The sequence below is a fragment of the Arachis ipaensis genome, chromosome B9 (assembly GCF_059453495.1).
Source record: "Arachis ipaensis isolate K30076 ecotype BB chromosome B9, ASM5945349v1, whole genome shotgun sequence".
In the NCBI taxonomy this organism is placed as follows: Eukaryota; Viridiplantae; Streptophyta; class Magnoliopsida; order Fabales; family Fabaceae; genus Arachis; species Arachis ipaensis.
The window spans coordinates 139,661,603-139,733,691 of record NC_142444.1 but is presented as its reverse complement, the minus strand read 5'-3'; the positions used below and the strand labels follow the sequence as shown (position 1 = coordinate 139,733,691).

General features: G+C 34.7%; 5 protein-coding genes across 7 annotated transcripts; 3 read left to right on the top strand and 2 right to left on the bottom strand.

Annotated features, from left to right (window-relative positions):
- Positions 1–18,206: 18,206 nt before the first annotated feature.
- LOC107618986 (cytochrome P450 CYP72A613) lies at positions 18,207–22,275 on the bottom strand. Of its 2 annotated transcripts, none has more exons than XM_016321184.3 (5): positions 21,879–22,275; positions 21,210–21,427; positions 19,893–20,134; positions 19,182–19,569; positions 18,207–19,028 (listed from the first exon to the last, which is right to left on the bottom strand). In XM_016321184.3, the coding sequence occupies exons 1-5, from the start codon at positions 22,171–22,173 to the stop codon at positions 18,603–18,605; spliced, it is 1,569 nt and encodes a 522-aa protein (XP_016176670.2). In that variant the 5' UTR covers positions 22,174–22,275; the 3' UTR covers positions 18,207–18,602. The 2 variants fall into 2 exon arrangements, with proteins under 2 accessions (XP_016176670.2, XP_088356002.1); XM_088499876.1 differs by having other exon boundaries at positions 19,893–20,605; positions 20,861–21,427; positions 21,879–22,271.
- Positions 22,276–27,713: 5,438 nt separating this feature from the next.
- On the top strand, positions 27,714–43,342 carry LOC148546543 (uncharacterized). The gene is made up of 4 exons (XM_088499248.1): positions 27,714–28,032; positions 28,115–28,992; positions 30,469–30,589; positions 43,083–43,342. Exons 1-4 carry the CDS (start codon positions 27,714–27,716, stop codon positions 43,340–43,342), a joined length of 1,578 nt encoding a protein of 525 aa, XP_088355374.1.
- A 3,164-nt stretch (positions 43,343–46,506) lies between these two features.
- LOC148546542 (uncharacterized) lies at positions 46,507–47,271 on the bottom strand. Its single transcript, XM_088499247.1, has one exon. The coding sequence runs from the start codon at positions 47,269–47,271 to the stop codon at positions 46,507–46,509; it is 765 nt and encodes a 254-aa protein (XP_088355373.1).
- Positions 47,272–54,887: 7,616 nt separating this feature from the next.
- LOC107616020 (uncharacterized) lies at positions 54,888–56,065 on the top strand. The gene is made up of 2 exons (XM_016318025.2): positions 54,888–55,526; positions 55,622–56,065. The coding sequence occupies exons 1-2, from the start codon at positions 54,888–54,890 to the stop codon at positions 56,063–56,065; spliced, it is 1,083 nt and encodes a 360-aa protein (XP_016173511.2).
- A 1,480-nt stretch (positions 56,066–57,545) lies between these two features.
- On the top strand, positions 57,546–62,976 carry LOC107618376 (Galactose oxidase/kelch repeat superfamily protein). 2 transcript variants are annotated; one of them, XM_016320419.3, is made up of 14 exons: positions 57,546–57,842; positions 58,219–58,321; positions 58,689–58,766; positions 58,844–58,957; positions 59,106–59,172; positions 59,285–59,346; positions 59,532–59,671; positions 59,751–59,877; positions 60,394–60,508; positions 60,941–61,029; positions 61,140–61,223; positions 61,919–62,239; positions 62,326–62,385; positions 62,475–62,976. In XM_016320419.3, the coding sequence occupies exons 2-14, from the start codon at positions 58,232–58,234 to the stop codon at positions 62,646–62,648; spliced, it is 1,521 nt and encodes a 506-aa protein (XP_016175905.1). In that variant the 5' UTR covers positions 57,546–57,842; positions 58,219–58,231; the 3' UTR covers positions 62,649–62,976. The 2 variants fall into 2 exon arrangements, with proteins under 2 accessions (XP_016175905.1, XP_016175906.1); XM_016320420.3 differs by having other exon boundaries at positions 57,547–57,842; positions 58,188–58,321.
- Positions 62,977–72,089: the final 9,113 nt, after the last annotated feature.

Sequence of the window (72,089 nt, the reverse complement as noted above, 5' to 3'; positions counted from 1 at the left end):
TAAAATTTTACATTATTAATTATCTTAGACATCTAAATTATGTAAGTTTTTATTATTTAAAATTTTGATTTAATAAATATAATAGTGTATGAGATTTTAGTAATAGAATAAAAATAATAGACTAGAACTAATTAGTTAAATTTAAGGGATTTAGGAATAGAGTAGAATTAATTAATTTAAAAATTCTAAATTTTTTTATTAATAATATGCTTTGTTTTGAAATGAAATGTATGACTAGTTGTTATTATGTTTTTGCTAGTTTGGATAAATGAAATCAAATTATTATTATTATTATTATTATTATTATTATTATTATTATTATTATTATTATTATTATTGATAATCTGTGGCTATTATTATTATTATTATTATTATTATTATTATTATTATTATTATTATTATTGTTTGTTGGAAGGAAATTTGAATTCATACATTTTTGTTTTAGTTAATTGTATTGTACTGGAAGTAGAGACATGATTTTAGAATCTATTAGAAGTAGGAATTTGTAATATTTTAGTTTAAAAATAAAATTAATAAATTATTTTTGATTGTTGATAATTAACATAATAGGATAATCTTGACAATTCTAAATAGAAGACCGAATCTAGAACACAAATTGATATGTTGTTTTATTAATATTATTAATAATAACGTCGGTTTTTTAAAATTAATAATAATAATAATAATAATAATAATAATAATAATAATAATAATAATAATAATAATATATGCTTTGTAATGTAAAGATAATATATATATATATATATGTAATGGAACATAATTATATTATTGTTAATATAATTATGTACTGGTATTTACAATAAAAATGTGATATTACAGGGTTTAAAGATGTTGATATGTGATCACTTTTTACCGCCAGATCCGTACAACCTAATTGTTGAGGCGCATTTATGGGAGATTGTGAACCCCCTTCAAAACGGAGTTGATGCACTCCACAAGGTTGGTGGTCATGTGACCCATCTATATCCACCATCAAATGCCAACGCATACTGCTCACGCAGGATCCGGTCAAGCCAGTTGGTGTAAGTCTTACCCCATTCGCGTAGTCGTTCATAGTGCATCTGGTACTCCCAAATCCTCCTCGAATATCCTATGATAAGAAACATTGAACCATGAACAACATTCTATTCTATCGTATTTATAATTTTAAAAGAGTGCCTGTAATTCAAACTTACCAATATTGACGATAAGCTTCTACAGGTAAGGTGCCTTGAACTTCCTCAAGAAATTCGACTCAATATGCCTGATACAAAAAATATGGAAAGCTCTAGGAGGAGACCAAGCCTCATTACTGCGAGCAATAGCTGACCTGATGGAATCGTGTCGATCAGAGATAAGTCCTATACCATCACGTGTCACCACATGTTGGCGTAAGTTACTTAGAAAAAAGTACCACGCCTCAGAAGTCTCTCCCTCCACTATGGCAAATGCAATAAGCACAATATTGTTATTTCTATCTTGTGAAACTGCTACCAATAAATAACCCTTGTATTTTTCATACAAATGAGTCACGTCCACCTGCACAACTGGCTTGCAATGTCTGAATGCCCTTATACAAGGGTAATAACTCCAGAAGACTCGGTGCAGTACACGGATATCAGGAACCAAATCATCTCCCTGGTATGCAGGCATTGTCTCAAAGTGAACCATCGCTAACGGTTCTTTGTGACACATAGCCTCAAACCATATGGGCAAGGCTTCGTACTATGCTTCCCAACCCCCGAAGATTGACTTCACCGCCTTCTACTTTGCCAACCATGCTTTGCATTAACTGATGGTGTAGTTAAACTTCGACTGTACTTCCGCAATGACTGATTTCACCTTTATAGATGGGTCAACCTCTACCAACGGCTTAATTGCTTCTGCAACTGTCTTGGAATCCAGTTTTGAATGGTCTTGAGAAATATTAGATCGAGTACAAGTGTGACTACCATTGTACCTTCTTATCTCCCAACAATACTTCTTCTGTATTTTGGTAACCCTGATCAGTCAATCACAACCTGCGCCATATTGTGTACATTTAGTATAGAATGTCGTCGGTTCTGACTCATACACCCTATAGTCTACTGGTGCACGAAATTGCAATCACACTTTTCACAACTCTGATACAACTAACCAGCAAGTGCACTGGGTCGTCCAAGTAATACCTTACGTGAGTAAGGGTCGATCCCACGGAGATTGTCAGCTTGAAGCAAGTTATGGTTATCCTGTAAATCTTAGTCAGGCGGATTTAAATGGTTATGAGTTTTGATCGTTAAAAGATAAATAAAACATAAAATAAAATAAGATACTTATGTAATTCATTGGTGGGAATTTCAAATAAGCGTTTGGAGATGCTTTGTTGCTTCTGAACCTATGCTTTCCTATTGTCTTCATCCAATCATGCGTGCTCCCTTCCATGGCAAGCTGTATGATCCTCTCAGTGAAAATGGTCCAAGTACGGTTTCTGCATGGCTAATCAACTGTCAGATTTCTCGTCTCGGATGAAAAATACCAGGTACAGCTACCGCACGGCTAATCATCTATCGATTCTCACTTGTGTCAGAATAAGATCTCTCTATCCTTTTGCACACTGTCACTGCGTCCAACAGTCATGAGTTTGAAGCTCGTCACAATCATCCATTCCCAGATCCTACTCGGAATACCACAGACAAGGTTTAGACTTTCCGGATCTCAGGAATGCTGCCAATTGGTTCTAGCCTCTACCACGAAGGTTCTAATCTCACGGACTCAGTCCGTAGATTAGAGACCCAAGAGATTATACTCCGACTGTCGTCCAATGACTACGTTGAACATCATGTAGACCGCTTGTGGTTGTCAGGCACGCAGATCTTGGCTAAGCGAGTAACGAAGATAGTGGGTGATTGTTACAGGTCACCTCTTCATTCTGACTTAACTGAATTAAGTACGAGAGTATATCTTGGAGAAGAAGTAAGCGTGAATTGAAATAAAAATAATAGTTCTTGTATTAATTCATGAAAAACAGCAGAGCTCCGCACCTTAATCTATGAGGTGTAGAAACTCCACCGTAGAAAAATACATAAGAGAAAAAGGTCTAGGCATAGCCGAATGGCCAGCCTCCCAAATGCGAACATAAAAGTCCAAAGATGATAAAAAGTCTCTAGATCCTCCTAAAACAATAGGAAAGACTAGTATTTATACTAAACTAGTTACTAAGGATTACAGAAATTGAGTAACTAAGTGCAAAGAGTGCAGAAATCCACTTCCGGGACCCACTTGGTGTGTGCTTGGGCTGAGCATTGAGCTTTACACATGCATAGGCCTTTTCTAGAGTTAAACGCCAGCTTGGATGCCAGTTTGGGCATTTAACTCCAGTTCTGGTGCCAATTCTGGCGTTTTACGCCAGAAAAGGGTCTTTGGCTGGCGTTTAGACGCCAGTTTGGGCCATCAAATCTCGAGAAAAGTATAGACTATTATACATTTCTGGAAAGCCCAAGATGTCTACTTTCCAACGCAATTGAGAGCACACCAATTGGGCTTCTGTAGCTCCATAAAATCTACTTCGAGTGCAGGAGGGTCAGAATCCAACAGCATCTGCAGTCATTTCTCAGCCTCTTAATCAGACTTTTGCTCAGATCTCTCAATTTCAGTCAGAAAATACCTGAAATTACAGAAAAATACACAAACTCATAGTAAAGTCCAGAAATATGATTTTTTCATAAAAACTAATAAAAATATAACAAAAAGTAACTAAAACATACTAAAAACTATGTAAAAATAATGCCAAAAAGCGTATAAATTATCCGCTCATCATCTACACCTCTACGGATGGTATAATCCTTCATCGCCTTGATTACTGCCTCCCTTGAACTGAATTCCATTCCAACCGTGAATTCCCCATCCATCACAACAGGAAGCTCAGCTACAATCACACAGCAAGATACGTATTCTCGTAAATAATAATAATCTCCATTTTTACAGATATAATTATAGTCTACATGTTAGCTATCTTATATTCTTATCTACCTAACCACCTAGTAAATATAGTTCATACTAAATAACTAATAACTAATAAAATAATCAAAGGCATGTTACACAAATTGTAATTCACATATCACATAACTATCTTTCTTTACATACCTGCATTCATGTATTGAGGAAACTCCGGTGCATGCATAGCCTCCAAATCCAACGACCGCATGAAAGAAGGCTCTTGAAACGGTTGTTGGTTTGCCAATACATTTGCGACCTCCGCCACATCTGCGTTCATAGTGCCGTCAGCTTCATCTTCTTCTTCACCCAAACCAACGATCTCATAATGACTTTCAAATTCCTCCTCGCTATTGTTGGGCCAACCATGGAGAGCTCTCGACCACCGGGGAGAATTTGGGGAGGAATCAAGTGAGAGAACATAAGATGAGAAGACACCACATCCAACTCAAAACCTTAAGGTGTCAAGTTAATGGGTCTCTCATCTTATAAACTCCTCACTCTTCCTTTCTTTCTTTGATGTGAGACTAACTTCAACACTCCTCACACTTGCAACACTAACAATCTCCCCCTCAAGTGTGAGCCTCCACATCAAGCATCAATTCCCCTCTAGCTCCTCCACCACCACGAGTATTCGTCCATCACACCGCCGCAAAACACCGTGGGACACGCCGCCCAGACCACCTTTGCCGGGAAGACTTTCGATGCTTCACCTTGAATACTTCTTAAAACCAGACCGATTAAACCATCGGCTCTGATACCACTTGTTGGGAAAATCTCAACACAGGTTCAAAAACAATAACATGTTTAACAGTGGAAGCACCAAAAATAATTTTCCCACAACCTGTGCAATTAAATGGGCAACACCAAAGATACTCCAAGCAGCAAATATAATGGCAGAAATTAAATAATCAGACACTAGAATTTTAACATGGGAAAACCCCCAAAAGAGGGACAAAAAACCCACGGGACCTAGTCCAGAAAAATCTTCCACTATCAGAATAATGGGTACACAAATAGTCTTCCTAGTGACACTAGGGCATCTCAACAATCAACAAAATACATCATCAAAACTGATGGAATCAACATAAACCCTCCACAAAGTGGGTATCTCAAATCAGGCAAAAGAGAAGACAATACAACAAATAAGTTATATCCTAATGTTCATCTCTACACCAGGAATAACATACTAAAATTTCATAAGAAATGGAGCAAGTTTACCAAATCAATGTGATCAAGGTTGGCTTGCCCTTTTCCCCCCAAATTTCTCTTCTCCTACGCCGCTGCTACGTCTTGCTTTCTTTCAAATTGAAAGAAGCCTTCTGTCTCTCACTTCCTCGTGGCTATTAGCCACTTTCCTTTTATTTTTATTTGTTTCCCTTTTTTTTTAAACTGTGGGCCCCACTTGGTTGGGGACCCACCAACAAATCTCCCCCTCACCAACTCAAGTGGGGATAGGCTGCTCCACCAAGCCCGCCTTCTCTTTGCAGGAATCATACTTCACTGCAGGTAAACTTTTAGTCATCATATCTGAACCATTATCGTCAGTATGGATCTTCTCAAGTACATATGACTTCATCTCAAGCGCTTGACGTATCCAATGATACCTCACCTCTATGTGCTTCGATCTGGAATGAAACGTCGGATTCTTGCTGAGATGGATAGCACTCTGACTGTCACAAAATAACACAAACTTCTCTTGATTGATGCCTAACTCTTGTAGAAATTTCTTCATCCACAAGAGTTCTTTAGAAGCTTCAACAACAGCAATGTATTCTGCCTCTGTAGTAGACAAAGCAACACATTTCTGAAGTCGAGATTGCCACGACACAGCTCCCCCTGCAAAAGTCATCATATAACCAGAAGTAGACTTCCTTGAATCAAGATCCCCAGCCATATCTGCATCTGTGTAACCATCCAACACAGGTTGGCCACTTCCAAAGCATAAACAAACTCTAGAAGTACCATTAAGGCATCTGAGAATCCACTTCACTGCTTGCCAGTGTTCCTTGCCAGGATTAGAGAGAAACCGACTAACAACTCCAACTGCATGAGCAATATCCGGCCTGGTGCAAACCATAGCATACATCAAACTGCCAACTGCAGATGCATATGGAATCTTCTTCATTTCTGCTTTCTCTTTCTCACTTGTAGGACATTGCTGCGAACTCAGCTTGAAATGACTAGCAAGTGGAGTACTAACAGGTTTGGAATTACTCATGCTAAACCTCTCTAAAACCTTCTCAATATACTTCTGCTGTGACAACCACAGTTTCCCATTCTTCCTGTCACGAGTAATACTCATGCCAAGAATTTTCTTTGCAGGACCCAAATCCTTCATAGCAAAGGATCTGTTCAAGTCTTTCTTAAGACTTTCAATCTTCTTAGGGTCATGACCAACAATTAACATGTCATCAACATAAAGCAAGAGAATTATAAAATCACCATCAGAGAATTTCTTAACATACACGCAATGATCAGAAGAAGTCTTACTATACCCATGACCTTCCATGAAGGAATCAAACTTCGTGTACCACTGTCTTGGCGCTTGCTTCAACCCATATAAGCTCTTCTTCAACTTGCATACAAGGTGCTCCTTTCCTTTAACCTCGAAACCCTCTGGTTGCTCCATATAAATTTCTTTATCTATGTCACCGTGAAGGAATGCAATCTTCACATCAATCTGCTCAACCTCTAGATTCAAGCTGGCTGCCAATCCAAGCACAACTCGAATAGAGGACATCTTCACAACTGGAGAGAAAATCTCCTCAAAATCAATACCTTTCTTTTGCTCAAAGCCTTTCACAACCAATCGAGCTTTGTACCTTGGCCGTGAGACATTTTCATCCGCTTTCAACTTGAATACTCCTTAAAACCAGACCGATTAAACCATCGGCTCTGATACTACTTGTTGGGCCAACCGTGGAGAGCTCTCGACCACCGGGGAGAATTTGGGGAGGAATCAAGTGAGAGAACATAAGATGAGAAGACACCACATCCAACTCAAAACCTTAAGGTGTCAAGTTAATGGGTCTCTCATCTTATAAACTCCTCACTCTTCCTTTCTTTCTTTGATGTGAGACTAACTTCAACACTCCTCACACTTGCAACACTAACAGCTATCACTATAATAATCTTCCAATTCAATATTTCGGTCCGCTTCCGACTGCTCGAACTCAATGTACAGCTCGATGCACAACATTCGATGGTGATTTTCAATATACATTGAAAACATTTCATGCATGCTCGCTTCATCCGTTACATACTTGGTTTGAAATTGTACGAACCCACCAAACACGGATAAAGGATACCTGTACAAAATACACGACACTCTCCTAGATAAATGAGGATCTATCTTCTCACAAATCACACCTTTTAATTCCTCAAATGACAACGTGTATGGAATAACAACATCTAACGGATTTTCACATACAAATTGAACTCCTTCATACGTTTGTAATAAAATCTATCCAAAACAATATATTTTCAAACTAACTCTATCATCCATACTAATAGTGATATACTAGCTACTCCAATAACACTATTATTTTTTTTTTTTTTGGTGAAAGAATGAAGAAGAAGGAGAACCAGAGAAGAAAAGCTACATAGCTTGCTGGGTTTTCTCCCGAGACAAAGAGGAAGACGAACTATGGGGAGTTCTCAAGGTAACTTTTATGTATACAGCAGCAACAAAGAAATCGGACGATCCGACCGCGTCTACGCATTTCAAATTTTTCAACAACACTAATCGGACCGTCCGATTAGTTTCAAGCTATCTCCTCTCTCATGAAATCGCTGGGACCGATTTCAGTATTCCCCAAGCTCTGCCTCGCACAAATCAGTTTGTCCGATTTGTTTCCTCTCTCTCTCTCTCTCTCCGCAATGAAATTGGACGGTCCGATTTCTTGACACTAACAAACAAAACTTCAACGCCATCATACCACCGTAAATCCCCCCAAAACAACATAACTAAGGCAAACTCACACATGAAACTCATATAAAAAAAAAAAAAAAGAGCCTCACTACTTGACAATCTCCTCAACCTGCTCATTATTGTTGCACTGAAATGCCAAATTACAAATTAGCAAATTAAAAGATGTGACAGCACTAAAATATGAACCATTAGCTATTGCTTAAGATTTTCAGATGACTTTATATTTCAATCAGAAGTCTTCAAATAACTTTTTCTTCAAGATGGCCACTCCTTCTCCTTTCAAGAAACCTGTCAAATTGAGTTACATTAGTTGAGAGCTTCTAATAGTAGGACCTAAATGTCAAGGTTACAATGTTATAATTTCTTTTTCCGAAGAAAAAGTCATCCAATTTGTTGAAAATTAACTCAACTCGTTAAAGTTTAAAGAATATAGTTTTTCTCTTTATCTTTATTCTTTTAACACTTATTCCGTTATTTGAAAGGTGTTGCTAAAATTACTTGTTAAGAACATGATTTATTGAAAATTGTTTAAAAGATAAATTTTTATATTTTCAAATATTGAATATACAAAAAAAAAAACTTTAAAATTTTCTATCACTATCTTCTTCTTATCAAGTGCTTTTAACACACTTTTTAGCTAAATTCAAATTTTAATTGAACTAGAACTATAAATAACATATTTAAATAAGACTTGCAACATCTGTCTTGAATAATTTTTTTGTTTTGAATGAATTGATAATACATAAAGGCTAAAGTATATTTTTTATCCTTAAAATTTGACAAAAATTTTAAAAATACCCCTAAGTTTTATTTTGTTTCAATTTTATCCCAAAAGTTTTTTACTTGTATCAAATATACTCCTGGCGGCTAATTTTTCAAAAATTTTAAGACCAATTCAACAACAATTTCATAAGAATAACCCTCAACACAAGCAAATAATCAAGCATAATTTTCATGCATTATTCAAGATTGGTCTTAAATTTTTTGAAAATTTAGCCGTTGAGGGTATATTTGATGTAAATCAAAAACTTTTGGAACAAAATTGAAACAAAATAAAATTTAAGGATATTTTTAAAACTTTTTTCAAACTTCAGAGACAAAAAATATACTTTATCCTACATTAAAAAACTAAAAACTTTCTACTTCTCTTGACAAATATCTCTCAGAATACTTCTTAGCTAAATACATGGGGTAATGTTATACGTCCCCAAAAATACTTGAACCTAGAGTTTCTCACTGTGGTTTATAGGGTTGTTCACAATACAAGCAATAACATGTTTCAAAACTGTTTCTTAACAAACAGCACCAGTTCTGTAATTATAACAATTGGTGGATATTAATATTAAATGAGAAGGTGTAGGTAATAGAAACTCTCTGATAAAGAAGGTGAAGAAGAAAGGAAACTAAGTAGATGAGAGAATGTGAAATACTGATTAAGTCTTAATTCATTCAATGAAAATCAGAATGCGTAATAAGAGCAGTACTAATAGGCCTTGTATACAATTCTGATAGCAAACATAATAGGCCTTGTATACAATTCTGATAGCAAAAGAATGAATTTATATTTTGAGTTTGTTGGCAGAGAAGAAATGAATATAAATGAAGGAAAGTAGCAACAAGTTTCCATTGCTAAGCAATTATAAGCAACCATTAAATCTCCAAGCAACCATTAAGTTTTTATGGATTAATATTATTGCTATTTTATTTTAATTAATGTACTGATTTAAATTTTAAGGATTTATTTTCATTCTTCATCGATCTTAAGGATTAGGGTATATTGGAAGATAAACCTTTTTCTACTTGAGTTCTTGTTAAATCTTGGAAAAATAATTTACTTGGTCAAAAGCTTGAAAGTAATTCCTCCTGAACACTAATTGCTTGGACTTAATGGGATACGTGACATAGAATTATTTTATATTTGACTAATTAGGATTTTTGTGGCTAATAAACTAGAATTGGACTTGAACCTCTAATCGAAATTAAGTGGCCAAGAAATTGGCGATTAACTAGGTTAGATGAGACTAAATCACTAAGGAATTAAGGTTTAGTCAATTACAGTTTGTCATGAATTGAATCTTGCAAGATTAAAATAGTTGATAAGAAATAGAAATTTGAAAAGTGAACAACTCTAAAATCTTAACTATCTCCCATATAGCTTTCATACCAAATTTACTGTTTACCTTCTAATCTCCTAATTTATTGGTTAATGCAATTGAAATTTCAAAACACAATTTTCTGCTTGTCTGACTAAGTGAATCACTCAACCATTTTTTCTTAGTCCATCAATCCTCATGGGATCGACACTCACTCACCTGAGGTATTACTTGGTACGACCCGTTGTACTTGCTGGTTAGTTTGTGGACATTCGAATTCCGCACCAATATCCCATGGGGTTTCTGATCCACCGTGACCATCGTACGCATCTGTTGCCTAACAGGAGCATTTGTAAGGTCTTAACCCTTACTTCCTTATTTCAGTCGAGCTTGCCTCAGCTCTTCTTGATAAACGCATTCTCGACTCTTTTTGAATGAGTCAAAAGCCTTAGAAGTTGAGGTGTCGAACAAAGCACTGCATCTAGGAGAAATAGCAACATCTCCTTCCTCTTCTCTTTGCCTTAGCAAAAACTCCAACATGTTCTCTCCTGCCTTTGGATAGATGGGCCTTTCTGTTTTAAATATGTCGAGTTCAAACTAATCATTTTTTCCTGTAGGCTCGACAAAGGCCATATTAATTGAAAAAGTTAATTTCTTTATTTCTGCAAAGTTTGATGTCACCTGGAAAGGATCAGAGTCCACTTTCATCTCAGGTTTCTCTACAAACTTTAATCGACCATCATCAATTTTCTTTTGTATCGAGTCCCTGAAACATACACAATTATTAGTATAATGACCAGAGTCTTGATGAAATTTACAAAACCTTTCATTTATAATTTTAGGAACAGAAGGCATTCTTTTCCCTTTAAGGAATACAAGCTGTATATCTTTCAATAATATGTCGAAAATTTGTTCAGCTTTTGTCAAGTTGAAAGAATAGCTTTTTACTCCTGTCAAAGGAGTTTTGTCTTTTACTGAATTAAGAGATCGACACACATATGTGGTCCATCTTTTAATTCTATAGCAAAGATAGACTCATTGTTCGACTCTTCTTCACTAATACAATCAACATAATTTACCTTTTTTATTAAATAAAGATTTTCTTTTCCTCGACTCAGGTTCTTCTTTTTTCTTTATTCAACTTTTCAATTTGTTAAACTTTATCAGCTAACTGAGCTAAGTCTAGGAATTGTTGATTCACTAATTTCTTTCGAATATTGAAGTCGAGACAATTGATGGCCATTTTGACTACTTCAGGTTTAGGAATAGGAGTAAAATATTTGTTTCTCATATTCTTGAATCGAATAAGATAGTCAACGATCGACTCAGATTTTTTCCTTCTGACTGTGAATAAATCAGACAAAGTTACTTTCATTTTACCTCTAAAAAATTGATCACAAAAGCTTCTTTCTAACTGAACTCAACTATGGATTGAGTTAGGTTGCAAGTTTGAAAACCATATGAATGCATTCTTTGTCAAATAAGAGAGAAAATATCTCATTTTCAAAGATTCATTGTTTGCCAGCTCACCTATTTCGACTGTATATAGAGCTATATGCTCGACTGTCGATTCTCCACTTTCTCCTGCAAACTTAGTGAGGGATTTAGGAGTTTTGACTCCCCTAGAGAGTTCAGCTTACAAAACATAATCTAGAAAGGGAGAAATAAAAAAGGGTTGTCATCCCCGATATTTAACCCTACTCTATTCAAAATCTATTTGACAGCTTGGGTTATATTCTGACCATAAGGTTGAGCAGTATTGTTTGCTCTAGCATCGTTTAAAACCCTATTTGGATCATCTTCTCTATTTATAATTACTTGAAGATTGTTTGCGTGGATACTTCTATTGGAGGTGCAAACAGTCGATTAACTGCTCCTGCAATATCATCGACACGTCGAGCTATATGTTCTATCCTTGCATTATTATTTTCCATTATAGAATTTAAAACTATAACCATCTGTTGTGTAAGAATATTGACCAAATCATGATGGCTATCCTCAATTTGTTGTCTAAACACAGCCAAAGATTCGACCGTATTAGAAGACGTTGTTCCGACAGGAACTTGTTTCGACATCTCTGGAAATATGGAGGCACGTCCTCCACCAAATGGCAACCTTATTGGGGTTGCCCTATGACTTGTGTCAAAACGACATTTGAAATTACTACATTAGGTTGTAAGGACATGGGCACTGACCTTAAATATGGGAGATTATTCATCAAATATTGATAAGCATTATAATTTGCCATATTATGGTTATAGTGAGTTGGTATACCCATTAGAGGGTAACCTAGAAGTGGTGTCGGGTTATACAAGGGGTTATTCCTTGTAGTGGTCGTATCTCCTATAAATCCCATGTTAGGGTCCTCCATTGTTGGAGAGTAATTTGGAGGCAGTCCATATGGAGGCCATGTACTGGGTACAGTCGAAGGGACTCCTTCTGTGATCACAAGGTTCATCCTTCAACTTGACGGGTCAGCCTCTACTTCTGGGCTTCTTGTATTTTCACTAGTATCATTATTTGATGTATCCATTGAAATAAAAGTTCTATCAGACATTATTAATTTGTCACTACATAATAGCATGCAAATTTTGACACGTTATTTAACCCAGCGTCCCACTGGACATGCCAATCGGTTTCACTTGATTTTTAGTAACCTCGACAGGGTGTCGAATCAATCTTGTATCAAGATCTCAGTTCGAAAAACAGATACGACTCCTAGGGATGGCAAAATTCTCCGAGACGCGGGGATCCCTGCTGGGACTGCCCCGAATGGGGATCCGATTGTGGGAAATTTTCCCTGCGGGGATGGGATGGGGGACAAAATTCCCCTAAAGCAGGCGCGGGGACCCGAGCGGGGATCCCCGCCCTGTCTCCACTATTTCCCGAAATTTATGAATTCCTTGAATTATCCTTAATAGTTTATTTCTCATATATGTTTTCTAGTCATTTCTCACACACACATATATATAGAAACCCAAAACTCCTAATCTTTATTTGCATAACCCTTCTTCAATTCAGAGATCCCTAAGGTTGTCCATACTCCATCCAACCTCTCTGCAGCCACCCCCTCGTCACCCTTCTCACCGCATCGTCACACCTCACCATGCCATCACCCTTACCGCGTCGTAATTTCTATTTGCAGCGTTCCTTTTTGTAACTGCCGCTGTGTCCACTCTCCTCTCTGTTGCCGCGTCTCCCACCTTGTCCACTGCTTTGTCCTTTGGTTCGTCGTTGCATCCCCCCATTGCGTTATTTCGAAAGAACTCACCATCGTGTCATTTAGACTTTTTGTATAAAATCTTGCAGTTTTTGTATAAGATAGATACTTGCAGCTCTATTCATATGCAAACTAATAATTAGTTAGAACTATTATGTAGATGGGGAATGGGATCCCCGCGGGGAATGGGGCCCGTGGGAAATGGGGATGGGGAGCAATATTCCCCCACGGTGGGGAATGGGAGCGGGGATGGGGAGCAAATCTGAGGGTGGGGATGGGGAGCAGGGAGGCATCCCCCGCCCCCGCCCTGCCCCCATTGACATCCCTAACGACTCCTCTGAAAAAGAGTGAACTCGACACAAGAATTACTTAGTATTAGTGTTGAAGTGAATTAGTGAACGGCGTCGAATTCCTGGTGACAAATTGTAGAAAATAAAAGAAGATACGTAAAATAAATTAAAGCTTTAAATAAATGAAAGCAAAAAATTTGAAATTGAAAGAAAGTAAAATGCTTAAAGAAAGAAGTACAAATAAAATACGTAAAGCAAATAAATAAAAAGAAAACAAATAAATGAAAAGAAAGAGAAAAAAGAAAATAAAAGAAAATAAAAGTAGATTTCAGACACTCACATGCACTTGCACTTTATTGGCTTCCATTGTGTCACAGAGATTGGAGATTTTTGCGGAATTTTGGTGTGATGATCTAGGGATATTGATTGAAGTCTTAGAAATCTTTAGAGTTTCTCCTATTTATAGACTATGAAGATAGACTTGCCATAGAGAATCTGACCCACGATCTTATTTTCTCATTTTTCTCATCAGATGACTTTGTCTTGACTATGAAAAACCTTAACTTTCAAGTTTTGACACCTACGTCTTTCTTGGTCTTCAAGTTCCATGTTTTTTTCAGCTTGCTTTTCAAATTTGCACCCATGTTCTTCACTCAACTTGAAGGTCGAGTAACAAGTTTTGATGTTCAAGGAAAGACAATAACTCCCTTTCGACTTCGTGTTCTTTACACCATCTTTCTTCAACTTTAGCTTACCTATTTCTACTTTTGTAGTCGAAATCATTGGCAGTCGAAACGTCTTTTTGTGAAAATCTATTTTTTGTACCAACAACTCCAATAAAGAATTATGATTATGTCTTCTTGTTATTCTTTCTATTCGTCATAAGCTAGAAAGATGGTTTTCCAAAATTATTTTCTGTGCGAGAATAATTTCTATGCACGAGTAATCTGCTGTCTCAATAGAAATTATAATTGAGTAGGTTGGTCTTGGATAGTTATTTAAACTAACATATTTCCCATATTTAATTCTATTATAACTTATGGTATCTAACGCGATTGTTCATCTATGCCCTATTAAAGTGCTCTTGTAACACTTCATACCTTGCAAGTTTATTGTTATTTCATTTGATATGATATCATATGGTATGTGAAGAAATTTCATGTCCTACTATTCAAGCAGTGATGTTGAAAGTTTGATAGACCAAAAAGAAGAGGAAAAGTGAAAGTTGAGAGAGAAAAAAAGTTAGCTCTTTTCTTTTTTTTTTTTAAATTTTTCAAAATAAAAAACTAAAAAAAAGTGTTTATTAAATGGTTAATTTTATGTACTCTTTATGCACTCCCACTATAGTCATGCATTGATAATTAGAAGCTAAACTAATTTCTATTCTAATTGGCATATACTAAGGTGACTAACTAATTATAATTGAGCTTATATCTATTGCTAATGAAAAATAATCTAAGTAACACCTCCCGAGTTAGAATTATATAAATCTAACAATCCTAACTTGAAAATATTAGTAGAAAAAAGATCTGGAGGCAGAACTTTAGTAAGAAAATTAGCAAGTTAGTCCTTGGAGTGAATCAGCATAAGATGAAATGAGACCAGACAAATATTTTTCACGAATAATGTGGGATGAGTAGATTATTGGTAATGTGAATGACTAATTGGTTATCATAATAAAATCCATTAAGAAAGACAACCATCTAACTTTCCAAGTAACAACAGCAAGAGACCTGTATTCAAATTTGGCAAAGAACATAGCAACAACGGTTTGCTTCTTACTCTTCCAGCTAATAAGAGAGTTTTCAAGCATGAAGCAATAACCGAAAATGGAATGACGAGTATCGGCACAAGTAGCCCAGTTAGCGTCGGCAAATCCGGTGAAATGCAGATCAGAAGTAAAGGAGAAGAATAGATTAGTTGTAGGTCTGCCTTTTAAGTATTGGAGCATGCAAAAAGTAGCTTGCAGTTGAGAGGTAGTTGCTCAGTCCAAAAACTGGCTCAAACATCCCACAACATAGGAGATATCGGATCTAGTATTTGTGAGGTAAAAGAGTTGACCGATGAGTTATCTATAAGTAGTGTTGTCCGTTAAAATAGTACCTGAATCCTTCGAGAGTTTCTGAAATCAACTGGAGTAGAGAGAGGCTTGCAATCTAGATAACCAAAATCCTTGAAAAGATCCATGGCGTACTTCCACTAAGAAATGTGAATTCCAAAGTTGGAGCGTGTTACTTCCATTTTCAAGAAGTACTTGAGATCACCAAGATCTTTTATTTTGAATTCGTTATCCAAAATCTGCTTGATAGAATTGATTTCACCAATGTTATCTCTAGTTAAAACCAAATCATCCATATATACTAGGATGTGTGAAGCTTTCAGATTGTTTCTTGATGAAGAGGGAATAATCATTAAAAAAAAACTACTTATAACCAACATCAACAAGAGTTTGAGTGAGCTTAATGTTTCATTGCCTGTTTGCTTGCTTAAGTCCATATATAGACTTTTACAATTTGCAAACCAAACTTGGTTGTGACACATCCAAATCGAGTGGTATCCTCATATAAACTTCCTTGTCCAAATCTCTGTGAAGGAAGACAGTATTGATGTCCAGCTGTTTTAAATGTTATTTGTTTGCCGCGGCTAATGCTAACATTACTTGTAGAGTATTCATTTTGACAACTGGACTAAAAGTATCACCATAATCCATTCCTTCCACTTAGAGTGAATCCTTTTGCAACTAGCCTGGCTTTGTGCCTTTCTATGATGCTATCAGGATTGAATTTTATTCGAAAAATTCATTTGCAATCCACAGTCTTCTTGCCTTTTGGGAGTTCAGTGAGACACCAAGTTCTGTTTTGATCCAAAGTTGCCAATTCAGCTTGTATGGTCTTTCTCTAACATTCATGTGCAGTCGCTTCCTCATAGGCGCTAGGTTCCGGATTTGAGATGATGGCTAGAGAAAGAGACTTATAACCTGGGGTTAGTTTATTATATGACAAGTGCTAGGAGATAGGATATAAAGTGCTAGAGTTAGTAAAGTTGTTAGTGTGTGCTGCGTAGGTTATCATACAATGGTAGTCCTTCAAATAAGCAGGTAGTTTGTTGATTCTTTCATATTTTCTAGTGATGCAGATGCAATAATGTTAGTGTTTGGTGTGCTAGTAGCTGCAATAGTGTGTGAAAAAATTGGTGAATGCATTGAGCTTGAGAGATGTTCATTTGAATCTGTAAGTGTAGTATGTGTAGGTGATTGCAAATGATGTGTGGATAGTGTATCATATTGAAAAAAGTCAATGCATTATGGAGTACGAATGGGTGTCGCAGGAATATCAGTGCTAGTGAAATGTGAAAATGGAAAATGAATTTCATAGAAGGTTACATTTCTAGATATGAAAATCTCTTTTGATTTTAAATCAATAAATCAAAAACCCTTTGTTCCTAATTTAAAACCGAGAAATGCTGTTTTTTTTTCTCTTGGGTCTAATTTTTTTCTTGAATTTATTAAAGTGGAGGCATATGCGAGAGAACCAAATACTCTTAAATATGAAAGATTGGGTAATTTACCACACAAAAGCTTATAAGGACTAGCACTATCCAGTTTAGTGTTGGATAACCTATTAATTAGGTGAATAGCGTAAGCTATTGTGTATTGCCAAAAATAATGTTAAATTCTTATTGAAATAACAATGCTCTAGCAATACCTAAAATGTGTTGGTATTTTTGCTCTACAATTTTATTTTACTCTAGTGTTTCTACACAAAAAGTTTGGTGTAGAATGCCAGTTGATGCAAAAAAAAATTGAGTGAATTCTAACTGAGTGTCTGCTCTTATACACTTAACTTATTTTTCAATTCAAAGGAAAAATTGGAAAAAGAAAGAAAACAACGACATTGGCAACGATTAGATCTCAATTAATTTGACTCATAGCTTGTTTGTTCTCCATGCTCACCACACCATGAATAAATCTCATGCCCTGAGCTAAAGTGATGTTGATAGTTTGATAAACCAAAAAGAGAGAAGAAGAGTGAAGGTTGAGAAAGGAAGAAAACAAACTCTTTTTATTTTTTTATATTTTTTTAAAATAAAAATAAAAAAAAAAGTGTTTTTTAGACCGTTAACATGTACTCTCACTATAAAATTAATTACAGCTATACATTCAATAACTAGAAGCTAAACTAATTTTTATTTTAATTAGCATATGCTAAAGTAGTTACAATTGAGCCTACATCTATTACTAATAAAAAATAATATAGGTAATAATTCAGTCATTACAATTTATTATTATATTCTTATTCCTTCATTGTTATAGAACCAGTTAAAAGCCAAGTTGCGATTTGACTTCAGATTCATCTTAATTAATGAGATTCCCTGAAAGCCTCTTAATATCTTATATCCCTGTTTAATAAGGACTTCAAACATTGACTTCAGATTCATCTTAATTAATGAGATTCCCTAAAAGCCTCTTAATATCTTATTTCCCTGTTTAATAAGGACTTCAAACATTGAGTTATGTTAGGTGTATATTAAAATCAATCATCAAAGTCGGACCAGTATAAAATACATGCTAGAATATAAATACATATTGAAAATAAATTAAACCACACATATATTTATATACAAATATATTAGTAACTGATTTTAATAACTAATTTTAATGTACAAATAATATCTAGACATACTTCAAAGAAAAAACATGCAAAGGAAAAACAAATAACATAAAACTTCTCCAAAATGTACTACAATGGATACATGAAACGTAATACATTCCAATAGGTAACAAGTACACGATACACCAAACAAAAAATATTTTATGTGAAAAATATGCATACGATATTTTACGGAAATGTTTGATAACCAAAGAAAATCAGCCAAAAACAGACATAACTTGCCTTATTTAGCATTCAATAATTGTTGCGACAATTAATTAATGCTAAATAAGACAAGTTCTGGCTGTTTTTTTTTTGTCTACCTAACATTACCCGATATTTTAATACACAGACAAGTTGGTATGTCATAAACCCAAATTAATATGCGGTACGCCACCTAATTGATGAATTTATGTAACAGTACGACCAAAACATCAGATAAAGCTACAATTTATGTAAGATAACATGAGCCCCATGCTTTGGATTGAGAGTGAGTACAGTAGTTGGAGCATGTGCATAAGATGGGGAGAGCTCAAATGAGAAACGTTGTAAGAGCAATGACAAAGCCATCTTTGCTTCCATTAAAGCAAAATTTTGCCCAAGGCATACTCTAGGTCCCCATCCGAATGGAAAGAATGAAACTTGGCCTTTTGTTGCCTTTGCAACTCCCTCAGAGAATCTTTCCGGTTTGAACTCTGTTGCATCATCGCCCCAAATATCGCGATCATGATGAATCAAGAGTATTGGCAAGGAAACTTGTGTTCCTGCTGGAAGGGAAAGGTTGCCAAGTTTCACATCTTTGTTGACAGCACGATTGAAGTAAACATTTGGAGGGTATAACCTTAGAACCTCGTATAAAATCATTGTCATCTGTGAAAGAAAAGGTGTAAGCAATGCTGGAGTATGTGAATAGTATGCATAAGGTTTTAGGTTTGAATTTTGTCAGTTGTTACAGATAAGCAGCTAAGAAAAAACATAGGGAACCTACTTGAAGGTTTTGGGTTTGAATCACGTCATACTTACAATTTTAAGGCGACTTAACCCTTCACTATCCGGAGTTTGATCGCCAAAAACTTGCAATACTTCCTCTCTAGCACGTGCTTGCCAATCAGGATACCTACCCAATAGTACCATTGTCCAAACTAGAAGAACTGAGGTGGTTTCTTGGCCAGCAAGGTAGAATGCATTGCACTCCTCCATTACTTCTTGGCTTGTCATTCCCGCAGCTTTGTTGTTTCCATGTTCTTGTATTTCTCTATGATTTGATTCCAAAAGTATGCCTAATAAGTCTTTGTTCATGACTTCCCATACCTTCATTGCTTTCTCTCTTTTGTTGATGATAAACTTGAGCGAAGCTTTTTTATCTTTTTCAATTTCTTTCATCCTCTTGTGCGTAGCTGTTGGTATCAACCTAAGAATTAAATACATATTATATTCTTGTCAGTCAATTACCTAATTACAGTGGATATCAATTCAGAATCCGCATTATTATTACACATATTCCTCACTTAAATTGCTAAGGGCAAGAGTTTCTAATTTGTGTATATACTATATCATACTTTAGTTTATCCTCCCAAATCAATTTGTATACATTGATGGGGTATCCCTAGTAATAATGTGTGAAATCACTACTAATTTTCAAGGCGTATATGTAAGTTTGGCTCCTACATATATATTCACCAAAGAAAGAAAAAAGATGAATAATTTTTATAACTATTATATTAATAGTCTTACCACCATCCGGGAATATAGACATTTCGTAATTTCATAATAAGTCCAGCTTGTTCTCTTAAAAGATCGAATATTCGCTTTCCTTCTTCATAGCTGCTTCCAAATGCTGTCTTGGAAATAATATCGCAAGTCAAATTTTGAAGAAATGGCCATACGTCGATTTCACATTTTCCTTCGGAAGACAGCATCGCATCCCATTTTCTAACCATTTCATCACAGGATTCGGATATGGTTGATGACATTACCTATAGACATGATTGGGTGAAAAGAAGAATAATCAAATATATATGGACTATGAAGTAATATATGATAATTTTAGAATAATTACTTTGTAAAATTATACAACAAACGTGAAGTGTAAATATAAATGAAAAAAAAAATTAGTAATGTGAGTACCACTTAAAGAGTTAATACTCAAGTTAATCTTTAGAGTTGTGTCTCAATTTGACTCCCAAAGTTTCAATATTTTTAATTTGATCCGGCAATTTGACATCTATAACTTACGTTAGTCTTTGACTCTATTTTTGTCACAGAATTACTAATGACGTACTGGGATATGGATTGGACTACCACAGTAGACTTCATAATGGCTATTTGATGTGATAATTGAAACTTTTTACCTCAATTTGTTTTCTAAGAAGCCTTTGAAACCCTTAATTAAAATTAAAGTTTTAAAGAATTCGTAAGAAACAAATTGAAACAAATTTCAATTGCCACTATTAAGGGTAGTATTGTAAAACAAGTTCAAGATGAACTTAAGAAAAGTCAAGAAAGTATAACCTAGCTACTAAGTGATAAGAAGGTAGGTATTTAGGTGTTAGTTATTGAGTCATTTGATTTTTTCTTCTGAGCATATATAAATCTGAGAACACCTGTGTAAAGGGTAGTGTTCTATTCTAATAATCAATTTTACAGATTCACATTTTTTCTTCTTCTATGTGAAAAGCTTTTTTCATAGAAAATCCTTTAGCCATATCTTTTGAGAGTTTAATGTGGTAATTTATAGTCCCTTTTAGAATGTTATTAACCAATCTGTGATAAAAACAATATCACACACTAATATAAGTCACAAATGCCAAATTAAAAGACTAATTAAATTGATTAAACCAAAACTTTAGAGACTAGATTGAATTAAGAGCGTAACTTGGACAAATTTAAATATAAATATTAATTTCATCACTTAACAAACTTTCAAAAACATATCTTTAATATTAAAAAAAGTAAATAGTTTTAAAACTCGAAGTATTAAAGATAATTAATTTTTCTATATCTAGTAATCAAATAGAGGATAAATCATCCTTCTTAAAGAAAATATATTACCTTTAAGTTTTCAAAATGGAAAGCAGGGTTGATAATCTTTCGATGTTTTTGCCATTTCTCGCCATCATAATTTATGAGTCCGTCGCTCAATAACTTGACAAGAGGGCTCAACTTGGGTTTCTCAAAATCATTGATCTTGTTAAAGACTTCTTTGATTTGATCAGGATTTATGATTATGACCTTTGGTGTTGTCCCTTCCCAGACAAAAGAATTCTTACCTACACATACATGGACATGTTTGATGATCTGTGTTATATAACTCATACAACTGCCTAATAGGTTTTTTTTTTTATTTAAATAAATTGAATATATGATTTACCAAATTTACCCAATTTAGAAAAAGAGAGGGGAGGGGGGTTTACATATATTAGCCATCATACACCAATATCAATCACGAAACATAAATAGGTAATTTTTTCCAGTTTTGTTTGAATTGAAAAATCACATATTTCTTTTATTTAAATAAAAAGTTAGTTCGATATATGGATTAAATAAATAGCTAAAGTAGTCACCAAAAAAAAATAAATAGCTAAAGTAACTGCTTTCAAAAAAGAAAAACAGCATTTTTTTTTCCTTGTTACATTGAGAATAATGAAGTTTGGATCTAAAATTCTATACATAAAAGGAAAATAACATTAAATCTTCAACATAAAAGATAAATAAGATTACCAAATTTTTGAACAGTGTGATGGATAAAAGAGAAGACATGTGGTGCTACATCTTTATCATTGGAAAGAGTGTTGTGTTGTTGAGATTTGGCACCTTCCTTGATCAGGTTGATCATCTCCATTGAATCCCCGACAAGAACCCTGTATTTGTTGCCTTGAAGTCCCTGAGCTCTTAGAAGCTTCTCCAATCTCTTTGGCCTCAGCCATAGCCAATTGAGAAGCTTCCATGCCCATAGAAGAACCAAAGGAACCAAGATTATCAAACATATTGCAGTTGGGGAAGATACTCTTATCATGTTCCTGTTTCTTTGGGGTTGTGGAAGAGGGAGCCAGAAAGTAAAGGACAAAGGAAGAAAACAAAAAGGAAATTATTAATGTAGTTCACATGGATGATACTTGCCTATGCCACTTCGGTGCCTTTTATAAGGTTACAATCACATTCTACATTTAGAAAATTATTAAAATTTATTATTTTTAGTTATTAATTAATTATTAATACTTAAAAATATAAGTTAAAGTATGTTATTGAATTATTAGATTAAAAAATTTAATTGATAATTAAATAATGATAAAAAATAATAAATTTTAATATTTTTTAATATTTTTTAAAATAATAAAATAATAGAAATAAAAAATATTAAATATATATCAAAATTAGTTATTGTATATTTATATATATTTGTATATAAATATATATTTAATTTTATTTTATTTAATTTTAATATATATATATTATATTTTAATGTGTATTTTATACTAATAACTAATTTTAGTGATTAATGATATCTACCTAGTATAATTATAGGAAGAGAAATGTTAGGGTACCAGTAATTTTTGTGATTTGTAGCCATCAAATAGCCATCAATGATAATTTTAATGGTGTGAGATTTCATCTAATGACTCACTTTTCTTTACTAATTATATGCTGGCCAAAATTTAACAAAGTTGCTGGCCCTAGACTTTTCCTTATAGGAATATACGTAAGCTTAAAGAAGATTTTTGTTGAGATTAGAAATTTAGGTGGATAACTTTTTAACTTTTTATATAAATACATAAAAGAATTTTTAATATTATCAGCATTTGAACCTTAAAAAAAAACGATTCACGTGTGTATATAAAATTTTTAATGTACGAGTATTATTCCTTAAACTTAAAACACTAATTCTTATTCATTTCTATATGATCGAAACAATTGAAAGAAAAAATAAATTAACAAGTATTCAAATCTTAGCTTATTGTCTGTTTATCTGATGGTTAGTTTTCTTCTCAGATAAATTTAATTTTATTACATTGACATTATTAAAAATAGTTATAATTTCATCGATCGTCGATTCTAACGTTGTTATTAAATTCTAGATTATCGCACATGATACCTTATTAAACAGTCAACAGCATAGGATACTATTACCACAGAGAGTTTTTAAATTTTACGAAAATTATAACAATGTTTTTCTATCTTTTATAACTTTTTAAACTTAATAAAAGATATAATATATAAGTCTTACTATCGTAATATATAAAATAAAATAAAAATAAAAAATATAATTTTAAGAATTGAATCATATTGATCAGTTCTACTGAATTTATTGAGAATTAGACACTAAATTAGTTTGATACACACTAAAAATTAATTCACAAAAAATTAATCAAAATCGATTAATCGATTAAAAATTGATCTAATTTATAATAATAAAATAAACAATTATTTTTTAAAAAAATATATATTATATAAAAATATATTATTTTATTATATCCAATTTAACTTCAATTAAATTTTACTTAATTTTTTTTGGCATTAAAACTTTATTTAAATTTTTAAACAATTGATTTGATTTTGAGAATCTTATTAATAAAAAAATAACCAAAAAATAAAAACTATTCTCCATATTTTATTAAGAACTTTTCATATCGAAATGAAATCTTGCTTTAGGCCCCACACAAGTCCTGAGAAAGAAAAAAAATTTAAATATAATTTATGATTTGAATAAATTATTATTTTTACTCATAAAAAATAAAAATGTTGATATTTTTACTCATAAAAAATGAAAATTAAAATTATACCTATAGAAAATCGATTTTTTGCGACAAAACTATTCAAATCCTAAAAAATTATCTGAAAATCTCAAATTGCTCTTCGCACACACATATACACACTCTCTAAATCTTTAACACCACTAAAATGTACAATGTCATCATACTTACACCCTCCACCACCACCATCATTATCGACACTACCGACTCCAAACTAAGAGAAAGAAGAGGAAGAAGGTGTGACGCGACACCGACGAGATTGGGAGTCATTGTAACAACCGCATCAAATAAGAGAGACAAAGGACAAGGAGTACCCGAATGATTTTTCTCTCTTCTCTTCCCTTCAATTCAGTGTTTTCATCTTTTATGGATAGAAATAATAGTTTATTCTTTATTATTTTGTGTCGTATTATTTATTTCATTTACAATAGAAATGATACATAATTTAACAAATAAAATGAGTGTATAAATACTCATCATATTATCAATTTATCATAATAAATTAAAAATTAAATTAAAAGAGGTCACAAATTAATAGATGAGATTCAAACTTTTGAAAAAAATCAATAGAAAAAAATATGATAGAAGCGTATCATTCTAAAAATACATACTCTTGTTTTAGAATAAAGATCTATCATATTAAACATACTAAAATTAAACAAATTTAAAATAATTAAAATTACCGATATTTTATTTTACACAATATAAAAGTTAATTTTATTATGATAACTAATTTTTTTCTCATGAATTCAAATTATGCTTATTATCTGTATTGCTCTTTAAAAATATAGGTCTGAAAACACATGATAATAGTTAGTGATGACCTAACTAATTAGTACCATATATGCTTAAAACATGTAATTTGCCTATACCCTATACATTAAAAGGTCGTATGGAAAGTTTCAAAAGTAACTTTTTTTAACTTTTAACTTATGAAAAGTAGTAGTATTAATGTCTGGTACAATTTTCAAAACCAAATTACAGCTTTCTAAGAAGCTATTTAAGAGCTTATAGAGAACTTAAAAAAAATGACTTCTCTCATAATATTACTACTTTTTATCACATTTTTATAAAATAAGCACTTTTAGAACTAAAAACCCAAACACAAAATAACTTATTTATAAGCTACTTTTAATATAATCATTTATTGCTTAAACTATTTTTTCAAAAGGAGTTTAATTAAGTTGTTTACCAAACTGAACCTAAATCTTCTTAATATAGAAGATTAACAAAATTAATTAACTTAATTTACACAATTATTTTATTCTAAGTACTAATTTTTAATTCTTTTAAAAAATCTATAACATATAATGTCTGTATTTTTTTTTTTTTTGTATAAATGTAGGTCGAGACACCACTGCTACTAATTTAATAACTCAATCAATTTCTTATAATGAACCAGCTATAAACAATGTTAGAAGCCATGCAAATATAAATTATTAGTACTCTATTTATATCTTTAATATTGTATCTTCATCATATAATATTTATTTAAAATATTTTTTGTATTGAATAAATTAAAATATTTGTTACTGTGCATTATATAAAACGTCTAATGACAAACAAAATAATGAATTCTATAATAAAAAATAAAATAAATAATTAACAAATAAAAAATTTAAAATAGACAATATATTTATAAGACTAATAATAACAATAATTTTGTAATAAAATTTTAGTAACAATATATATCTTTTAAAATTTAAGAGTAAAACTAGAAAAGAACTAACTTAAACACAAAAACAACGATTAAAAAATAGTACAAAAATATTTATATTTTATCTCATATTTAAAAATATATTGTACAAATTATATGGATTTTTTAATTATAAAATCTTTATCCAATTAAGAATTTAATAAATAGTAAAATTTGGTCATGACAAAATGTATTCTAATTTCTTAAAAAAATTTAAAAATACTAGATTAAATATTACAAGTCAATAGGTAACTAAATTAAAAATTTACGCATTGAGTATCTCATTCGCTAATTAAACCCTAGTACGAGAGAGTACATGAGAGTACGTGAAATGGAGAGTGGGGAGAGTGGGGGAGAGTCTTCGAGGGTGGCACATAGCGAGGCAGCCGGCCATGTCGGCGGAAGCAATAAGGGGGAGAGCGGAGGGGGGCATGCATCAGGTGAAAAGGAGGGGGATTAAAGGAGATGGTAACAAGACTTAAAGTCAGCGGATATCGTTGAGATAAAGTTGTTGGTGCCTCAGCAATGAGAGCTTTGGAGGTTGCTGATTCTCTTGATGGGGATAAGATGGCCACCGTAGTTGGTAAGCAAGGTGATTTGGAGATACCAACTGTGACGTTCACTGAGGAAGCAAAAGAGATATTGGCAGAGCCCTACAAAGATGCCATCGTGATCAAAGTTCTTGGAAAAAATTTTAGCTATACAGCGATCACGCACAGGCTTAAAGGCGTCTGGAGAACCAAAGGAGGATATGAGGTACTAGATGTCGGTTTTGGCTATTTCTTAGTCAAATTTGATCTCTTGGAGGATAGAGAGAAAGTTCTCCTTGGAGGACCGTGGATGATTACTAGAAGCTATGTTGCGGTTAAACCTTGGAGTTCTTCATTCAGACCTTGTAAAAACACTTTTGGGTCTACCATGGTTTGGATAAGAATCACAGGTTTAAACATTAACTATTATCAAGAGAGAGCCATGAAAATGATTGCGTCAGCTGTTGGCAAACCGATCCGCATCGACTTAGCCACCAAGTCTGCAGAGAGGGGAAAGTATGCAAGAGCATGTGTGCAAATTAACTTGGGACTTCCAGTTATAAAAAAAATTCAAGTTGATGGTCATATGTATGACATAGAATATGAGCACTTGAATTTAATTTGTGAAAAATGTAGCTGCTTTGGGCATGTCACAAGAGAATGTGTGAAAGAGAACAACAATGGCATTGGGAAGGAAAGTACGGTGAAGGAGAAAAATTTGCCGTCACTTTTTCCTGTAGATAACAACAAGAAAACGGTGGAAGGTAGTCAAATCCCAGTAAAAAATCAAAATTTATCTTTTGAATTTGGAATTAATGCCAAATCAATTCCAATTATGGAGAAGCATGGTGCAACAGATCTTGTGCATGATAATTTGCAAGACTCACGTATGGAAAGGGATACTCGTGCAAAAGAGGATGAATGGGTTACAGTTAGTAGAAAAGGCAAGGAAAAAGTGGGTAAAGGTCACAATGTGGTGCCAAAAAAAGCCAATGTAGCAATATGCTCCAATTTGGTGAGTAAGAAATTTTCTTTTGGGTCTAATAACATGCATGCTGGATCCTCATCAAATGCAAAGGTGAAGTCCTTATCAAATGCAAAGGTGGGGCCTAAGGAAAAGAAAGATCCTCCATCCACGCTTGACTCTTTGGGAACAACTCAGGTGACTTTTAAGGATCAGAGTACTCCCTTTTTTAAAGCAGGGCACAAAAGGCAGCGTCCTATTTCGCTTCAAAACTCACCTACTGAAGCATTGTCAATGGATTCTCGAATACAAAAAGAGCTTGATAAAGTTAGTGCAACAACAAACTTGGAGACCCAACCTCAACATACGAATGATGGTTCTGCGGTGCAAGTCCACAAAGAGACACTTGGAGACAGGGGTCCATCAATGTGAGGTAGAATGATTAAACATTCCAATTATTTAATTTATTTTTATGGATTGTGACCATTTAAATATTATTAGTTGGAATGTTAGGGGGCGTCAAATAAGATGTCTCGGGTGCACTGTAAGGAGTTGGTACGAAAATTTCAACCAACTTTTTTTATTTTTGTGGAAACTCATATTGGGTTTGAAACTATGAAAGAATTTTGGGGGAGATTAGGCTATTATCCTGTAGGAATTGTAGATGCTGTTGGACACAAGGGAGGAATTTGGTTCCTCTCTGCTAATTTAAAATTTTCTTGTAAAATTCTTTGGGCTATGAATCAATGTGTAACTTTGGAAATTGATGGTGGTGGGCGAAGATGGATCTGCAATGCGGTTTATGGCAGCCCTCAAGCCACTAATAGAGTAGAATTATGGAGTCATCTGCTTGATATTGGTTTGTGTATTCAGGACCCGTGGGTGGTGGTTGGGGATTTTAATGATATTTTGAGTGTTCATGAGGTGAAAGGGGGTAATTTCTATTCAAATCGCAGTAGTATCTTTGCAAGTACTCTAGATTCTTGTGGTCTTTTTGATCTAACAACCTCTGGAAGACGGTTTACTTGGTTCTGTAAAATTCAAGGAAACAAAGAAATTGCAAAGAGATTGGATAGAGCTTGCTGTACTACAGAATGGCGCCTTCTTTTTCCAGAAGCTTTTGTTGAAGTTCTCAGTCGTTCCCACTTTGATCATTGTCCCCCTACTTATCCGATGTCAAGGCGTTCCTATCAAGAAAGGAAACCGGCCTTTTAGATTCCAAGCAGCATGGGCAACGTATCCTGATTACAAGGCCATTGTTCAGAAATCTTGGGATCGTACAGACTTTGGCATCCATAGGAAGTTGCTGGGGGTCCAAGAAGCTTCGTTGGAATTCAACTCTACGGTCTTCGGCAATATTTTTATTAAAAAGAGGGAATTGGAGGGTTATTTGAATCGTATTCAACGGAAAATGGAAGCTGACGATGATCCGATTCTGAAGCACAAAGAGGAAGAATTGAGAGCTGAGTATAATATAGTTTTGGCCCAGGAAGAATTGCTTTGGTACCAGAAGTCAAGAGATCAATGGGTTTGGTATGGTGATAGAAATACTAGCTTTTTCCATATGCAAACCATCCTTAGAAGAAAATCTAACAAGGTTCATGGGTTGCTAGTCAGTGATGGGTCTTGGTCTGATGATCCGGAAGTTTTGCAAAGGGAGGTTGTTCATTTCTTCAAAAATATTTTTTGTTCTACTGAGCCTGTTGAGGTTAATTGCATGGAGGAAATTCCTATGCCATCTTTTAGCCAGGATGCTTGTGATAATTTGTCTAAACCAGTAACAATGTTGGAGGTTAAAGAAGCTCTGGATAATATGAGCTCATTCAAAGCTCCTGGGCCGGATGGTTTTCAAGTTTTTTTCTTCAAGGAATATTGGGATGTGGTGGGTCATGAGGTATGGCGTACTGTTCAGAAAGCATTCTTAGGGGAGACGTTAAGCCATTCTTTGTTGGAAACTTTGATTGTTCTTATCCCTAAGTGCGACCCTCCAACTAGATTGAAGGATTTTCGGCCAATAAGCCTTTGTAATGTAATTTATAAGCTAGTGACTAAAGTGCTGGTTAATAGATTACGACCATTTTTGGATGAGATTGTTAGCCAAACTCAGGGAGGGTTTATTCATGGTAGAGGAGCACCTGATAATATTATTGTCGCCCAAGAAGTTCTTCACTTTCTTAAGCAGACAAAGTCTAGAAAAGGAGCTGTGGCTTTTAAGATTGATTTAGAAAAGGCTTATGATAGAGTTGATTGGAATTTTCTTGAGCACACTCTTGAATCTTTTGGCTTTTCTTCTCTAATTATTCGGCTTGTAATGAATTGTGTTCAGGTCTCAAATCTTTCCATCCTTTGGAATGGGAATAGATTGGACAGCTTCCAACCTCGCAGAGGGCTCAGGCTAGGAGATCCAATTTCTCCGTATTTATTTATTTTGTGCATGGAGAGATTGGCGTGCTTCATTTCCAAACAAGTTGACGAGGGTATTTGGGATGGTGTGGCTGTTTCTAGAGGGGGACCTAGAGTTTCTCACTTGATGTTTGCAGATGACCTCCTCCTTTTTTGTAAAGCGAAGAAAAGTCAAGTTCAGAATGTTGTGCACACCTTGGAGTTGTTCTGTAAAGCTTCAGGTATGAAGGTTAACATTGAAAAATCTAAAGCTATTTGTTCTAGAAATATCTCTAATAGAAGGAAGGAAATGTTGTCTGGTGTTTCTCATATTCCTTTTACTAGTGACCTAGGCAAATACTTGGGGGTGAACCTTAATCATCCTCGAGCTGCTAGATCTATTTTTTCGGACTCTTTAGAGAAGATCAAGAATAGGCTGGCTAGTTGGAAAGGTCGGCTCCTTAACAGAGCAGGCAGGCTTTGCTTAATTAAATCTGTTGCTTCTTCTCTTCCTATTTATCAGATGCAAGTGACTCTTTTTCCTACTTCGGTTTGTCAAAAGATTGATTCTGTGCTTAGACAATTCTTGTGGAAGGGAAAGGTGGGGGAGCGTTGCTTAAATTTGGTCAAGTGGAGCAAAGTTGTCACTCCAAGAAAATATGGAGGCTTGGGAATTAGAGATACTCAATGCATAAATTTTGCTTTACTCGGAAAGCTTGTTTGGCAATTATTGCATAATAAAGATAAGCTTTGGGTAAGAATTATGTTGGCAAAATATTTATCTGGGAGTTCTTGCTTTTCACCCAAATTTTCTAATAATGTTTCAAGCACTTGGCGAGCGATTTATAAGACAATAGAAAAGCTTCGTGATGGTTTTGATTGATGTACAGGCAGGATGTCTCAATCCTTTTGGTATCATGCTTGGCGACCATGCGGAATGCTAGCTCCTTTGGTTCCTTTTGTGCACATTTCTGATTCTCACTTGAAGTTAGGAGATGTCTGGCACCTTGGGCATTGGCGGTGGGATATTCTTTGCACAATGATTCCGGAAGAAGTTAAACTTGATTTGATGCTCTTTGATCCTATCAAGCAGGCAGGAGATAAAACAGGTTAGTTTTGGACAAACTCAAATACTCTCACCTACTCGACTAAAAGCGGGTATGAATGGCTATTGAAGAAGAAATTTGGCTGGAATGATAATGAAAATTGGCTTTGGCTTTGGCGCTTGAGAATACCAGAGAAGATAAAGTGTCTGCTCTGGCTTTGCCTCAACAACGGAGTTCCCACAGCTAGTTACCAGTTTCAAAAAGCGGCCTTTTGGTGGATTTGGAGGGATAGGAACAATGACATCTTCCACCAAGATGATCCATGGAGTAAGGAGAAAATTGTTCACTTAGTTAAACATGCTGCTCGAGATTTCTCTAATATTGTTATCAACCAAAAACATATTATTCCTTCTTCTTTGAAATATAACTGGGAACCACCTCCAATGAATGTCTGTAAAGTGAACTGCGATGCAAGCGTTTTTGAAAATGAGCAATTAGCTGGCTTTGGATGTATTATTAGAGATAGCATGGGAATTTGGATAAAAGGTTGTTCTGCCAGTATACCTCTTTCTAGTGTTCTCTTTTGTGAGCTTCATGCTATTTGGAGAGGGCTTGTTATGGCTTGGGATTGCGAGTGCAAAGAGGTCATATGTGAAACTGATAATCTTGACGCGTTTCTTCTTGTTTCACGAGGCACAACCAGCATGATTAAGAATGACTCTGATCTGCTTGACAAAATCAAAGAGATGCTCCAGCGCAATTAGACAGCTACTTTAGTGCTCATCCAGTGAACAGCAAACAGAGCGGCTGATTTAATGGCTAAGACAGCTGTTTTAAATAAGCAGGTGTATCTAGAGTGGTTACTACCTCCTAATAATTTAGACATTATTATTAAAGAGGAGTACTACTCTTTTTCTTAGGTCTTTTTTCTTTATGTTATGTTCAGTCACAAAAAAAAAAAACTAAATTAAAAATTACCAAATTAAAAACATAAATAATGTTGTATATATATTTATGAGTTATTGAACAAATTTTTATTGAATAAGTAATTTAAGTACGGACTAAAAAATGTTACTACAAATATTATCCAATGACAATAATTATGATACACATAACATTATTTAGTGATAAAAAACAAATCTCAATTTAGTTCCAGTAACTAAATAATAAACCCTTGGTTTATCAAATTAAAATTTAATAATGAAAAAATATTAACATAAACACCCAAATAAAAAACAAAATTAAGTACAATAAATAAACATTTTTTAAAATATTTATGCAATTGTAACAAACAAAATTCTCATCATATCGTTAATTTATCATAATAAATTAAAAATATTACAAATTAATAGACGATATTCAAAACTTTTAAAAAAAATAAAAAAAAAACACACAATACAAACATATCATTCTGAAAATACTCTTTGTATATTTCAATATATTTTAGTATAGTTCAGAATAAAAATCTACTCTATTGAATATTTCATCTCATATATTATCTAAAATTTTAAGCTATTACAATTTTATAATATTTTTAGGCAATAAAAAATTTAGAAAAAGACACTATAATATTGAAAATTACGTTTATTTTTTTAAAACTTTTTTTAATTGAAAAGTTGTATTCATATTTAAATCACTCTTCATTCCACTATCTGAAATATATGAAATAATCAATGAATTATTCTCGAGTACCTAACTATACAATTATTGGCACATGTTGAAAAAAAAAATCTAAAACATAATATTTTATTTACCTATGTAAGTGCAGGAATTAGACACCATGTCCAAGCATCCCACAATTGTGTTTGAAATTTTCAAGAGAATACAACAATGCTTCAAACTACATTATCCACTCCGAAGACACATACCCACTGTAATACACGTCCATTTTACCATTAAACATTTTACATGTGTTGCAATAGGAGAAAAGTCTCTTTTCCATAAAAATACTTTTTGGGAATTACTTGAAATCTTCTCAGAACTTTCTGTAGAAAGGAATCATTTCAAGAAACATATTTGTGGTTACAACCATATTTTTTCTTTTACTTAATGCGGAGTACACATAGACAAACAATTAGCTACAGCAACCCATGGTATATATACATTCCGTGCTCAAAGATCAATGTACCACAGTATAGAAGAATTTTATCCGGAATAAGGGACACGATCACACTTCTTCCAATTGTATATATACGATATTGAACACGAGTTACAAAATAGGAAGCTGGAGAACACACAACTACATAAAAGTTTAGTTTTGAAACTACAACAATTGTTGCACCGATATAATTCTTTTACCCATGTATTTCGCAAGCTTACACAACAACTAGATGTACAAGAGTTAGAGAGCGATGATGAGCAGATATTTTATATGCTTTTTGCCATCATTTTCATATAGTTTCTAGTATGTTTTGTTTAAGTTTTATTAAGTTTTCATAGGTTTTAATGAAAATTTCACATTTTTGGATTCTACTTTGAGTTTATGTGTTTTTATGCAATTTAAGGTATTTTCTGGCTGAAATTGAGGAGTTGGAGCAAAAGTCTAATTCAGAGACAGAGAAAGTGTTGTAGATGCTGTCAAGATCTGACCTCCTTGCACTCGAAAGAGCTTTTCTAGAGTTACAGACCTCCAAATGGAGCGTTCTTAATGACTATGGAAAGTTAACATCCAGATCTTTCCAGCAATGTATAATAGTCCATACTTTACCTCAGAATTGAAGGCCCAAAACTGGCGTTCAATGCCAGCCTCCAGTCCTATTCTGGCATCCAACGCCCACAAGGAGGAGACCAGCGTCCAACGCCCACAAAGGACCCCCAAGCAGGCGTTCAACGCCCAAGAAGCCTCGTAGCACGTGCATCTCAATTAAGATCAGCCAAAACACTCACCAAGTGGGCCCCAGGAGTGGATTTTTGTGCTAAAAGACTGTTTTACCCTTCTTATGTAATCCTTGGTCATTAGTCTAGTATTTATTTGAGAACTTTTACACTTTTCAGGACCCTTTGACACTTTACACATTTTACATTGTATTTTCTATCAGTATGAGTCTCTAAACCTCCTAAGTTAAGGGGAGGAGCTCTGATGAGTTTTATGGATTAATAAAGTATTACTGGTTTATCTTCAATTCGTGTTTGATTCGCTATTCTAAAATGTATCTTCGTTCTTCATCAATATGAATGCGTTGAACCGGCACAATGTTATCTCATTTTACATGCGTTCAGAGTGAGTCTTTCATAGGACAATGATGAACCACTAGCTTGATTATACATCTCTTAGATGGCTAATCCACAACTTCGTTGGGGACTTCTCGAGACACCAATTCAGCCGAGGCATGGGGAGATTAGTGTCTTTGTGGTAAAGGCTAGAACCAAAGGCGAAACATTCTCTGATCTGGAAGATTCGACCTTGTCTATGGCGTTTTGAGTAAGATCACTAGGGAGAATGGACTGCAGGAGCTTCACCCTCAATCAGAATGGATCCGCACTAACCCTGGGGTTCAGATCTAGAGGAGCATTGGCGACCTCTCAAGAAAGGCGTTGATCACATACAGCTTGCCATAGCAGAAATCATTCACAGTTGAAGAAGACAATAAAACCGAATTGATCCAGAAGAACAAAGCATCTCCAAGCCTTAACTATCTTCATATCATTGCATTCACCATCAACTGAGTAACGTTTTATTTATTTTCTTTTTATGCGTTTAAATAAACAAACAACCTTTCTATCCACCTGACTAAGATCTACAATATAACCATAGCTTGATTCAAATCACAATCCTCGTGGGATCGACCCTGACTCACTCAGGTATTACTTGGACGACCCAGTGCACCTGCTGGTTCAGTTGTGCGAAGTCTAATTTCGCGCACCAAGTTTTTGGCGTCGCTGCTGGGGATTGTTCGAGTTTAGACAACTAACGGATTGTCTTGTTGCTTAGATTAGGTATTGTTTTTAATTTCGTTTGAGTCTTTTAATTTTTTTTTTCGAAAAAAAATCAAAACTTTTTCAAAAACCTTTTCTTTTCTTTATTAATCTTGATCTTTTTTTTTGAGTCCTTATTCTTGTTCTTGTTTGAGTCTTTTTCGAATTTCTTGAGTCTTTTTTCTAAAAATTTTCAAAAATACTGTCTTTTGTTTGAATCTTGTATCAATCTTTAAATTTGGTGTCTTCTTGTGTCTTTTCTTTAAAATTTTTGAAATTGGTATTTTTGGTTTTCAAAATTTTTAAGTTTGATGTCCTTTGCATGTTCTTGTTTTCTTGGAATTTTTTGAATTTTGTTCTTGGTATTCTTCTTGATCTTCAAAGTGTTTTTATTTTTCTTCTTGTTTTGATCTTAAACTTTTAAAGTTTGGTGTCTTTTTGCGTTTTTCTTTGCAATTTTCTAATTCTAGGTGCCTTAGATCTAAAAATTTTAAGTTTGGTGTCTTTTTGTTGTTTTTTCTCTTTTTCATTAATTCAAAAAAATAAAAAATATATTTTCTTTCATTTTAATTTTCGAAAATCATAAAAAAGATTTCAAATTTTAATTTCAAAATTATTATCTTATCTTATCTTAGTTTAAATTTCAAATTCAAATCTTTTCAAAAATCATATCTTTTCAAAGTACTATCTTATCTTTTTATCTTTCTTTAAAATTCAAAAATCTTATCTTATCTTATTTCAAATTCAAATTTTAAAATTCAATTTCAAAATTTCAAATTTCAAATTTTAAATTTCAAAATCAAATCTTTTTCAAAAATCAAATTTCAAATCTTATTTCTTTCAAATCTTTTTCAAATATTTTCAAATTCCTATCTTATCTTTTCTAATTTTAAATTTTAAATTCAAATCTTTTCTAATTTTCTATCTTATTTGGTTTTCAAATCTTTCTTAATTAGTTACTTGTTTTCTCTTTCTTCTTTTTCAAAACTTCCTAACTAATTCTCCTCTCTTCTAATTTTCGAAAATATCTTCTCAATTTCTCTCTCTTCTTTTTTCGAAAATTCATCATTTAATTTTCAAATCTTTTTAGTTAATTAGCTTTAATTTTCAAATTTAAATTAATAAATAAAATAAAAATAAAAATATTTTAATTATAATTTACATCTGTATCCCTAATTCTTCTACTTCTCCTACCTTTCTTCCATAAACCCAAAATGAGAATGAAGAGTTCAGAAGAACTCTGGGGTCCTATACAACCCCCACCGCTGACTTCTATGGAAGAAGTATTAGTATAACTCCCATCAGAGCAAGTAACTTTGAGCTGAACCCTCAACTCATTACTCTGGTGCAGCAGAACTGCCAGTACTCTGGACTTCCACAAGAAGAACCTACTGAGTTCTTGGCAGATTTCTTACAGAATGCTGACACAGTACACAGTGAGGGAGTAGACCAAGATGTCTACAGACTCTTGCTTTTTTCTTTTGTTATAAAGGACCAAGCAAAGAGGTGGTTGGATAACTAGCCCAAATCTAGCTTGAAAACATGGAAATAGCTAGTAGATAAGTTTTTAAATCAACACTTTCCCCCAAGTTAACCCAGTTAAGGCCGGATATTCAAGGCTTCCAGCAAGAGGACAATGAATATCTTCATGATGCCTAGGGGAGGTATAGAAGGATGCTAAGAAAATGTCCCACTGAAATATTTTCAGAATGGGTACAGCTAGACATCTTTTACTATAAACTTTCAGACATGGCTAAAAAGTCTTTGGACCACTTTACTGGTGGTTCCATACATATGAGAAAGACCATTGAAGAGGCTCATGAGCTTATTGAGACAGTTACCACTAACCAGCATCTGTACTCAGCTACTGAGACTTCTATGAAAGGAGAGGTTAAGGCAATATCTACTAAACCTAACCCTCCAGAACAGGATGGCCCATTGACTCAGCAGCTACACGCCCTTTCCCAACAACTACTGGAATTGCAAGAGGCTTTGCGAGCACTACAAGAAAATAAGCTTTCTGCCACGCTTTAAAAGCGTGCCGAAAAGTGTGAAAAAGCGTGCCGATAGCTTTTCGACACGCTTTTTGAGCTAGCGGCACGCTTTTGAAAGGGTCACATCCGCCAGCGTGCCGGTTGCTCTATCACCACGCTTTTGTGAATCTATCGGCACGCTTTTTCTGTTGGCACGCTTTCATTTCTTGTCACACTTAAAAGCGTGGCCATAGGTCTTAACCTATAGGTACGCTTTTAAAACGTTCCAGAATGTATGCTTTGGGTACTCTTTAAAAGCGTACCGATAAGGAAAGATATGGCTACACTTTTTAAACGTGCCAATAGGGTAAACATATGGCTATGCTCTAAAAGCGTGGCTATTTATAAGTACGAAAAGATACGGCTATGCTTAGAAAACGTGTCGGTAGATGAGGATATGGGTATGCTTTTAAAGCGTGCCGGTTGCGTTATAAGTTAGTGTGTGTTGTTGGGTAAAATTTGATAACTTAGAAAAAAAGGTTAAGTGTGGAAAAAATAGGTGGAAAACTAAATTTTAGGGGAGGGAACTCTATCGGCACGTTTTTTTACTGTGCCAAAATCAACACGGTATAGCCACGCTTTTCAAGCGTGCCGGTTTCTTTCTAAAGCGTGGCAAAAAAAAGCATGGTCAAATATCAAATCAGTGGCCACTCTCGTAAAAGCATGCCGATTTCTCTCTATGGGTACGCTTTTCAAGCATGGCAGTAAGAAAGCGTGGCCAAATTTCAAATAAGTGGCCACCCTCATAAAAGCGTGCCGATTTCTCTCTATGGCCATGCTTTTCAAGCGTGGTAAAAAAAGCGTGGCCAAATCACAAACCAGTGGCCACCCTCGCAAAAGAGTGCCCATAGACCACTTTTGGGCACTCTTTAAAAGCGTGGCAAGAAAAAAGGGTGCCGACAGGCCTTTTTTCTTGTAGTGGAGAAACTCGGACTTCTAACAGGAATGTAGAAGCCCAACTGAGTCAAACAAGGCAGCAGTTATCTAAGCAGATAACAAAAGAATGCCAGGCTATTCAACTGAGGAGTAGGAAATCATTAAACACCCAACCTCAGTACAACAGGAGATCTATGGAAGAAAACCTAACAGAGGGATATCAAACTGCTATCCAAGACATCTCTGAGGACGTTGAACGCCCAAAGAGAAATGTCATTGGCGTTCAACGCCAAGAAGGAGTATTCATCCCTGGCGTTGAACGCCCAAATCGAGGCAGCAATCTTGGCGTTCAACGCCAAGAAGGGGTACCCACCCTTGGCGTTGAACGCCCAATAGGGGGTAGTGTCCCTGTTCCTTATGGCCTTATACAAGGAAAAGTGTCTTTCAGTATTTGTATTGCATTGCCTGTCGCTCGATGTTTCTTATGCTGCATTATTGTTCTATTAAGAATTTAAGAGCACAATGTTTGTCTGCCCTTGCCCCCCACCCCCCACCCAAAAAAAAAAACAAAAAAAAAACAAAAAGTTGCTTGTCTACATAATGAGAAATGCATCTAGACTCCTTAGATGCTAGATTGATTTGATATATGTCATTGTACTGAAGACTTCCTTAGCTGGATGGAACTTGGTCCTTGTGATCTTTTCATGTTTATTTTTCTTATAGAAAAATTTCGTGTTAGTTAACCATTTGGAGAGTGCAAAATTGTTCTACATGATTGCTATAAATTGATCTATGACAGGAAACTTATTTGATCCATTTAGCTTACTCCACCTCGTGAGATAAGGCTTAGATATTGTAAAATCTATGAACTGAGATGCTACTGATATTTCAAATAATAATATTAGGTTTGGCCACTTGATTGCCTTGGAGTACCGGGTCAATAAAGATGTTTTGAAGAAGGTAAAATCTTCTATTTCTCTGCCTTTTATACTTTATCTTCAATCTTTCTCTAAAACAGTTGTTTCAGTCTATAAATAGACATTGTGATCTTTAGTATTGAAAACTTTTTTTTTCTTTTTTAAATACTAGTTTCTACTTTATTATAATGTTAGCTTACCAATTGCCATATCCGGGCAAATGTTCATATCTTTTAGAAATATTTCACTCCCTTCTCATGTTCTGAGTGGAGGATTTTCACAAAGAACTAAACTGTGAGCTGATTTGGATTATGAAATTTAGCACAGCAAAACAATTATCTTATTCAGTTTCTTAAAATTTACTTTATTATATTCTCTCCTCCATTGTCTGAATATGAGAAGGTTGACTTTGCAAATTCCATCCATATACGTACCTGTTGGGGTACTGTAATGTGAAAATATCCATTACTTAGGGAGGGATAAGATTTGAGTTGATTTGGAGGCATATAGATGATGCTTTTCATTTGCTTATCGGGAAGAACTTATGGTCATTCATCCGGTACAATGCAATATACTTGGATGAAGCCTCAGTGATTGCCATGAAGGTGGCATTTAGCAAGGTAAAGCACCTGAAGGAGCATAGCTCCCTTTTGTAACAGTGAGATCATTTACATTCAGCTTAAGATTTCTTTTCCAATACAATCTCCTTTTCATACACTGAAAATAGAGGATCAGAATGCCATCTTTGTTTCTTAAGGATTTTGATTTTTAATACAAATGTAAAATAATCACTCCACCTATTAGTTTGAAGGAGATTGACTCTTGTATACTTAAAGACTTGCCAGATTTATGTTTTTATTCCCCCTCTTTCTCTCTCTCTCTCTGTCCAGAGACTCATATCAGTAGAATCAAACAAATCTGGAAACTGATATCAACATATCTCAGCTTGCCCTCAAGTTGGTGGATGGATATCTATCATTCCTAGCTTGTGTGCAAGTTATTGAAACTGCTTGGCCTCCACCGGTTGTATAGAACTAATATTCATTCTCGCAGGATTTATTTTAGTATGTTTTAGACAAACCTTGACAATGGTAGCAATAACAGGTTTCCATAGCTTTCCCTTTTCTTAACAAACATGAATTGACTTGGTAACAATCATTTGTTACAATGGTCATAGCAACTGTTAAACCTGAAACACCAGCTATGAATTAAGTAGTAGAAAGCCCCGTTTTCAGTCTCCAAATATTAGAAATTACATACATCCATTGGAAGTGATTCCATTTCATCCTTCATTTAGTTGCTGGTCCTGTAAAATATAATCTCCTTTCTGATGAAATCAATATATACACATGGATCCACAAGGTGCGTGGAAAGGCATTTTGAAGGGATAATGAATTTACCCTTCTCATACAAAAATGCATACCTATTTAATAAAATTAAACAAGAAAGGAAGACAAATTGAAATCAAATAGAGAAGCTACGCAGAAGTAAAGATATGTAAAGCGCATATAATTAGTGCTTGTTACTTGATAGAGGGACACGTGACAGAGGCAGAGACTGGCCTATTATTCTTGCTTCTCCATGCGAATTCAATGTTACTGATATGAAGAAAACACTTCCCCCATATACAAACCTGTGGTATGAGAAAGAAAGTTAAAATTCTTTGCTTTAAACTAAGAAAAACAAGCAGGGTGAGTTTCTTATTAAACAATTATATTGTCTACTCCACTAACTTTCATGGTTAGCTAGTATAATGGTATTGTTACATAGTCTTAGAATTTGCATCAAAATATTGAGAATTTCATTTTTTTTATCTTAAGAATAGAAGTTGCATTTTGTGGCATCTATTGCATCTTTTAGTATGCTACAAACTTCTGAATGTTAAAAGTAAAGAGAACAAAAAGTAAAATAGACTTTTATCAGCATTCAACAACATGGTGTGTAATAATTATGTTTTTGAATAAGAAAAAAAAAGAAACAAAAGCAAAAAAATTGAATCATTACTGCACACAAATCAGGAAGTTAAGCAAATTTTGACCATCTTATAGCATTCAACATTCTGCACAAAGCGGTGGAGATGATTGGAATATTTGCAAAGAAGACAACATTATATCTCAACTATGTAACAGACTTGAAAGCATAAAAATTGATATGTTTCCAATAGCAACGGAAAGCGACCTTTTTCTTTCTCAACAAACATCGGAAAGATTGAAAGGCAGCTCCAACTAAATCAAGAGATGTGATGACATCAAAGGTGTGCTGGACGAGAAGATTTAAAAACATACATCACGAAGATGAGTGAATCTTCCCATTTATTGCTCAATGTTCAAACTATGAATCTTCCCTATGATGCATGAACACTAAGGCTAGACATACATGTTGACTTGTGATGGTATTTAGGTGTGTCCAAACATGTCCGAAAAAGAATTTTTTATTTTATATTAAGACACAATTGAACATAGACACGTGTATTAGGCGAGTGTCGATGAGAATCGTGTCCGAAATGTGTCTGGTACGTGGATATGACAACTCAACGAAGTGTTCGAGTTTCATAAGAAAATACAGATCTCAACTAGTTGCTGCTTTTATGGAATACAGACTCTAACACTGTGTTTGAATCAAAAGAAGTTAAAAGGAAAGAAAATGCAAAGAAGAAAAATTAATGAAAATCTTAGTTTTTCTTTAAATGGATGAGAAGGAAAATTGGGTGGAAAGAGAAAAAAATGACATGGGACCCATATTTAACTTTTCACTCTATCCATGAGAAAAAAAACTAAGAAAAATTTGCGAATAAGGGTAAAATTACAAAGTTACTCTGTGTCACATTAATATATTATAATTTATATATAATATAGATAAGGGTATTAATATAATTTTCTACCTATTCTTTTATCCATTTTTTCTTCATCTAAACAACAACGAAAAATTACTTTTCTTTTTATTTTGTTTCTTCCCATTTTGTTTCTTTTTATTTTTTATTTTCTATCCAAACATAGTGTAAAGGTGCATTATTTTATTTTATTTTTTTTACTTGTTTGTAGAGAAGAAACGGATATATATGAATGAAAGTAGTAAAAAGCTTCCATGGCTAATTAAACACAAGAACTCGTGAAGTAGGTAAGTGTGTATAAGAGAAATTTCTGTGCAACTTGAGCATGCTGGGATAATAGAACTTAGTACAAAAAATAAAAAGAAAAAATAAAGAAGATAAATTAAGCTATATGGCAATGCTAAGTTGGAGTTCTTCTGAAATATTGAGGTTCTCATTTTTGTTTAGAAAATTGAAGCTCATTTTTGTCTCATACCTATGCACGAGATAAACTAAAACAATTACTTCTGCATGCAACTATTAATTAAAGTATGAAGAAGAGTTAAAAGAAGATCGCCCAAGTCATTTATTCTGGTTCAGCTCCAAAATAAAACCTACATCTGGTCCCAATCACAATTTGTGGTGAGATTTTTCAACTATGATCAATATCCAAGTTACAAATTCATCAAGCAATGACAATTTCAAGAACCAAAAATCCCGGACATTAACAATGACTTTTCTTTTTGTCTTAGTACTCAACACACACAGCCTTTTTCTATTACAAAAAATTCTGCATGCCAAGAACATTTTTCACAAGTATAAGCTCTCACTAGCACACACTAACAAGCAAGATTCACAAAAAACCAAAATCAGCAATGAGAAAAGGAGTACAATGTATGCACATGAATCCTCATAAATTGTGTAAAATATGATTGTTAGCTCGGTCTCTCTTTTTTCAAGTTGAACTTGCTGCTCCAATCTCCTTTTCTATAAGATAGAGCAACACCCCACGCAATCTGCAAATAGTGAATTATTTGTAGTAAGAATTAAGTCACATGTATGCCGGTAATTTTTTCTTGCTGTCCATAAAATACAGAAGCGTAAAAACTGAAAATAATAACTTCTCTGTGCTTTTGAAGAAGAGTGCAAAGTATCAATCTTCATTTTATTTCCATTATATTTACAATAGAATGTCATTTTGAAGTATTATATAACTTTTTAAATTAATCTCCCTTCTCACATTAGACATTTACTAAAGTGCATATGTATATAATAAGATTAAAGAAAAGAGAAGACAAATTGAAATCAAGTAGAGAATCTATGCTGCTATGCGGTATTAGTAGTTAAATAAAGACATGGAAAGTTCAAATAACTAGTGGTTGTTACTTGTTAAGAGACTGAGATTAAGACTGACCTGTTTCTTTCTTTGCGAGACAAATGCGGAATGCACTAGCATAGCAGATTTCATCGACCAATCCTTCCTAATTCACATCGTTGGTGAAATTTTTTTTTTTTTTGTAATTCCTTGCACAAAGATTCAGAAAGAGGAATTATAGGAGGAAGAGTTAAATGAAGTACTTGGAGCCTCTGTTCAATCTGAAGCTGAAGGAACTGAAGAGGCAGCACCATCCAAAGAAGCTGTTTTCATCTCTCCTAAGGATGAAGGACCCCCTAAACCTGAATTAAAGCCTCTACCCCCTTCTTTAAAATATGTTTTTCTTGAAGAATTTGAGACATACCCAGTAATAATCAATCCTCACTAAACAGATATGAAGAAGAAGCTTTGATTAAAGTGCTAAAGGACCATAAAACTGTAATTGGATGGAGCATTGGAGATTTAAAGGGAATAAGTCCTGCAAGGTGCATGCAGAAAATTTTGCTTGAAGAAGATACTAAACCAGTAGTGCAAGCACAAAAAAGAAAGCTCAATCCCACCAGGAAAGAAGTAGTCCAGAAGGAAGTTATGAAGTTATATCCTGGAAGTTTTCATATCTCTTGCACCATAGGGAACATAACAATTGAGAAATCATTCTATGACCTTGGTGCAAGCATAAACTATCTATCTCTAATGAGGAAACTCCAAATTCTTGAACTGAAATCAACTCGGATAGCTCTCCAAATGGCTGACAAATCTATCAAACATGTACTAGAAGTTGTGGAGAATGTGCTAGTAAAAGTAGGAAAATTTTTTCTCACAGCTGACTTTGTCATCTTAGACATGGAGGAGGACTCTAACACTCCCATCATTTTGGGAGGCCCTTCTTAGCTACGGGCAGAACATTAATAGATGTCGAAAAAGGGGAATTGCTGCTGAGAGTGCATGATGAGCACCTAGTGTTTCATGTCTTCAAGACCCTGCATGAGCCCATTCAAGAAGAGGAGTGCCTGAAGGTTAAGGCCAGAGATCAGAGCTTGAATGAAGCATTCAATGAGTCAACTCCAAAGCTTCTAAACCCATGCTTGAAAGGCAGAGAAGAAGTAGAAATGGTACAACAAGTCAAAGAAGTCAAGGAGAAACTAGAACCAAAACTCCCCCCAGATGAGACCCTCAACAAGAGCTTTCCAGATATTGAGCCACCAAAGCATGAATCATCTCTCAGAAAAGAGAAGAATCCTAAAAAGAAGGTGCCAAGAGGGTGGAGAAATAAAAAGATCCCCAATGAAGGCTTCTCACCAGGGGATAAAGTGATGTTAATCTACCAACCAATGAAAGTGTCTCCACATTTGCCTAGATACTACACTGTGAGCCGGATCCTTTCACTTGAACACATAGAGATCATCAAAGAGGATACCGGAAGAAAGTTCACAGTAAGAGGAGAAAAGTTGAGGCACTATGATTTTTAGTCTACATGATCAAGGGACAAGACGTCAAGCTAGTGACGTTAAAGAAGTGCTTGTTGGGAGGTAACCCAAGTAGAGGTAACTTTCTTTTCATAAGTTGTTTCAATAAAAGAGTTAAGTAGATTTCTCTGCATTGCAAGGAATCCAGTAATTAACTAATGGCTGACTTCAATTGAGGAGAAGTTAAAACAAACACAAATTAACTGTTAGTTTCCACAAGTCTAAGATGATAACATAGATTACAGTGGATGTCATGGCACTGTAACAAAAAAATAGGACTCAACAAAGTTTGCTAAAACACCTAATACCAAAATACAGACATCAAACTAGTGTTTATAAAGCATTGTTCTGAAACTAAACATTGTTTCCATATTAGTAAGACATCAATAACAAAGAGCATAACAAGCAAATCCTAAAGATTCCCCCATTCACATGGAGGTAATTTAGCCATCAGCTTCAGCTTTTGCAGAGGAACATGTGGTGCACCACTTTAGATGACAGAAAAATACCTCTTCCTCTCAAACGGCTGGCTCAGTGACTGTTTCTTGCTGGAGGAGGTTGCCGCTACTGCACCCTTGTTCTTGGGTTGGGCTTGGGTATTGGGCTGAGTGAAAACTTTCTTGGGCTGAGGTGCTGGTTTCTTGGGCTGAACTACTGGAAGGTTGGGTAGTGATGGAAGGTTGGGTAGTGATACTGAAGTCTTCTTCTTCCTCCCTGTCTGAACTGTTTGACCAGGGGCCAGGTTGGGTGTATCCTTCTTCCCTCTTTTTGGAGCTCCCCCTACTTGTTGTGAGGTTTGGGCCTATCAAGGAAATGGGAATTATACAGAGAGTTAGAGACATAACCAAGCAATGAAATTTATAGAAAGCATTATATGAAGTAAACCCTAGAACATAATGTTACATACCCTCTTTTTAGGCTTTGTACAGCCCCCCTTCTTGTGTCCCATTGCACCACAGTTGGAGCACCTTTGAATTTGACCCCTCCGTGATAGATGATTCTGGCTTCTGTTCTCCTCATCTACAGGCCCTCGGTTCCTCTTCTTCACAGGTCTGTGGCTTGGCCTCCTATAGGGAGGTGGCATGACATCATCATACTGAGTCCTCTCCCATAGATCCGGTCTGTTAACATGGTGTATGACCTCCTGGTAGCACTTCAGGTAGGCATCCTTCTTGTAGCAATCATCCACATAGGATTCCAAATCAAGGCCTTTGAAGGTGATGCAACTGATGGCATGAGGATATGGAATCCCACTCATTTGCCACTTCCTGCAAGAACACTCAGCAGCAGCCAAATCCACAACAAATTTATCTAAGTCACACATAACCTTATATTTACTAGCAGCTGACCAGTATAGCCTCCAGTCCTTAGCTAAACTTGCTCGTTTCTCCAATTTCTTCCTAATTATTGGCATAATGTTTCCCTGATAATTCTGAATCCTATCTCTATTGGTAGCTCATCTAGTCATCAGATATACCCTAGTATCCTCTAACATGGTAACAATAAGTTTTTCTCTTGCCTCTACTATGACAGCATTGAAACTTTCACTCATATTATTAACCAGGGTGTTATATTTGATTAGTACATTCATAATTGTTTCATTTAGCACAACCTATATTTGTTTAACCAAAAGCTTAGTGTAAAATGTAACATTACCTTCTGCTGATCAGACATAAATGTGCATTTTTCAATATTCTCTGGACCCAAATCCTCGGCAAGATGACGCAGAAACCAGATCTAAGAATCCTTTGTCTCGGCTTCCACAACTACATAAGCAATTGGAAGAATCTGATCATTTGGGTCTCTTCCAATTGCAGTCAATAGTTATCCTCCTTGAGGAGTTTTCAAGAAGCATCCGTCTAAGCCAATAAATGGTCTGCAGTGCTGGAAACCTTTCTTGCATGCATCAAAGCATACATCTTTGAAAGACACAATAATTCATCAAATTTGGATTCAGTCTCTCTTGAGCAAAATCTGGGGATTGAATCACTTTAAGAATCACCGATGATCATGGATTTGTTCTTAGCAGCTCACCACAGTAATCGTTAATCCTCTTGTACTGCTCCCTAAATGCACCCTGGATTTGGCTCAAAGCCTTTTTCTTTGTTTTCGCTGCCATGCCTTAGTCACAGTCAGATTCCATTTTTTGTGTGCCTTTGCCACCAGATCCTTTACCTTGATTCTTGGATTAGATTCCACTTTCTTCTTAAACTTCTTGCCTAGCCATTTGGAGTGCATAATTCCAACCCTGTGTGTCTGCATGCAGGTATGTTGCAGATTCATGCTTCTTAGCTGCCATGTTGATTCTTCACCAACCTTGTGTGCATATAGACAAAAAGGGCAGTCTTTTTGACAGATAGCCCAGACCCTTAACAAGTCACACTTCTTGGATGTAATATTCTTAGCTGTCTGAACTGCATAGACTGCCACCATGTCCTTAAATTCTTTCTTAGATTCATAAAGTGTTCCCACCTTCCATTTTTAGTTTCTCATGTCTTTTTCAAGTTTATGGACTGGAAACCTCAGCCCCTTAAAATAAGCATCCTCTTCTGCATCATCAGCCCCCAAGTCTTGTTCTCCAATATGATCCTACTCCATGTCATCATTGTCTGCTGCTTCCTCATCCTCCAAATCACTTGTCACAACCCTCTTACCCTTGTCCACAGTAGAGTCCTTTGGCACAAAATTTTCTTCACCAAATCCATTATCATAGTCATACTCCTCCTCACTGTCAGTGAAGTGGATGTCTTTGACATTATCCCCTTCTTCATTAGATGGCAAGTATATTGGGTCATTACTGTCTTCGCCACTACTTTCATGGTCACCGCCTCCAATCTGTCCTTCCTGGCCTAACTCTACTCCAATACCCTTATTTTGACATTTAGTTTCAACCGCATCGGCAACAGCATCAGTCTTCTCTTGGTCTCCTTCAAATACCACTACCTCAGGACCACCACCATTAGATTCTTCACTCTCGACGCCTCCAATATCTCCCCCTACATCAATATAACTAACTTCCGAAAACCCATCAGCATTCCCAACCTCATGTACCACAAACAAATCAATGAAGCCCCTTAAGTCGGCTATGTTGTACATCTCAATTGCCTCTGAGTCACCTTTCAACAACTTCAAGTTACTGTCAGAGTCATCCGCATTTGGATCTTTGTACCATAACGCTGCGATGGTGGACTTCAAGTATCCAAACTGTCTCAGCTCCTCGTATGCCTCAAACACAGACCACCGATCGCCATCAATGTCTTCGACGACTGTAGCTTGACCCTTCAAATACTTGAAGACACCGTTCTTATATCCGAATGCACCCCCATGATGCACCCTTATGTTAAAGAGCGCCATCTTCTTCTCAAACAACCCTATTATTCAACACAATACGTTACTAAACCAAATAACGACGATAACAAAAACAATCAGCACAAACCCTAGCCTTACACACAGGTTCCCGCGGCCTAGATTAAACCCTACACCAGTTACCTATATCAACGAAGGCGACATTGCATGGATAAAAGGCTTACCTCGAAAAGGGCTATCTGCAGCAACGAAGGCAAGTGACCAATGCAGGAAGGTCTTCAACAACCTCGCTCGAGCTACCAACAGCGGACGACCTTCAACCACTAGCCTATATCGTCCTCGCAGGAACGCTTTTGTAGGGTTTCACACAAACGTTTCAGCGACCAATCGTTTTCTCAAACACTGACTTGCTTGGGGAAGGCGAAATGATTTCGCGGGAATGACATGAAGGGAAAGCAACCATCAAGGGCAAACTTGTCTTTAAAATTTATTTTTTGGCACAAATGACGATTTTAAAACAAACTAAAACTTTGGGACCATTTTGTAGCGAAAAAAAGGTCGAGGACGAAATAAATTTTCGGCCTCTACGTTACGGACCAAAATCGTACTTAACCCTAATTTTTACAATGTCATATACAAGTAATTTTTATTTTTGGTTTTCTCCTCACAAGCATATTTTACTATCCAAAAATAAATAATGGTTTTGATTTTGCACAAACATATATAGCAATTGATGTGTTTGATGCTCGTACTGCTTCTCTACGAAAGATTTGTGCATCTACATCACACTTTACTATCTTCTGTGGTCATTGCACACCTTTAAACTCATACATACAAAAAATTGGACATTATAACACTGTTTTCACTACAACATTTTTGGCCTAAGATAATCCTTTTTCAAAGCAACATTTAATAAAAATTGTCTTAGATAGGTAAAGACAACATTTTTGATGAATTGCCTTTGAATAAGGCAAAGATAACAAAATTTTTAGCCACCCATAAAAAGAGTTGTTTTTGATATATAAAACAACATTTATAAAATGTTTCAAAATAAAAATTTTAAGACAATATTTTTAAATAAAAATACAATATTTTATAAGAGTTGTCAAAAAATTTAAACAAATAACATTTATAAAAGGTTGCCTAAAATTATTTATAATTAAAAAATTTAGAGAAAAATTTTTAATCATATTCCCACCAATTATTTTTTCAATGAAAAAATAACTTAAACACAAAAAAAAAATGTGCTAAAGTAGCTCCATTTCATGCACATAAGAGCCCTAATGACGCCGGGACATTGTTTGGGTCACCAATCTTAGTGAGGTTAACAACTCCACTATGGTGACATAGTTTAAATTCACCAATCTTGGCGAGGTTAGCAATCCCACTATGGTGAAAATAGCCATAAACCCACTTTGATGGCCAAGCCAATGATGTACCTCTTACTCTCAAAGAGCCTAGAGAAAAATAAGCACAGCTTATTTCATATTCAAATCAACTTCAACTCTATTTCATAAATAAAAGGTACATGAGTTATTTATACTAGTGAGAGAAGGAAAAGCCTTCATAACTTGGACGATGTGGGACTAATACATAACACAAAGTTAGTTCACTATTCTAAACAATATGGGACTTGTATTCCCTTGTTACAATTAACTAATATAATTAACCTATTAACTCTATTTGCTCCCGCGTCATTCTCCATGGGTTGAAAGAACTCTTGCGGGAAAAAACTTGTGACAGATGATCTCATTGACGAATCCACACCAAAAGATCCCATTAGCAAATTCACGCCAAATACCTGCACCACAAATCAAATAAAATTCTACTAAAGTAAGGTGAAGGCCACAAGGACCAACCTTGCTCTGATACCAAACTGACCCCAGGACATCGTTTGGGTTACGGTTAACAACCCAACTATGGAGACATAGTTTAGATTCACCAATTCTGGCGAGGTTAGCAACCCACTATGGTGAAAATAGCCATAAATCCACCTTGGTGGCTAAGCTAAGGATGCACCTCTTACTCTCAAAGAGTCTAGAGAAAAATAGGCACAACTTATTTCATATTCAAATAAACTTCAACTCTATTTCATAAATAAAAGGTACATGAGTTATTTATACTAGTGGGAAAAGAAAAAGCCTTCATAACTTGGACGATGTGGGACTAATACATAACACAAAGTTCACTATTCTAAACAATATGAGTCTTGTATTCCCTTATTACAATTAACTAATATAATTAACCTACTAACTCTACCTGCTCCTGCATCACCTAAGCCTTTCTCCCCTGCAACAACGCACACACCATACCCTTTCTCCCCTTCCTAACGGCAACAGTAGGTCAGCAGCGTTCAATCGCCGGTGCACTCCTCCATGTATGATGACGGCGTGGTGCTCTCCTCGACGGGTGACGACGCGGTACTCTCCACAAGCCCTAACATATCAATGTGCAATAACTTTATCTCGACCACATATTAGAACCTGGATCTCTTTGCACCGAGTCCAAGAAACAATGACTTTGATAATAATTTTAACTTTCCTTTATCATTTGGTTATGGTGACAATTTTTTGGTGTTTGATAGAAGGAGTGCTCTGTTGAACAGCAATTTTGTTTAGAATTTGACAGGTTCAAGTTGTTTGATCTGCTTTGAAAACATCATCGTCATTATCTAACTTGTCCAAACACATATTTAGGTCCATATCCATATCAAATGTGTTTATGATTATAATTTTTTTATTTTAAATTAAAAGTATAAAATATATATTAAATATATTAATATAAATAATTATAATAAGTAATATATAATCGAACTAATTTTAGCCCTAATTTTACGTTTAACTCAAAATTTATGTCAAAATATTTTAAAAATTATTATTTTCTTCAAAAATTTTGTCATCTGAATGATGTGATAACATAGGATTGTGTAGCATTGTTAATTGCTTTAATATAGGATATATGTATTAAGATTGTTATTGAAAGTCTTAAATTGCTACTTAGACAACTCCATTCACAAGCATGTATAGTTTATGAAAATCGAAAATCATAATGCTAATAAGTAGTATATATCATTATTAGTCCACGAAAGAATATATAATAGCTATTTCTAGCCTGAATTTTTATTTTGCTAAATCAATATACGATATTTACAAAACAAAAAATAGTAACAAAAATAGAGAGACTTTCACACATACATGCACACCACTCCTGGCCTGCTCTGTGCTTTGAAGCAAAGGACTGTGAAAAATTGCGAAGGAACAGACTCAATAAAAGACAAGCATGCTTCTAAATACTGAATTTGTTAATTAATCTCATGTCGGATTTAGTCTTTAACAAGCTGCATTTAGCTGATGTAATCTATCTTTAGTGCCATTTTTCTACTTCTGCATATTAGTCCGGATTTAGTTTTGAATAAGTGCTTGAAAGTTGAAACTCCTAAAAAGAAAGAAAAAAGACACTAGTGGAAGAGTACGATTAATCCAGTTCATAATATGAAATTATTCATTATTCTAAGTTACAGAGTTCATCGTAATTGTAATTTAACCCAAAAAATATAGAAAGTTGTGGATTTTGAGAGGGGGAGTGAAAGGAACGGAAGAAAACGAGAAAGAAAGAGGGGTTAAGTATTGTTTTCGTCCTTAACGTCTTGGGTCAAAATCAAAATCGTCCCCGACCTTTTTTCGTTATTAAAATCATCCTTTCCCGAATTTTTGGACCAAAATACCCTCATCATCGAAAAAAAAAGGAAACAGAGGAGGGGGCAGGGGAGAGGGGAGAAGGGAAAAGGGAAAGGGCGAGGGGGCAGGGGAGAAGGGAAAAGGGAGAGGGGAAGGGGAAGGGGGGAGGGGGGACGGCGCTGGCGAAGGGGGAAAGGGGAAAGGACGTGTGTGGGGGGGAGGGGGAAGGGGAAAGGACGCGGGGTCGGGGTGGGGGAGGAGGAGTGGGAAGGGGAAAGGGGGGAGGGGATCGCCGCCGTTGGAGGAGCCGCGTCCTGTCGCCGCCATCGCGCCAGTCACCGCCGCGTTACTCAGGATCGTCGCCTTGCCATAGCCACCGTCCATCGCGCCGCACCACGCCACATTGCCGTCAGGAACAGAGTGCGTACAGGGGAGGGAGACCGCCGCGCCTTCGTCGCCGTTCCTCGCTGCCTCGCTACCTCCGCCTCCGCCTCGCAACCTCGCTGCCTCGCCACCTCGCCGCCTCCGCCATCTGCATCTGCTTTCTTGCTTTTCTGCTTTCTTGCTTTCTGTTTCTGCTTTTTAGTTTGGTGTTGTTTGGTGTTGTTGCTGTTGTTTGGTGTTCTTGATGTTGGTGTTGGTTCGTATTGGTGGTGGTATTTATATTGGTGTTGGTGTTGGTGGTGGTGGTGGTGCTGTTGGTGTTGATGGTGGTTGTGGTGGTATGGTGTTGTTGCTGTTGTTTGGTGTTCTTGGTGTTGGTGTTGGTTGGTGTTGGTGGTGGTGGTGGTGGTGGTGGTGGTGGTGGTGTTGATGGTGGTTGTGGTGGTAATGTTGGTAGCAGTGGAGGTGGTGGGTGGAGGAAGGTGAAGAGGAGAATGATGATGATGAGGGTATTTTGGTCCAAGAATTTAGGAAAGGATGATTTTAAAGCGTTTTTGAACGTTGAGGATGATTTTAATAACGAAAAAATGTCGGGGACGATTTTGATTTTCGCCCCCTTACCTTAGGGACGATTTTAGTACTTAACCCAAGAAAGAACTATTGCTAGAGGTCTTCCATCCATGATGTTGTCCATAGGGTTCTTTTGCTGGAAGAGGTCTTCCGGCGATACCCTGAGCTAAAATGAGAGTTTCATTAGTTAATTGGTTTAATTTTATTATGGGACAATTTTAAAATATTAAAAGGCTTGTCATTTTTTATAAAAATATTATTTATATATTAAAATTAGTAACTAAAGTTAATCATCAATATATTTGTGTATAAATATATATGTGGTTTAAGTTATTTTCAATGTGTATTTATATTTCAATATGTATTTTATATTGATAAATAACTTTAGTAGCTGATTTTGATATCCAAATAATAAAATCGTATTTTTTATTATAATTTTTAAAAATTTAATTTTAATTTTATACGTGAATTAAAATTAAATTCAATTTTTAATAAGTTATTCATAAATTAAATATAAACTATTAAATCTTTTACCATTCTAATCCAATGTTTTTAATTTTATAATAAGGATAAGTACTTTTTTCGTCCCCAAGGTCTGGGGTCAAAATCGATTTCGTCCCCAAGCCTTTTTTTTTTATTAAAATCATCATCAACATTACAAAATGCTTTAAAATCATCCTTCCCCCAATTACGAATTTTTTTGGACACATTTGCCCCCGATGGTCCATAACCCTTCGTTTTTCATTCCCGCGAAACTCATTTACTTTCTCATTCGTTACACACATTCGAAGGTGATGTTTCGTGTTCAATGATGCCCTAGGTGTGGTGTGTCTTCATCGGAGGAGTATCTGAATTGCATTTGGAGGTCACTAGCTACGGTGAGGAAGGTGGTCGGTCCGGCATTGTCATCGACATTGAGGTATGTATGTAGCATTTTTTTACGGTGTTGTTTCGAGTTAGCATTGCGAGGGTTTGAAGTGATTTTTTTTGTGTCTTTAAGAAATGGGAAGCCTTACTCTGACTGTCTACTATGGGGGCGATTTGGTTATGAAGAAGGGACGTTGCAGTATTTAGGGGGAGAAAATACAGTGATTGAAGATGTTGATAGTGATTGCTGGTCTATATTTGAGGCATATGCAGAGCTAGGGCAGTTCGGATACACCAGAGAGAATATTGTAGCTCTGTGGTATAAGGATCCAGCTAGTCAATGGTTAGAGAAGGCCCTGAAATTGTTTGCAACGGATAGAGATGCACTTAAGATGTGCAAAATAGCGAACCTGAGGGGTCATGTTGAGGTGTTTGTAGTGCATGTAGTTGAGGATGCAGAAGAATTTTCTGAAGCTGGGTTTATTGATGTTGGAGGCCAAACAGAGTAGAATCTGGGTAATGAGTTGGTGGTTTATGAGGGTGAAAAAGTTCAAGAGATGAAAAATGATGATGTGCAACAAGGCAATGAAGGAGATCAGTTAGATACAGATGTTGCCGCTGAAAATGAACGGGGTGAGTCAAAGAGCGATGATGACAGCGATGATGAGGAGTTTATTCCGTCTGATCCTGAGGGTGATAGTGCAGGTGACATTCATTTTACAGATAGTGATGAGAAATACGATGATGAGAGTGGGTTTGAGGAAGATACAACTGCCAAGAGTAGTAAGAGAGTTGATAAAGGTAAAGGGGTTATGAATGGCGATTTTAGTGATGATGAAGGTTTCAACAGCGATGAAGTGGACTTGGAGTATGAGGTTGGTGTTGGTTCAGGTGATGAGAAAGGAGAAGGGGAAGATAAGAATGAGGCAAGGAGTTATCCAATTCATAAGGATTGTAAAGACATGAATAGCTACAAGTGGGAGGTGGGAACAATTTTTGCTTCAAGAGAGGAATTTAAAGACACTATGACGTCGTATGCAGTACAAACAAGAAGGGGACTGAGGTATGCGAAGCTTGATTTGGTTAGAGTGAGGGTTGTTTGTCAGCCTGGTTGTCCTTTTTGGTTATATGCTGCTAAGATGAAACATGAAGCAACTTGGCAACTTCGGTCCATGAACCTTAAGCATACTTGTGGCCAGTCTCATAGGGTTGGAATAATACATACTTCGTGGCTGAGTAGGACTTTTAAGAAGAAGGTGGAACATAATCCGAGGGTTAAGATCAAGGAATTGGTGAGCAAGGCACAAAGGAATTGGAACCTGATAGTTACAACCTTAATGGCAGCTAGGTCAAGGCAAACGGCGTTGGATGACATACAGGGAGAGTATAGGAAGCAGTACAAGAGGATTGGTGATTACTGCTATGAGTTGCTACATTCTAATCCAGGATCCTCAGTGACTCTGAAGGTACAGAGGTCCCCTGACTTTGAGCATGAGCAGCAACACTCATCTTTGAACAACTATTGCATATTTCAAAGACTTTATGTATGCCTAGATGCTTGCAAAAAAAACTTTCTGCAATGTAGGAAGTTCATTGGGTTAAATGGCTGCTTTCTGAAAACACCTCAAGGGGGGCAGCTGTTGACTGCTATAGGGTGGGACCCGAATGATCAAATGCTCCCTATCGCCTATGCCGTCGTGGAGTCAGAGACGAAGGATAGCTGGACTTGGTTCCTGAAGCTGCTAATTCATGATTTTGGGTCTGAGACAATTGGCAGGGCAACCTTCATGTCTGATCAGCAGAATGTAAATATGAACTTAATATTAGCTTCCTCATTTAACTTAATATGAACTTAATATTATGCATACTTACCTCGTTTTGCTAGGGGTTACTGCCAGCTTTTGATGAGGTGATCCCAAGTGTAGATCACAGGTTTTGCGTTCGACATCTCTACAGCAACTTCAGAAAGAAGTTCCCTGGACTGCAATTGAAGCAACTGATGTGGAGATGTGCAAAAGCTACAAACTGGAAGGACTGAGAGAGAGAAATGCAGTGATCCGAGGGGTTAATGTCGAGGCTCACAGGCATCTGAACTCTATTCCTCCAAAATTCTGGAGCAGGTCCAGGTTTAACTTCCATTCCAAATATGATACTCTTGTAAACAATATGTGTGAAAGCTTTAATGTGGCAATAGTAGATTCTAGGGAGAAGCCCATAATTACTATGCTAGATAGGGTGTACCTAATGAGTAGATGGACTGTTAATAGAGAAAGAATTAAAAAATTCAATGGAACAATTTTACCTCGAATTAGGAAGAAGATAGAGAGAAGAGGAAGGACAGCCGGTGAGTGGAGGCCTAACTGGTCTACTACACAAACTTATGAGGTTGTCAATGGGTTGAGCAAATATTCTGTTGATTTATCTCTTCGTGAGTGTTCATGTAGGAAGTGGCAGCTAAGTGAAATTCCTTGCACACATGCATTAAGCTGTATAAACTTCAAGGGTCTTGAATTGGATTCGTATGTGGATGACTGCTACAAGAGAGATGCCTACGTCAAGTGTTATGAATCCGCAATCAACCCTCTCAATGGCCCAGATCTGTGGGAGCACACAAACTTCGATGATGTCATGCCACCACCTTATCGGAGGCCTAGTCACAAACCAGTGAAGAAGAAGAAAAGAGGACCTGATGAATCAGAGGATAGATGCCAGACACACTTGTCTAGGAGGGGGCAGAAACAGAGGTGTTCAAGGTGTGGTGCAGCAGGTCACAAGAGAGGAAGGTGCAGCAATCCACCCCTCCCTGTAAGTTCAGTTCTTTCAATGTTGTGTTAGGGTTTATTGCATTGTTTTCCATCTGTATGTTGGTGTTTATGTGTCTCCTTCTTGGTATATTGCAGGCCCAACACCCTAAACAAACTGCTGCCAAGATAGCTACTAGAGGAAGGAAGAGCTCAATTTTGAAACCTGCTATACAATCTGCTACCAGAGGGAGGAAGAGGTCCAGAGCTCAAGGAAATTTATCATCACAGCCCCAACCAGCCAGCAGCTCAACTCCCATAACCAGGTTTAAGTCATCCCATTCCCAGCCTATCCCCAAGCCCAGAACACATGCAACTAGGCCCAATACAACAGCAGCAGCTACTCCCCAACGAAGGCCCAACAAGAAGCCCATCAAAAGCTCAACCCAACCACCACCAGTCACTAAGGACAAGGGTGCATCCAGCTTAAGCCAACCAATGATGCACAAGGTCTTCTTCACTCAGAACATTGCACTGCATGTTTCTCCAAGAAAGTTGAAGCTGATGGCAAAACTGCCTCCAAGAGAATGGGGAAAGTTTTGACAATGTTTACTAACTATTTAAGTTGTTAGCTGGTTAATGTAGATCTAGTTTGATGATGATGCTATGGTTGTGTGATTTCATTTTGAATGGAACTTATTACAGACTATTTATGCCTTATGTTGTGTAAAAGTGAACAGAATTACTGTTGTTTTGATATAAGTCCAAGTGTCATCTAGTTTCATGAATGCTTTAAGACTATTACCATTGGTTTGTTAATGAATGAAATCACATGCTTATCTTTTGGTTTATCTGTTTCTGCTTTCATTCTGATGTTCTGCAAGTACTCTATACTACATGTTATGCATTAGTAAAACATACACAAATATTCAGTCAAATTTCATCTCAACCATTTCCACTTTCATTGCCAAATTCTTCTGAAATTACAGACACAAACAATCACTTACATATACATATACTCAACTACAATAACCAGTTTCAATACCAAATTACTATCCAGCCACAACAGCAATTTTTAAATTACATCAAGTAGTTTTCAATGGCTAAGTACAAACTAACTAAAATTGGCCTATTTTCTACCAAACTTTCATCAACCCAGTTTCAGAGGCACCAAACATGGTAAACCCTGGTTGTGATTCAACAAAACCTGCAGCCAGCAACATACACAACCAACCCAGCCAACCATGCCGAACACTGCAGCAACCTTCAACTTCCACTCACATGCCTTCATGTCTGCCTTCAGGACTACAACTTTCCTCTTCAACCTTACAACATGCGGATCTTCGCTTCCAGCTTCTGGAATTGCCCAACGAAAAAAATGACATTCATCATTAACCTACATCAGCCCACCATACTCAGTGCCCAGAAACAAAACTTTGGGATCAGCTGAGAAGAACAAAACATGAACTCACCTCATAGTAGACGCAGCCCCAGAATCGGCGACCTGGGTTTTCTTTGGTTCCGGAAACTCGCAACACTGGTCTCTCTCCATGCCCACAAAGAATCCCCCTCTTCTGCGCAGACCCCCTGCTCCGAGACGACCTTGAGCTCTCCGACGCCATGACTGCACTCGAATCCTAGCCCTAGCAGACGCGTTATGCTTCTTGTTTGGGGGTGACGTTTTTAACTAAAAATAAATCTTAATTTTCTATACCATTATGTAGGTCAACAACCGGTAACAACCTAAGGGGCAAATGTGTCCAAAAATTTTCGTAATTGGGGGGAAAGATGATTTTAAAGCGTTTTGTAATGTTGAAGATGCTTTTAATAAAAAAAAAAATGCTTGGGGACGAAATCGATTTTAACCCCATACTTTCGGGACGAAAAAAGTACTTATCCCTTTATAATACATCAAAAACATTCAAAATATTTGAATTAATTTTAAATCGATCTAAAAATATTAACAAAAAAATACTAAACTCTACTGTCTCTTTAAAAAACTTTTCTCTTAAAGTATTCAAAAAAATTATTAAATCTTTGAAAACCATCTCGTATAATTTTAAGTATTAATCTGAACAAACATGCTTCAAGCAGTAATCATGGAAGTGATGGGTGCTTTACTACACAGAATGGACAAATCACAACTTAATAGTTAATAGTTAGTTACAAGTTACAACGGTGACTTTCAAATTTAACTGCCGTAAGCCCGTAACAGCTTTATTGTTTCTGCTGTTTTGTGTGTTTCTGTAACCGTCACTGCCCAAAGCGCACTTTCCAAACGACGACGTATCCCTCCAGATCTCCACCTTCACGGTCGGTGGCTCCCTTTCCGCCACCGTCCCACGCCCACCTTCCGAGATCGCACATTCCTCTCTACCAGGTTCCAATCCTAATCCCTCTCTCCCTCTCTTTAGTTCAGTTACCTATTTTCTGTTCCATGTTATCTCTTCGTTCATTGATTTTGAAATTTCGGTAAATTTTCTATTCCTTTGTGATCTCGATTTGCAATATCAGACACTCTGGAGCTGCTTCTCAGATATTAATATTTTTATAAAAATGTGATTATGTTCATGCATAATTCAATTTCATTGAGCTGCGGTTTTGATTTGAATATTTTCATGTGTATGCTACGAACTTGTGAATTTTGTTATCTATTGTGTGTGCGTACTCTACAGAGAATTTGTAATTTGCAACTTGTTTATGAGGGTTATCGTTTAACCTGAAGTGACAATTAAGGAGGTTTGAATTTGAAACAGTTCCTGAAAAGACATGGAAGTCAACAATTGGTATAAGGAGCTAGCATATGACCAGTGGGCATCGATCCCTGTATCCGGTATGCGTCCACCAGCGCGCTATAAGGTTGTTCTTCTCTTAGTCTCTCCCTTACCCTTGTTTATTGTTTTGCACTATTCAAGAAGGAGCTTAGTATATGAATAGGATAAAAGAAATTTATAATACAAAACTTGCTCTTTAACAAAGGCATCAAAAGGAACTCATTATTGGTCTTTGATAGGACACTGACATTGTCAGATCAGTTGATCCGAGTTCTGACACCATTTAGTGGAACAGGGCTTGGCTGATGTTGTTGTAGCTCGAGCCAGGATGAGTTATCTTGGCTTTGAATACCAAGATTCCTTAGTCATTTGCTTACTTCTTAGCTGAACATTCTTTTGTTGGTCCTGGCCTAGTCACTTATTCTGTATTTTTGTTTGTCCCACATATGTAGCATGCTGCCACAGTAGTCGATGAGAAACTATACATTGTTGGTGGAAGTCGAAATGGGCGGCATTTATCTGATGTTCAGGTATAGAGCATGCTTGCAGGCTTTTCACTCTTGGACACTTTGTATTTGTAGTTGGTCAATGATTTAGCTGTTTGCAGGTTTTTGATTTGAGAAGTTTGATATGGTCTTCTCTGAAATTGAAAGCAAATGCTGGTAGCAATGATAGCAGTGCCTCCCAGAAGACTTTTCCAGCCACATCTGGTCACAATATGGTAAACATTTGTATGCACAATTCTCTCTATGTGCTGATGGGTTGTAGTATGTAATGTTGCTTTATTCGTTTATTGATATTGATAAATCATGTATTTAGTTACTATCTAGATAATTGATTTGTTGATAGTCTCTTGAAAATTCCTGCAGATTAGGTGGGGTGAGAAACTGCTACTTATTGGTGGAGATTCAAAGGGTTCTTCTGATAAATTAGTGGGTTAGTATTTGGTAGAGAAACATACAAGTTCCGATTCATGTGGTATCTTGGGTTAGCATTTTACATGATATTTTACCATTGAAATTCACAAGGTTCATTGGAATTCTTGTAGTTCAATACATTGACATCGAGACATTGCAGTTTGGAGTTATTGAGACTTCTGGAAGCATTCCAGTAAGTGTGGCTGTAGTTTGATGTAACTGGTGAACTCTATCTACCAGGACAATGCTTGATAGTAGTTGATGTTGTTGTATTTAGGATATTCATTTTGTATAGAATGTTCTTTTAATACTATATATGCAACTTGGAATTCATTTTGTTAGTCATCAGTTTGATATGCTTTTAATTATTTCTGCCAGGTAGCTTGTACAGGACAGTCTGCCACATTGGTTGGTTCAAAAGTGCTATTATTTGGAGGAGAAGACATGAAGAGGAAGTTGCTGAATGATGTCCACGTTCTTGATCTGGAAAGTATGACTTGGGATATGATAAAGACTGTGTAAGTATTTCACTTCCACAAAATATGTTCACATGCTTTAGAGAAGTTCCATATGATCACGACACTTGCATTTTGATAGGCAAGAACCTCCAGCTCCGAGATTCGACCATGCAGCTGCCATGCTAGGAGATCGGTACCTTCTGATTTTTGGTGGTTGCTCTCATTCTGTTTTCTTCAATGATCTTCACTTATTGGACATGCAAACTGTAAGTACTATTTCTTTTATGCATTTGTTTTCTGCATGTGTAAGTGAGTCGAGGTATTAGCTCATTTCTTGCATTTGGGTCTGATCAGTTGTTTAGATATTAGGCACAATCGGTGAATTTAAGTTCGTATTCCAGCTCTTTTGTCTTTAGCAATTATGTGACTAAGGTTTTTGTTTGTATCCCTGCCAGTGGATGGACATTTTCTTTTCATACCAGTGGGACATTAAGAATGTTATATAGAGGTTCCATAGTTCTTTTTTAACCTTTTTTTCCTCCCCAAAATCTATTTGTATTGCTTACCAGTTTTTTTTTTTTTTTCCCAAATCTATTTGTATTGTTTACCAGTTTTTTTTTGTAGTCCTTGTTACTTGTGTTGGTTTGTTGGGGAAGGGAAACAATGATCCCAATATTCTTCTAATCGTGAAATTAGTTTCAAGTTATATTGTCCCTGTACAGAAAATTGCTTGAGTTTTTGACCATTTGGCACGAATGTCCTCACTATTTCATTTGGCTCAGATGGAGTGGTCCCAACCACAAATTCAAGGCGATACAGTATCTCCCAGGGCTGGGCATGCTGGTATTACCATTGATGAAAGCTGGTTCGTAGTTGGTGGTGGAGATAATAGTAGTGGTATGTAATTATTCTTTTAATTGGAAAAGTAGTTTCGAGAAGGAGTAAAAGTACAACTAAAGGGAAGCCGATAAGATATTCTTCAAAATATAAAATTAATGAGAAAAGAAAGTGGTGATAGAAAGAGAGAATCAAGAATGTAGTATGGAAGTCCAGTCCATTTGGTGTTTGTAACAGCATTGAGTAGTAGCACTAGCACTAAACCATAACGGAGTTTTATCTGTTTTAACAATATGCCACTCTGCACTAGCATCCACACACTACCACCACATATTTGCCTTATATCTATTTAAACAAAACTGAACCATAAGAAACTGTTTAATAGTGAAGGTTGGTAAATATAGTATTGATGTCATGAGTGAATAGATTAGGTTCTCAACATTTGCTGGGAATACTCTGTGGGGATGTCTGATTATTTTATTCTGGAAACAGGTTGCCCTGAAACCTTGTTATTAAACATGTCTAAGCTGGTTTGGTCGGTAGTGACTGTTGTGAAGCAAAAAGATCCACTTTCTAGCGAGGTGATTTTTTGTGCAGTATATCTTTTTAAAATATGCTAACAATTCTTGCCATATCATTTAATGCATATTCTTTTTCTTTGTATGTGATGCAAGTATTTATTGCTTATCAGGGTTTGAGTGTCTGCTCAACATTAATTGGTGGGGAAAAGTATTTGTTAGCTTTTGGTGGGTATAATGGGAGATATAGCAATGAGGTATGTGATGTGTGACCGTTATTCATTATTTTTCTGTTCACCATGGTTGTTTTAGCTTAATTAATTTATTTTCCTCTGGAAAGAGAACTTTGGTTGTGAAACTTTCATCATCACTTAGGTTGAAGTTTGGTTTTCATTTTGGTTTTCCCTCGTCAATGACTATCAATGTGTGTGTTTTTACATTTTTCTAATGTCAACTACCTTTTAAAGAAAGGAGTAGAATACTAAATTTCTCAATGAAGGTGCATGGGAGATTGGGTTTCCCTGTTCCCATTGCAACTCCTTAATGATGATTCATATATTACCCTGTCTTCCATATATGACCATTTAAAAGCTTATTTTTCGGTTGAGATTTGCCGTTGGAGAGGTTTCACACTCACATTGGTCTTTTTTGCAGTATGGTCACATGTTTTTACTAATTTGCTCATCAGATTAAGTCCTTTCACAGCTCTTTCTGTTTCTGCTATATGTTCATTTCTACATGCATGGCTGTCTGAATTTGGTAGTTTTAATTTTACATGTTCCAAAGTGTAGTTAGGTAGTGCTTGGAGTTATTTGACTTAGGAAGCGATTTGATTCACATTCTATAAATTGCATTTTATGCTTGGGAGGATTCGGTTGACTTGGAAATAATTATGTTTAAATTTTAAAATGCATTACCTTTTAATTAAATTTTTGGTGTGATATGTATTTAGGTTTTTGTTATGAGACCCAAGCCAAGGGATTCCTTGCGTCCTAAGATTTTCCAATCACCAGCCGCTGCCGCCGCTGCAGCTTCTGTTACTTCTGCTTATGCTTTGTCTAAATCTGAGAAGTTAGATTTCAGGCAACTAGAGGATATAAATTCCAAACCTCCCATTAATGGTCATCCTATGGATGATATCTCAGTTAAAGTCGAAGCCATTAAAGAAGAGAAAAGGTTACTGGAATTGTCAATCACGGAAGTCAGGGCTGAAAATACTAAGCTTGGAGGTGAGATAGATGAATTAAATAATGTTCATGCTGAGTTAAGCAAGGTATGCATTGCAACTATTTTCATGTGGAATTGTCCTTTAGTTTGGTATGTAAACAATAATATTCAGCATTGAATCTGTAACTTCAGGAACTCCAGTCAGTACAGGGACAACTTGTGGCTGAGAGATCAAGGTGCTTTAACCTGGAGGTAAGAAACTCAGTAACTCACTTTCCTATTTTCAAGGCATGTCGTAAATTATGGTTGCAATTTAAGATTTGAGTCAATGTTGTGTCCAGGCTAAAATTGAAGAACTCCAAAAGCTGATGGAATCAATGCAGTCAGTGGAAGAACAGGTACAGGCTCTTCGGAAGGAGAAGTCTGCTATAGACCAGGAGATGGAGCATGCTACTACCGGTCAAAGACAGGGTTCTGGTGGCGTTTGGAGATGGCTTGGTGGGGGTGGTGAATGATAAAAAGTATGAGGGCAATGGCAACTAAAGTGATCTTGGTTGAGTCCGAGGAACCTGAACTTTCATACAAGCAAAAAATATTATTGTGTTGTTTCAGTTCATGCAGAAATATGGCATTTCCATGTTACAGAACTCTGTGGTGTTATCTTTGAAATGCATGATGGTAAGATGTTGAACTCAAATTTTGAACTGATATGAAACTTTCAGGAGATGGGTACATAACATTTTTTGTATTTGTATTTCGTACTACTTTTTTGGTTTTGGGTACACTTGTAAGTTGTAACAGTTACACTATTGTCTGATTAATTTCATGCTCTTGTTTCTGTTACATTCTACATGTTTTACTTTTGGATTATGTCATTGATTCGAGTCTATATTGGATTTGGCGCATTATTTTTATCCTTTTTTTTTAAATCTTTTTTTGTTCTTTCATCATGAATTTAATTAGCTTATAACATGCAATTTCTAGGGGTAACAATTTAACTTCTTTTTAAGTTTAATCATCAATTATATTTCTCTGATCGAAGTTAAAAGGTTCATCATTACAATATGAGCTTTAGAAAACATAAATGATTTAGAGCGTATAAAGCTAGGTTGCGTAAGTACTACTAAATACTAACACCATCACGATAAATTGATAAGAGTGAAGTACCAATCCGGCCCTGTCCATCTCTCAGAATGACAACGCGACTTATCACTATAAAAACGACTTACTTCGGTCCCTGTCATTTACTTCCGTGACCCAACGCGGTCCCTGTGGGTGTTTTTCTGTCAACTCTAAACGGAAAATGCTGACGTGTCAGGTTTAAAAATTGGCAGAGGTCTAATTGTATCTAAATTTAAATTGGTTAGGGGTTTATTTGTCCCTATTCTTTAAATGTTATTTTTTTAAAAAAACATTATTTATTATATTAATATTCTTTTTTTAATAAATTATTGAATATATGGTATAATAAGTACAAACTAATTAATAAATAATTTTTAAATATATAAATAATAAATATTAAAATACGGTTAATACATTAATAATAATAATAATCTTATGATATAATATTAGTATTATAATTTAGATAATTTTTATAATAAAATAAAAAATAATAAACACATATTTTCATAAGGTACAGATCCATGAAGATTTATCAATATAAGAATAATGTGGATTAACTAAAATTGTATGTATATTAAAATTTAATTAATGTTACATATATTTTACTCAAAATATTATTCATAGATTAATATTATTATTGATGTTTTGAGTTTGGTGAGTTTATAAATGGTCTCCATAATATATATATTATGTTTTATTTCATTTAGTATTAGACTATTAGTAGCCTACTCATAGTATATTTTAGTACCGAGATATCAAATAGAATTATTAATTTAGTTTAAAGAGATAAAAAAAATTAAATTTGTTATTATCCAAAAATTTTTTACTATATATCAAATAATGTGTTCATTAGTTTTTATTTTATTGTGAAAATTATTTAGATCATAATACTAATAGTATATCATAGAATTATTATTATTAATGTATTAACCGAATTTTAATATTTATTATTTATATATTTAAAAATTATATTTGAGAATTATTCATAATAAATGATTTTTTTAATTTGAATAATTTATTAATTAGTTTGTACTTATTATACCATATATTCAATAATTTATTAAAAAAAATATTAATATAATGAATAAAAAATTTAAAAAAAATATTATTTAAAGAATAGGGACAAATAAACCCCTAACCAATTTAAATTTAGAGACAATTAGGTCTCTATCCATTTTTGAACCTGACACATCAGCATTTTCCGTTCAGAGTTGACGGAAAAACACTCATAGGGACCGCGTTGGGTCACCGAAGCAAAGGAAAGGGACCGAAATAGAACGTTTTTATGGTGAGGGGTCGCGTTGTCATTTTGAGAAATAGATAGAGCCCGAGTTGGTAGTTCATTCATCCCAAGAAAGAAAAAGAGAAAAAAAAAAAGCAAAAAAGTGAGTATAGATTATTTATTTAATTATGTCAATTTAATTTTGATATATTAATAATATAAAATATTTTAAATAATTATTTAATTACAACTTTTAATCATCATTTACGTAGTAAATATGTGTAGTAGTTATTTTTACTAATAAAAATATATTTTTTTTTACATTAAATTCCCATCAACTTAAATTAATAGTTATGTTACACATATAAATTTTTTGGCAACTAAGTGTGTGTTTGGATTGACGTTGGTGAAACTGGAGTTTGAATAAAAGTGATTTTGTAGAAATGATTTTGGGTAGAAGTGAGTTTATGCTAACATAATTTATGTTTGGCAATTTTATATTAAAATTGATTTTGATAAAATAAATATTGTTTGGATAATATGAGTTAAAATCATTTCTAGATAAATAATTAATTAATTACTAAAAAAATATAATATTAAATTATAATGTTATTTTTTTAAGTATATTTAATATTTTTTTATACTTCTTTTAATATTTTTTATATAGTATTTTTTATAGTACTCTATTTTAATATATTATAATTTTTAACTATTACAATAAAAATTAATATTTATTTATGAAATTAAAAATAACATATAAAAATTGATAATTTTTTAAGTATTTTTTTATAATAAAATTAATATTTATTTATTAAATTAAAAATAACATATAAAATAACACATTTTAATATTTTTTAAGTACTCTTAATAATCTTATTTTTATTATTATTTTAGGTTCTAATTTTTTATTAGTTATATTTTTATTATTATTTATTATTAATTTTTTTTATTTAATTTATCATTTCTAATACGAACAATAATACATATTATAAAAAATTAGAATATTAAATAGTGTACAAAAATTAGAATAATTGTTTTAATACTCTCTGTATTTTTTTTATTTAGTATTATTTTGGAGAGTGAATACCCACCCGACCCCTGACAATTACCTCGAAAGGACAACGAGGCCCCCAAGAAAAAAATATCCAATCCGACCCCGATCTTTTTTTTTGGACTGATTAGCCCCAATGCCAAAAAAAAAACAACATTGACTTTTTTTTGCACAGGGGCCTCGTTGTCCTTTTGAGGTAATTGTTAGGGGTCGGGTTGGGTTTTTTTTGTCAAGGGCCTCGTTGTCTTTCGAGGTAATTGTCAGGGGCTATTTTGGGTTTTTCTCTATTTTAGATGATAAAATTTTATTACTTATGACTCTATTGTTATATATGATTAATCTTTTATTTATTTTATCTTTTTTAATAAAATCAATAATTTATATTATAACAAAATTACAATAAAAAATTTAATAAAAAAATCAAAATATGAAAAAAAATATTAAAAGTGATAAAACAAATTATGGAGAAAACAACAATGACCAGCAACAAACCTAAACGTAGGTTGAGTGAACGAAAGTTGCCAAACATCAAAGAATTTAAACGCACTTTTATCCTCTCCAACGTGATTGCCAAACACACCCTAAGTCTAACCAAGTTGGCCCAATTCCAACAAAAATCAACTTCACAGAGAATGTCTAAATACACGCTCGTGCAGCTGTTTAGTAGTGCAAACGTTAATATGAAAAATGCTCCGTCTTTCTCAATGAAAATTGAAACGAACAAACTTCAAACGATGTTCAAATTCTCTCAAATATCTCTTAAAATCTATGCAAAAACTCAAGAAAATCTTGAAGCTACGTTTGAAATCTTCACCAAGAAACACAGAAAGAGAACCAGAAACATTACTGAAGGTACTGAGAAACTAACCCTCGTTTTTTTTCACTTTTTTTCTTTCGCATTTTCAATCACGAAACACTAAATAGTCATATTTCTGTTTATTTAGTAAATTTATTTGGTGTTCTCGCGATAAAGTAGATACTACTATTCTCATTATACTATTTATTTTGTGATAATTATGTTAGGTCAATTTAATAAAGTTGTTTTAGTGCTTCTCGTATCGTTTAACCTATATTAATCAGTTTTTCTGATCCAAAATTTATTTGCATGTGTTTGAGGATTTTGAATGTGTTTTTGTAAATGTTTGAGTGATTCACATCTTTTAAACTACGTTCATTTGTAGTAATCATTCAAAATTTTTTGTGCATTTTGGCTGCTGAATTGTAGTACAATTGCTGTTATTGTCCTGGATTGGGTGTAAAAAGGCCTTAGAATGTTGTAGTATTTCTGGTGTCATTTTGTATATGTGTGTGTGTGTATGTGTGTGTGTGTGTTAGAACAATCCATTTTTGTTTTATAAATATAGTTATGTAACATAATTTTTATTTATTTACAGAAAACTTACAATTTGAGGTGCTCCACAAGATCTATTTCTGATATATTCAGCAAGATGAGCGATGACAAGAAAGCTATTGTCGAAGAATTGGAATTTGCTGCTATAAGGCATATTCCAGCCTTGAATGTCTCACATAAGCTCCTGAAAAAATTGGCATATTCATTTGATTTGTATAATAACACACTGGATACACGGTACGATATAATCAAGATCACCCCTGACAAGATAGGGGATGCCCTTGGCTTGAATGCATCTAGTAAAAATCTATTTTGTAATCTATTCTGTAAATCAAATTCCAGTGTTTTTTTACATTATTTATGTGTTATTGAAATATTTTTGCTGCTGTTGTAGAATTTTGCTTTCCAGACAAAATTGTATATAAAGAAATTAATGAAGAGCAGAAAAAAGTTATTGAAAGCTTCAAAGGCTGATCTTTGTCACTTTTGACAAAGTCTTTGATTGACATGATCAGCTGAAATTCAAGAAGACATTCATCCTTTTCATCCAGAGGTGCTTTTGTTACCAACAACAATAAGCAAAATTTTTTCAGTTCACATGCCACCCATTCTTTACGTGGACACAATACAAGAATGGAATTAGGCTGCTCATGTGCTCAACATCCTCATCATAGGCATCAGAGATCACAAATTGCAAAACAAATTTGTAGTTGATGGCTGCCTCTTTGTACTGATGATCATATATTTTCATGAATCCATATACAAGAATAAGCCGGTTGATAGAACTCCTGGACTACCATGGGTGCAACATTGGATGAGGGTGACGCTGGTTAAAAGAATATAACTGGGGCAAAGGATGAAATGGTAATTCAAGAGAAATCCTTCCCTTTAGTTTCGGTGCATTTGTTTGAAATATATTATGATAATTGAATATTTTTCTATTTTAGGGCCTCATAAGAAGAACACAGCTGAGGGACCGATCAAAAAAAGAAAAGAAAGGAAAAATCAAGGAAAAAAAGAATCAAAAAAAGAATAAGACTGTTATATTGGACTCATCTTCGAAAAGTGAAAGTGATTCTGAGTATGAGTTTGATTCTGAATATAAATCTGAGGAGACGCCAAAGAGAAGAAAACAACCCTAAAGATTGGCAAAGATGTAAGTGTTACTTTTCACTGTCTTTTGTAAATATTTATTCTATTTATTTACCTCATGTGTTTGTACTTTTCCAGGAAGGAATCCAAAAAGAGGAAGCGCGTTATTGTGGATTCATCTTCTGAATCAGAGACTGAATCTAATGATGAGTAAGATTAAAAAACTATTGTTCTAAAACTAAGTTCTATTTTTTAATAAAACTTTTCTTTATAAACAGAATTTTTTGTATATATTGTTAGAAGCGAAGAAATAAAAAATAGAAAAAAGGTCAAAGAAAAAAATGATAAACTTGCAGAGTATGTGTTAATTTTCAGTATTTTTGTCAATATTTATTATGTTTATTTGCATGATGATTCTTTTCTTTTTAAGGATGCAGGTCAAAACCAAAGATACTTCAAAAAAGGCCATACTCGTGAAAAAAAAAAAAAGAAAGCGTATTCGGTCAAAACAATCAAAAAGTGGGAACGACTCGACAGAAGCTCACTATGATTCTTCGCAAATGTAAGATTCAACATATTATATTGTTTCTTTTCTAAAATTTTCTTAAAGCTTATGTAAGTACTCTAGTTTTACTGAATAATGTTTATTTTGTCCTCAGAATGCCACTTGTAAATCTATCGAGTGAAAATGATCGTATGTTTAATACACAGTCAAGCTTTTAGGGATCTGTAAATGCATCAAATGATCCCATATAATTTCTCTTTCTCTTACCATTTCTTTATTTCTTGTACTACAATAATAGCTCTTTAATTTCATATTTTTTTAGAAAAAAAACCTCTAAGATTTTTTACAAGAAAAAAAAAGGCGTGAAAAAAGCAAAAAAAGAGTTTGCAGCCTACACCTATATAAGTTCACATATAGCAAAAGTTTGTTATTGTTTAATGATTATTGTGTTTTTTTGACATAATTTTGGTGCATTTCAGGTTCAACATATAGGAAGATACAATGGATGATGCCAACTCTGTCCAGGAAGATGTCCTGGTTAAACATGCAATAATAGAGAAAGAATTACAACTGTAGCAAAGGATGAAAGATTCACCAAAATCTATCTGACAAGTGACTAAAGTATTCAACTATATTATTGACTTAATTTTATTTTATTCAATTTTATTAGCTTAAATACTACTGGATTTTATTTAGTATGAGTAGTGAAACTGTTAATCTTGGGACTGATCCCAACGATCAAATGCTTGTGGTTTGAAAACAAACTCAATCTCAATCTGAACCGCTGAATTTATGTAAGTTTTTCAATTTAGTTTCCTTTTCCAATCATTGAGTTAATGTTTCACTAAATTTTTTAATGTTTTACTGCGTATTAATTTCTTTATTGTATGCCTTCATTAGAGTGCCACTACAAGAAATTGCTCCATCAATAGAAACCTCTGTCTTCAGCCCTCTACATACTGAACAAGAACCTACTGCGCAGTCTCCAACACAAGAATCTCTGCCACAAGAACCTATTTATGCGTAAGTTTTAGTTAAATTCCTTTTTTTTTGTTACATAATTCTTTTTTGGTGCTTTCTTAAACAATTTTATACCTCATTCTGCAGTCCTCCACAACTACATCAAGAAGCTCCTGAGGAAGCTCTGCCAAAGGAAACTCGGCATGAAGTTCCCCTAATGCGTAAGTTCTAATTAATACATTTCTGTTATAATAATTTCGGTACATTCTTAAACTATTTGATGTGTCATCCTGCAGTCCTCCCCCGACTTAAGATCTAAAAGCTGACTTGTTGATGGTTGCTAATGCTGCATTGGATGATGACTTTGGTGCACCATCCTTTGACCTTGGCACTAGTCAATCAAGCAATGAAGCTACACTCACCCAAGAAGATCAACCACCAACCAATAGAAAAAATCTCCAAATATTGGAAGCCAAGAAAATCCACTGTAAGTTGAAGAATTGGAAGAATTGGTTGAGGTTATGGATGCTGGCATGGCAATAGCACTGAAATATGCTAAGGAGACAAGTCCACAACCAGTCGTGCAATCAAGTCTCAGCTTTCTTGAAAAGTTCAAAACTTCGATCAAGAAAAAGGAAATTACAGCGGAGCTTACGGAGAAATGCTATCAATGACCCACAAATGTCAAGACTTACAAAGATGGGAGCACTAACGAATGGGAGGTCATATTCAAGTACAACCATAAAGCTAATTGGGTGGGATGTAGATTTCACTTTGCATCTTTAAAACCACAAGAAGATATAGAAAATGTGGTAATTTATTCTGCTATAACACTAATTCTTTTTCTTTATGAGTTATTGCATCATATATATATGTAATAAATTTGGGTCATTTGTTTTTATAGGTGGTCTCCGCAATGTGCCAAATTCTCAACAAGAAGAAAATCAAAAGATTTGAGGAACAGATATACTATGTCCCATCTGATATGGTGGTAAGCTCTACTACCATTAAACTTTATCCTCAATTTCGTTGCATTTTGAAAATATATTCTATGCTAAAAGTGATTATTTCAGTGCAGAATCACATGTTGATGAAGTATAAGCACTAGGGGTGTATATTAAAAAACCAAAATGTAGTTAATCGGTTAAAAAATCATAACCACATTTTGGTTAACCAATTTAACAAAGCAATTTTAAAACCATATCTATATTTTTGAAAATTGGTTAACCAAAATCAAATTTAAAAAAACCGATTTTTAACTGGTTAACCAAAACTAAAACCAAAACCAAATTTTAAAAAATTTTAATTTTAATTTTTTAGATTAAAAATTCAATTTTTTTAAAAAATGGTTTTTAAAAAAATTGGTTTTTTTTTTGCTAAAAACTAGTTTTTTGGTCCAAAACTGGGTTTTTATCCAAAAACTAGTTTTATTTTTGTAAAAACCAGTTTTTATTGAAAAATCGGCTATTTTTTTAAAATCAGTTTTATTTTTATTACCAATTAAAAATCAGTTTTAAAATTTTATAACCGGTTAATAACTAGTTTTATCATATAAAACTAATTTGGTTAATTAACCAAGATTAAATATTTGGTTAACCAAAAAATAGGTTTGATTTTTGGATTAACCAAACAATGTACAGCTCTAATAAGCACAACTACATTGATCCTACAACTAACAAGGCCTACAACATCAATGTATTTAAGGAGTACCTCCCTTTTCTGGACAAGAAGAAGCTAGTATCCCATCCATATGTAAGTTTTCATTTCTTAAATATTTCTTTCATTCAGTTTTATTTAGATTAAAAAATTGTCCTATTTGCCAAACTTTAGCTATTTGCCCCAATTTGCCATAGTGGACATTGGTAGCTGTAGATTGCAAATGTGCGAAAGAAAATCTTTCATGTACTTAACCCCTTCCATTCAAAATCTCCCCATGAAGATAGAACAAAAATAAATAATTTTGTTGTAAGTTGTTTACTATTTTTTTTATCAATTCTCTTATTTGTGTGCTTGTTTTGAACTTTTACTTGTGCATTGCAATCATTAAGTAATTTCGGTACAATTATGTGTCAAATAATTGGCTTTTCTGAACCAAAATTGATTTGTTCTATTCTTATAATTGGTTTTCTGTGGTTTTCAGAGCCTGGTAATATCAGAAATGATAGTTTATACTGGAGCAAAACCATTGGTGGATGTAAATAATAAAGAGGGCATTGAACCCCATATATTACCATCAGTGGTAAACGAACAAAGTATTGACCTTCTTATTATTCTTTGCAATTGTAGTGTTATTTTTGTTACTGTTGCATTAAACCTATTTTATTGTGTTACTTCATTATTATTTATCAGCTGGGACTGCGTGCGCAATATATGTGATAAAATGGTTGGAGATAATCAATCTAAAAAAGATAAAAAAAGGGAAATATGAATGAAAAAATTGGTAAAGTCTTCCGCTGCCTTGTCAAGTCCTTTCTATAAATTTTCATCAGGAGATATTGATAGTAGATAGTTTGAATGTTATAAATCGTTAAGAATTTCTATACTTGTTGTATACTAAATTGTCTGTGTACTGTAAGTTAAAACAAACACATCATTTGTATCTTGTAAATATTCAATCCAATCTTTTGATAAATTCCTTTGCCAAATTAAACTT

Bases quoted from the DNA above. Each gene is read 5' to 3' on its own strand.
- LOC107618986 (XM_016321184.3), bottom strand. From the start codon at position 22,173: ATGATAAGAGTATCTTCCCCAACTGCAATATGTTTGATAATCTTGGTT. The intron at 21,428-21,878 runs GTAATCTTATTT...ATGTATGTGTAG, and splicing joins TCACACTGTTCAAAAATTTG to GTAAGAATTCTTTTGTCTGG. The intron at 20,135-21,209 runs GTAATATATTTT...TCATGTCTATAG, and splicing joins TCCATTTTGAAAACTTAAAG to GTAATGTCATCAACCATATC.
- LOC148546543 (XM_088499248.1), top strand. From the start codon at position 27,714: ATGAAAGAATTTTGGGGGAGATTAGGCTATTATCCTGTAGGAATTGTA. The intron at 28,033-28,114 runs GTAATTTCTATT...AACCTCTGGAAG, and splicing joins TGTTCATGAGGTGAAAGGGG to ACGGTTTACTTGGTTCTGTA. The intron at 30,590-43,082 runs GTTAGTTTTGGA...CTTGCACCATAG, and splicing joins GCAGGCAGGAGATAAAACAG to GGAACATAACAATTGAGAAA.
- LOC148546542 (XM_088499247.1), bottom strand. From the start codon at position 47,271: ATGGCGCTCTTTAACATAAGGGTGCATCATGGGGGTGCATTCGGATAT.
- LOC107616020 (XM_016318025.2), top strand. From the start codon at position 54,888: ATGTGTGAAAGCTTTAATGTGGCAATAGTAGATTCTAGGGAGAAGCCC. The intron at 55,527-55,621 runs GTAAGTTCAGTT...GGTATATTGCAG, and splicing joins GCAGCAATCCACCCCTCCCT to GCCCAACACCCTAAACAAAC.
- LOC107618376 (XM_016320419.3), top strand. From the start codon at position 58,232: ATGGAAGTCAACAATTGGTATAAGGAGCTAGCATATGACCAGTGGGCA. The intron at 59,173-59,284 runs GTTAGTATTTGG...GAATTCTTGTAG, and splicing joins TTCTTCTGATAAATTAGTGG to TTCAATACATTGACATCGAG. The intron at 59,672-59,750 runs GTAAGTATTTCA...GCATTTTGATAG, and splicing joins TGGGATATGATAAAGACTGT to GCAAGAACCTCCAGCTCCGA.